The sequence below is a fragment of the Solanum lycopersicum genome, chromosome 11, assembly GCF_036512215.1.
Source record: "Solanum lycopersicum chromosome 11, SLM_r2.1".
NCBI lineage: Eukaryota > Viridiplantae > Streptophyta > Magnoliopsida > Solanales > Solanaceae > Solanum > Solanum lycopersicum.
Window position 1 is genome coordinate 38,007,386 of NC_090810.1, and position 72,089 is coordinate 38,079,474.

The 72,089-nt window shown below is 34.4% G+C and overlaps 4 protein-coding genes and 1 long non-coding RNA gene across 8 annotated transcripts in view; 1 reads left to right on the forward strand and 4 right to left on the reverse strand.

Annotated features, from left to right (window-relative positions):
- LOC101252552 (uncharacterized) overlaps positions 1-1,929 on the reverse strand; it is a 5,753-nt gene extending 3,824 nt beyond the window's left edge. Inside the window, exon 1 of the mRNA XM_004250703.5 lies at positions 1,428-1,929. Within this exon, the coding sequence (XP_004250751.2) occupies positions 1,428-1,718 (291 nt within the window). The 5' untranslated portion in view covers positions 1,719-1,929. The remainder of the gene's footprint in view (positions 1-1,427) is intronic.
- Positions 1,930-37,256: 35,327 nt separating this feature from the next.
- On the forward strand, positions 37,257-41,472 carry LOC101252048 (mtDNA-binding protein WHIRLY2-like). 4 transcript variants are annotated; one of them, XM_010314783.4, is made up of 8 exons: positions 37,257-37,504; positions 38,333-38,457; positions 38,542-38,642; positions 38,744-38,836; positions 39,614-39,708; positions 39,900-39,973; positions 40,239-40,327; positions 41,107-41,472. In XM_010314783.4, exons 1-8 carry the CDS (start codon positions 37,473-37,475, stop codon positions 41,221-41,223), a joined length of 726 nt encoding a protein of 241 aa, XP_010313085.1. In that variant the 5' UTR covers positions 37,257-37,472; the 3' UTR covers positions 41,224-41,472. The 4 variants fall into 4 exon arrangements, with proteins under 4 accessions (XP_010313085.1, NP_001315334.1, XP_004250749.1 ...); NM_001328405.1 differs by having other exon boundaries at positions 37,261-37,504; positions 38,545-38,642; XM_004250701.5 differs by having other exon boundaries at positions 37,296-37,504; positions 38,342-38,457.
- Positions 41,473-41,679: 207 nt separating this feature from the next.
- LOC101251745 (LIM domain-containing protein WLIM1-like) lies at positions 41,680-43,191 on the reverse strand. Its single transcript, XM_004250700.5, has 5 exons — positions 42,906-43,191; positions 42,705-42,801; positions 42,579-42,622; positions 42,407-42,496; positions 41,680-42,104 (listed from the first exon to the last, which is right to left on the reverse strand). Exons 1-5 carry the CDS (start codon positions 43,038-43,040, stop codon positions 41,889-41,891), a joined length of 582 nt encoding a protein of 193 aa, XP_004250748.1. The 5' UTR covers positions 43,041-43,191; the 3' UTR covers positions 41,680-41,888.
- Positions 43,192-48,817: 5,626 nt separating this feature from the next.
- Positions 48,818-50,042, reverse strand: LOC112940748 (uncharacterized). The gene is made up of 3 exons (XM_069291235.1): positions 50,034-50,042; positions 49,225-49,805; positions 48,818-49,149 (listed from the first exon to the last, which is right to left on the reverse strand). The coding sequence occupies exons 2-3, from the start codon at positions 49,752-49,754 to the stop codon at positions 48,921-48,923; spliced, it is 759 nt and encodes a 252-aa protein (XP_069147336.1). The 5' UTR covers positions 49,755-49,805; positions 50,034-50,042; the 3' UTR covers positions 48,818-48,920.
- A 17-nt stretch (positions 50,043-50,059) lies between these two features.
- On the reverse strand, positions 50,060-51,545 carry LOC112940301 (uncharacterized). Its single transcript, XR_003244287.2, has 3 exons — positions 51,521-51,545; positions 50,318-51,453; positions 50,060-50,169 (listed from the first exon to the last, which is right to left on the reverse strand). It is a non-coding gene; the product is annotated as an uncharacterized lncRNA (long non-coding RNA).
- Between the last annotated feature and the right edge of the window lie 20,544 nt (positions 51,546-72,089).

The window sequence follows — 72,089 nt, forward strand, 5'->3', positions numbered from 1 at the left end:
TTACTCTGCCAGCCTGCAGGGCCTCTTTCAGCTGCTTCAGAAGACTCCTCGGTCGACCCCTTCTCCCCCAAACTACCCTAGCTCTGTTAAGCATCTCCTTCCTTCTATGTGTACATGTGTACACTAGCAAATTATCCTTCATTTTTTCAGTTATATAAATTGTTGTCTTCTTTTTTTTCTTTTTTCTTTTTTTCTTTTTTTTTGGGGGGGGGGGGGTAAAAAGTGAACTTCATAAGATGATAATTATACAGTCAAAGCATGCTATAAGAATTCATGTTGGGCGTGGAATATGCATTGTGAACTGGCCCTGGAAGATGGGTTTGGAGGACCATTGCACCTATGGAAGCATGCTTTACTTGAACTGCTGCACGCAAAGCTTGTTTAACCAAGAATAATTTATAGAGGTTAGCGGTAGGTGCTGCATATATGAGAAGCATTGGTATCTGTCAATCATCTTTGGTTACACTCTAATCATTGGTGCAGCTATGTCAATGTTCCTAAATAGCTTTGGAGTACATTGGGTATAAACTTGGAAGCATTCAGACACTTTAACCAGCTGGAATGGACAGATCACTATAAAGGGCTGCAAGCAGCTAGGGAATGCAGTACCTATCAGAATGCCATGGACCATTTGGCTGGAAAAAAACAGCAGACATAGTTACCTAATACATATTCTATAAAGTACTCGTGGAAATAGCTTCTCTATCTTCACAAGATAGTGATAAGGTCTGCATACAGCCATACACTCTACCCTCCCAGGACCCCACCTAGTGGGATTTCACTTGGTATGTTGTTATTGTTGTTTAGTTATGGAACTTGATAAAATTGAAGATACTGGTTCTCAGGATCCATATCCCAGCCACATGCCTTTTCCTTTTGAAGATACCGGTTCTTGACTTATTCCTTTGTTTGCTAAGTAGCTTCTGTGTTCCTGAACATCTAGAGAACAACTGATCTACATACTTGCCACTCAGAATATATATAAAAAAACCGATGTTCTGTTTTTATTACATCATATAGCCATCACACTGTATCTTGATTCTTAGTCAAAGCTTGCAGAATATTCTAGGAAAATAGGAAAGGATGATATCATTTTGTGAACTTGTGTTTCTTTTTATAAGTTAAGCTAAATACCTATTCCAAAACAACACTTGAGGTTTCACAGGTATTAAATAGCATGGGTCCGTCACTAGTCCGGGTTTGAGCACCATCATATCCTTAAATCTCCTAAAAATCACAGTTTCTCCAGGTCTAGTAAATACAATCTACTAGAAAGCATAAATGCAGAGAAACCCATCAATAGAATTAGACTAGAACAAAAAGAAAACCATTCCTCAATCTCAAACTAAGTAAAGGTTCATCACACTCAATTCACATAGAATTTGAGGGGGGGAAATACATTTATGGAGGAGAAAAAGGGTACTTACCCCATTTTGATGGGCTCTTTCGACGAGCTTGGAAGGTGATAAAAAGCCATCACTATGAATAGAATGAGAATGCAATTCAAAGACTAACTTCTCTTTGGGTTGATTCCAGGGAATAGCAAAATCGTCAGTAGTGGGTGAATGAGTGCGGTCCAAGAAAACCCATTCACTCACAGAATTGTATGCCGAAGTCTGTTCAGATGTCATTCTCTTCTTTGAACCACCTCTCTTCTTCTTTTTCTTGTTCTTCGACCCATTCGCACCTTGTTTTTTGGGGATTTCTTTGTCACCCATAATACAATTCTCTACCAATTCAACAACTGAAGCTTTCCACACGGAGTATAAATGGGGTCGTCGGCTGCTTCAACTTCAACTTTTTTTTCCTTTTCCTTTTTATCTTTTTTGGTTAAAACATATTTTCTACTATTATTGGAAATGGTGCAATAACTTGAGAAAACTAAGGGAAAGGTATCAAATAAGTCTTGTTTTTTCTTTTTTCTTTTTGGTCACACATTGATCAACAGCGGCTTAAATCCTAAAAATTTTTAGAATGTAATCAACTAAATATGGTATCAAATAAATATTTTAAAATTTTCTAATCTTTCATAAAATATAAAAAAGTACATTTATATAATTCAAACCAAATCATTTTTAAAAAAATCTTTTCATCTTCTTCCTCTCTTCTCTCTTGGGGGATTGTTCTTCTTTTTCCTTAAAAATTCAGAAATTCCTCGTTACTCTTCCTCTCAAGTCCTCCATTATCTTCCTCTCCAATCGTTACTTTCTCATCTTTATGAATTGTAATCGTGTTCGACTAGAAATTAGTAAGTTATTTTTTTGAAATATTTTATAATTTCTGAAGTTTTTTTCTTGAATTAATGAACAATAAATTGTTTTGAAGATGTTAAAATTGAATAATCGACTTAACAGTGTGTATTATTTATTATTTTTGAAAGAAAATCAACCAACCCAAAAAATCCTCATTTTGAGGAAATGTATATATATTGTTATCATTCAGTGAAAAGTCATATTTTGTTGTTGTTGTTGTTCTTTTGTGGTCATTTTGATGATATGATTTTAGAAATATAGTGTTGTTCAGGTGTCCAATATATATTTCATTTGTTAAAATATTTAGCGTATGTTGTCACATTTTAGTGATATGTTGGTGCATATTCAAACAGTTATCATATGTTGTAACATCTCACTTTAGGTTAGCATCTTGAACATCTGTTCCCACATAAGATTCATATGTTGCTACAATCGGTACATTTGTGTCCACATATGATTCATATATAGCAACATAAGATCTATATGTTGCAATATAGATTTTGTGTGTCGCAAAAGCAGGTACAAATGTGGCAACATAATGTTAATTTATCGCAACAAACTATCAATCTGTTGCAACATGCTGCTATTATTATTTTATAATGAATTGTAAAATCTCAATCTTTTTTTATTTACCTTTACATGAAATGATACAAGAAACTTCATCTTCTAACATGAAATGCTCTTTTTGTCTATGCGAAAAATGTGAGCAGCAATATGATTATTTTATTAGTCATATTAAAAAAACTCACTGATATTTTTAAGAAAATGTCTCATAATATTGATGTGCAAAAATCCAAGAAGGTTTCACAGCCTTTGAAGTGTAGGAGGTTGAAAAAATCTATTTCTCAAACACTTTATGTAATTAGTGAGAAGAAAGAAAAGGAGAAGAAGGCAAAGGAGGATAAGGAGAAAGAGAAGAAGGCGAAGGAAAAGGAGGAGAAGGAGAAGAAGGAAAAGGAGGAGAAGGAGAAAAAGAAGAAGGCAAAGGAGGAGGAGGAAAAGGAGAAGAATACAAAACAAGAGAAGGAGAAGGAGAAGGGGAAGGAAATAGAGAAGAAGGCAAAGGAGAAGAAGGCAAAACAGGAGAAGGAGAAGGAGATGAAGAAGAAGGCAAAGAAGATGGAGAAGGAGAAAGAGAAAAATAAAGAGAAGAAAGTCGAAGTCGTCAGTTGTGATGTGAAGCGACAATATTCATTTGTAGGTTTTAATCATTGATGGTGAGGGTCCAACTGAACTAATGTCATCCTTCTCGCAAGTCTTTACAAGCATCATGCAAAAAAATAGGTCCAACTAAACTAATGTCATCCTTCTCGCAATTCTTTACAAGCATCATGCAAAAAATAAGTAAAGTAAGGTCGTTCAACTATTATTAGTATTTCTTCTTGTTGTCCACTAAATAATTACTTATAATGATTACACAGTTGCAGAGGAAACAAGGAGGATCACTACCTAGCCAATTTCTCAAAACTTGATTTTGACCAACTTGATTTTGTAGTTGCATTTCTAAGGAATAAGGACTAGTTTTATGTAATGTCTCAACCCAACAAGTGCTGGAATAATGAGGTAAATCCATGCCGACTTTTAAATGTATTGTTTAGTACATGAATATATACAATTAAATTGATACACTTGTTTGATGCATGTGTGCAGTATGTGGATGTCATATTTTACTATTTGCGTAAGAAGTCAAAGCAAAAGATTCAGTCTAAATATCAATATACCACCATTAGTTATTTTTTCAAAACATACATTGATAATGCTAGTGAATATGAGGATAAAATTGTTCGCATAATGAAAGGGTTTGGTATACCTTGTGGACTGTCTTGGCACCTGGAAGATGATGTTTATGTCCCTGTAAATAGTAATGGGGAATTCCATTGGGTCTTGGCAGTCGTTGCATTGAAGGAACGGTGCATAAAAGTGTATGATTCCATGTCCTCAACTAGGTCTAATAGAAATTATCCTCCGAGCTTAAATGGTTGTCTACAATGTTGCCAAAGTGCCTTGAGTTAAGTGGATTTTTTTAGCAAAAAAGAGAGTCAACTGGTCAATTCTTAAATGTTACTAAGGAAAGAACAAATCTCACACATTCGAAGTCAGACATGTTACTAGTATTGCCCAACAAGAAAGCAATAGTCCGTAAGTATCACATTATTTTTTTATCTTACAACTATCAAAATTTGATGTTATTATATTTTCTGATTGATGATATGCCCTGCAGAAAGTGTGGACGTTATGTTACTGCATATGCTGAGTTTTTGAGTGATGGGTTAGAAGTATCATCATGTGGAATTAGTGCTGACACCTTCGCTTGAGATATGTTTCATTCCTATGGAATTATGGGATCTCCAAGGCTCGAAATGGCTATGTTAGTAAAATGAAGAACCAAAGATGCCTAGACCTAAAAAAGCTAAGATCGATGAAAATATTGTGTTAACAACCATTGATTAGATAAGTGGTTATGTATATCATATCATTGTGAATTACCTTTTTGTTGATAAGTTATATAAAACAATTGGTGAATTGTTAATATAAATGTAGTTTAATCCTCCCTTCATTTTCCTTCTATCCTCGCTCCTATAAACGTAGTTTCATATTCCAAATTTGATTTATGTTTACAAATTTCAATTTGTGTGCTGATAATATTAATCATCACTTGTTTGCATGTGAACAAATAGAAAGGAATCATGTGGCAACATATAACACAGAAATGAAATATGTAGCAACGTTATACTACATGTATAACATATGTTACCCAACAGAAAGTATATATGTGGCAACATATGTCACAATTTGAATTGTCATAATTAAAAATAAATTAAATGGATTTAATTTTCATTTTCATTTTCTCTCTCTCCTCTCTTCTATAAAAGTTGTTTTATAATTCAAATTTTATTTATTTGTGCTAATTAATTTCAGTTTTCTTTTCTATTGTGCTCTCCAGTATTCCTTCCTTAATAGATCATTGTTGAGTTGATATTTTCTAAAAATGGTTGTTTCGAGTTGAGATCATCTTCTACAATAAGGTGGTGTTATCATCATAATTTCTAGTTTATCGTTGATATATCTTCTCAGATAATATTTAATTAGGGTTTGAAATGCACGTGGTTGTAGCTCATTTTATTGCCCTGTTTGGACTTATTTTCTCACTTTTATGGTTGTAGCTCATGTGTGGCTTTCAAATATTTCATTTTTATGGTTGCAGATATATAATGGCTCTTGTCAAAAGAAAACTTGATATTGATACATCTGACATAACAAAAGTTCAGAAGAAGGATAGGTCTAAAATTTCTAGGAAGAGGAACGAAAATACTACTCTATTAGAAGATCTTGCAACTGAAGCAGTTTCTTCTTCTCAAGCAGAAGTAGAATTTTGTCAAAAACAATATGAAGAAACAGAAGTAGTGGAGAAAGAAGATGAAAAACAAGAAAAATTTGAGGAAGAACAAGGTAAAATGAATGAAGGACAAGGGAAAATAAATTAAGTTGAGGAAGGACAAGGGGAAAATATAGAAGTAATAGTTGTGGCACAAGAATAAAAAATAGATGAAGTTCATGAAGAAGAACAAGAACTTCATGAAGAGTTCAATCTTAGTGGTAATGATAGGATTAAAATCATTAACGCAGACACTTTTTCTGTGCATCTGCAGCCTAATGCTAAGGGTGGCAACATTATTAGGTCAGTCCTGGGAAAATCTTTCGTCAAATTCAGGGATATCCTCAAGAGAAATCAATTGAAAGATTTTTTCAGAAATAGTTGTTTCGGTCATTTTCTTGATTAACCCATTGATACAATTCTACGTTTTCAAATGACCATTGTGTATGAAATTTTGAAAAGAAGGTTCATTTTTGAAAATTTCAATAAGAAGGATGAGATTGTAATTAATTATTGTGGCATGCCAGTTTTCTTTGGCATAAGAGAGTTTGTCATAGTTACGGGGCTAAAATGGTATCCTCCTCTTGAGTCCATCCTTGAATACATTGTTAAAAAGGAACCACGAAGAAGACAGAAAAGAGTAAAATGAGCAGCAGAATCAGGACAACAGTTACTGCCAACTAAGGAGCAGGACTTGATGTCCCTTGTTGGCAAAAGCTTTAAAAATTCTGACTTAGTAAATTTGTTGGAACATTAGGATACACCAAGTAAGCACAAGGAGTCATTGTGCTTACTTTGGGTTACATATAATATACTTTTAGGATCCCAACAACAACATAATGTTTAAATATGTCAATTTCTGTCATGATATTGAGGCTTTCAACAACTATCCTTGAGGTCATGAGAGCTTTCATGTAACTCTCGACTACTTGTGAATCCTTTAGGAGAAAAGACCAGTAACTTGTTTGGGTTTCCATGGGCTTTCATGGTAAAATTGAATGTTCTTAATATTTTTATATTATATTAAGTAATAATTCAACATTTGATTATTGACATGTTCTCCTTTTTACAGGCCTGGGCATTTGAAGTCATTCCTTATTTGACCTATCAAGTAATTGCAGAAGAACAGAGATCATCTCCAAGGATGTTGAGATGGTTGATAGCAAGAACAAAAACTACCAAAGATGGGAATAGTCCAGATCTCTTTAACCCTCATTTTGATGCGGTATGTTATTATTAGTATATTACAGGCATATGTTGTTACAGATGAATCTTATGTTGCTAAAAATGATTCGTCTGTCTCAACATCTGACATAAATATTGCTACAGATGATTCGTCTATTACAACATGTGGTATAAATGTTGCTACAGATGATTCGTATGTTGCAACATGTGTCACAAATGTTGCTATAGATGATTTGTCTGTTGCGACATGTGACACAAATGTTGCTACTGATGCCCATTGTGTCAACCTATCATACATCTGTAGCAACATATGACATATATATGGCAACATATCATGCATTTGTATCAACAAATGAATTTTTTGTGGAACCATATGACCTAAATATTCTTACTGATGACTCGTTTTTATAATTTTAGGTTGTGCATCCATGGATTACCCCAACAGAAGAGGAATTGCAAATACCATATCTAATAACTCTAGGGTTGGTTAAAACCAGTTCTGATCATGTTGTGGTTAGAATTAAAATGGTGTTGGGTGGAGCAACAACCATCAAAAGAGACAGAGTTTTTAATGAAGTTGTTAATGAACTCGTTAATGAATCAGTTGTTTATGATGGTGTTGGTGCTGGAAATGGTGTTGTTGATGGTGCTGGTGCAGGACAACACGAAGGGGCTACCTCTTGTAGAAGATGGTGTGGCTTTCTCTGTGAGAAGTGCAAGAAACATGATAAAGATTCTATCATGTATCTTCAAACATTGAGTCAAGCTGTCAATGAATTCAAAAACAAGAGGGGGGTGAAAGAGTACAAAAAAAATGTTCGGCATCCATATACTCCACATGCCAAGAGGAGGAAAGAATAATTTGCCAAGGCAATACAAAATTTGAAGAAGAAGATGTTTGAAGAAATTCCAAGGGTCGTAATGGAGGAAGTGAAGGAGTACAAAAAATTGAATATTTACAAGCGTGTGACTATAACGGAAAAAACCAAAGTGTTGAGTATGACAAGTTCAAAGGATATTCGAATAGAATATGGCAAGCATGTTTTTACCAGACAAGATTTCAGGAACATGACAAACACAAAAGTAATGGTTGGATGACTGGGTAAGCCTACATTTTATAATGCACGTTTCTTTTATCTTTTCAATTAACTACTCTTCTTTACAATTTGATATTATTTTTTATTTTTGTATAATGACGAAATCCTTAACCTCATGCATCAGAGGCATGTGACATACCCAGACTACTATGATCCCAGAGATAGAACCCTGGATCTCAACTTCTATACTAACTTCCAAAAAAGATATAAAGAAATGAGCAATGAGGCAACAACGGTTGGTGGTAGAAGCATTAAACAGATAGTAGATGAATTTGCATGGGATGAAGATATGATTGACTATGTCAGGGGTATTAGGCCATATTGGAGGCATGGATTAGATTGAGGCAAAAAGGATTTTGAAAGTCATAAAAACACGGATAATATGCATTTTGTGACTCTTGAGATTCTGTTGCACGAGGGTCGCTTGAATGTTTATGATTGCAACCTGATGGTTATGGAACATGCCAAGTTTTTGATACACATAACTTGTCTTCGAGTTGCTGCCTAAATTGTTGAAGTAGAGTGGAATAATGGAAGATTTTCCAAAAAAGTTTCTTACTGAACCAAGAGAATTTAAAGGTCGAGTGGAACCTATGGTAAAAAATGCAACTGGATCGGCGTGCGGGTCATATTCCCTTGCATTCATTGAGCATTTGGTTAGCAGACAGAAATTTTACCTCCCAAAACACTGTTATGTGACAATCTAGTTCAACGGAGCAATATGTTTGGCCTTATGGGATAATATCTCAAAGCTTAGAGCCTTGAGAATGTGTTTGTAATTAAAAACATTTTTTTATTTTATCAATTATTTTATTTTATTTTATCTTATATAGTAGATGTTGAACTATTTCAGTCATCTGTAGCAACATTTGTGGCATATGTTGCTACAGATGATTCGTCTATCGCAACATGTGACACAAATGTTGAGACATATTTGTCAATCCATCACACATCTGCAGCAACATATGACCCATATGTAGCGACTTTGAGGCATATTTAGCAACATACGCCTCAAATTTTTGTTTTTTTTGCCTCATATGGTCATCTGTAGTGGCATATGTTGCTACAGATGATTCATCTATCGCAACATGTGACACAAATGTTGAGACAAATCTGTCAACCCATCACACATCTGCAGCAACATATGACCCATATGTGGTGACATTTGAGGCATATGTAGCAACATACGCCTCAAATGTTTATTTTTTGGCCTCATATTGTCATCTGTAGCAACATTTGTGGCATATGTTGCTACAGATGATTCGTTTATCGCAACATGTGACACAAATGTTAAGACAGATTTGTCAATCCATCACACATCTGCAGCAACATATGACCCATATGTGACAACATTTGAGGCATATGTAGCAACAAATGACATATATGTATAAATTTGTTGTTTAATCAGGAGTGCACAACGTTTATTTAGTTCCACAACTATGATAATTTTAATGGTTATACACAACTACATAAAAAATTTGTATCCTATACAAAATTCTTCTTGGAAATGCTTAAAAGTACAATATAAAAAAGAACACCAAGATTAGCTTCCACATGCTACAACATTTGGTCTTCTTCTTCTCCTTCATCCCCATTCGGTACTTCTTTTAATATGACTTTCATCAACAGTTTTCAACTCCTTAATTTTGTTCGCCAATCTGAGAATAACGAACTTGGATTGTATATCAACATCTTACGATCCCTTCGTCTAAAGAAGTTACATGCGTTCTCCTAAATAACACACCACAAAGAAAAAAAATTAAATTAAAAAAAGTAAATAAAGAGATCTGAAGTCTCCAAAGACTGTAAATGAAAATACATGATAGAGTGGACAAGACCAAAATCTTCGACCTGGATTGTCTTTTGACCATGAAGTTTGCATTGACAGTAAGTCTCCATGTTTGCAATACATTTTCATATTCAACATAGTATCACTTTCATTATCACAAATTCGATTTAGTATTGCATTTGACATCATATCAAATCACAAAAATTCGATCTAATGAAAATTGATTTAATGTTGCGTGTTTAAAAACTAATAGAGGAGACTGACAGAAAATCAAATAATATCCCTCATTACATCGATGCGAAGCGAGAGGTCTTATCGGAGAGAGAGAGAGAGTGGAGAGGGAAAAAAGCGCCAAAATTGAAGCGGCAAGGATGAAAAAATTTGAAAACTCTATTCTTGAAATGAAAATGATATATATATATATATATATATATATATATATATATATCCTTCTAGAATTGGTTGGTCCAATTTTAGTTTTAGTTTAACAGAATGGGCTTTGCCTATCATTGGGCCAGTTCCCAAAAGACCCATTTGGTATGATTATAAATTGCTATAGGTTCATTATCTATTGTGATTTCTACAACAGAACCTGCATATGTTGGGATATATGAAATATCAAGGAAGCACTAATCGACGATTTGATTGATTTATGGATGAAAAAAATGAAAGTTTGGACCAAATTTAAGTGATTTAGAATATAATTAATCAATAATAATAAGATATAACATTTGGATCAACAATTCCGAAAGATGTTCTATAACTATCATATGGATTTACTAAGTCATTGTTAGACGAACTAGTGGGATGATTGTCTGCCAGCTTCTTGTAGACTGAATTCTCTTCTCTTTAGGCTCCGAGTTCTTTTTTTTTGGGAGGGGGGATGGTATAATTTTGTGGTTTAATTCGATGCAAAGCGAAGAACCTTACTAGGGCTTGACATGCCACGAATCCTCTTTCTAAATACAATTGATAGAATCTATTGAAGAGTGTTGTATACGATCATAATTTGATACTTAGACATGTTGTAGGACTATATATTTGTGTTACATATCGAATTAGGTGACAATTTAATTGAATCAAGCCCCAAAAGACCCATTTTTTATGCTTATATGTTGCGACAGATTCATCATTTGTTGCAATTTCTACTACAGAACCTGCATATGTTGGGACAATTGGAACATCAATGAGGCACTAATCGACGATTTGATCGATTTACGGATGGAAAAATGAAAATTTCGACCAAATTTAAGTGATTTAGAACATAACTAATCAATAATAATAAGGTATAACATTTGGATCAACTATTTAGAAGGGTTTTGTATAACTATCATATGGATTTACTAAGCCATTATTAGACGAACTAGTGGGATGATTGTCTTTCTAAATATAATTGATAGAATCTAATGAAGAATGTTGTACACGACCATAATTTGATACTTAGACATGTTGTATGACTATATATTATTTTTACATATCAAATTAGGTGACAATTTAATTGAATTAAGCCCCAAAAGACCCATTTGTTATGCTTATATGTTGCGACAGATTCATTATTTGTTGCAATTTCTACAACAGAACCTGCATATGTTGGGATACAGGGAACATCAAGGAGGCACTAATCGATGATTTGATTAATTTACGGATGGAAAAATGAAATTTTGGACCAAATTTAAGTGATTTAAAACATAATTAATCAATGATAAAAAGGTATAACATTTTGATCAACTATTTAGAAGGGTGTTGTATAACTATCATATGGATTTACTAAGTCATTATTAGACGAACTAGTGGGATGATTCTCTTTCTAAATATAATTGATAGAATCTAATGAAGAATGTTGTACACGACCATAATTTGATACTTAGACATATTGTATGAATATATATTATTTTTACATATCGAATTAGGTGACAATTTAATTGACTTAAGCCCCAAAAGACCCATTTGCTATGCTTATATGTTCCGACAGATTCATTATCTGTTGCAATTTCTAAAACAGAACCTCCATATTTTGGGACAGATGGAACATCAAGGAGGCGCAAAATAAGTACATAATAATATGTTATATCATAATCCGAAAATAAGTACAAAATACAAAAAAGCAACATTTTCATCATTTTTCATATGTTGCCATATATTTAATTTCAAAATAAATACAGAAACCAAAAAGACAACATTTCCACCATATGTAATATATTGTCACAAATTAAATTATCCATACAGGGTCGTTTGAGGAAGAAATTTAACTAGATAATCAGTTCTAAATCACAACTACACAATTCACAATGAATATCGTCTTCATCGTCACTTCCCCTGGGCCAACCTTTCTTGTGGGCATTTTGATAGGGTTGATTCACAATGCAACAAATGGGTCTTTCTCCCAAAATATTCGATTCTCGCACCCACATTCGATTTAAAATGCGTCAAATTGTGTCGACATATTTTCACTATTACTGACGTGTTTTTTTCATGTTGGCAATGTACATCAATCCTTCTCTCATGGATATACCGCCTTCACATATTGAAATTACGACAAGCACATACCCTTTACCACGGTGGCCACCTTCTGCTGCTTTTTTAACCATTCTCAATGCAGTTGAATCATTACGATTGAAAAAATCAAACTATAAAATAAATAACACATTAAGATTACAAAAATACATTGATGAAAACATGAAAAAATATTAAAATTACCACGTCTTTTCTGTATAAGGCTTCTAAGTTCTCCGATGCTATGTAAATTTTCATCAAAGAGATGGCATGTTGATTCATCGTCCATGTAGGTTCAGGGGAAAATATGGCCAATGTAACTTTCTGATACACAGAACGTTCATTACCAACTTCATTGAGAAACCTATAACATAATTTAACACTCACTAAATCTTCTAGGGAGTAGGAAGCAACTCTTCCAACGATGAGAATTACTAGTTCAGTCGGGAGGGATTCAATGAAGTTTTTCCTAGTTGAAACCATTTTTTAAGAATGAAGACGAAGAGAAGTCAAGTTTGACTTTTTCCTCCCTTGTTTGTTCTTATAAAAGGCCAACAATTTGAAAAGTTGCAAGACATGACGTTTCAGCAAAGTAAATTAACTGAAGAGTCGTAATTATTAAACCAAACTTATTTCTAAATGTTAGTAATTATTAGATTTTATTTATCACAACAGAACACATTTACACACGTAATGACGTATTCATTATTTAAAAGTATTTTGAGATAGATTTATAATTAGTTTTTATATGTGTAACTGACAAATGTTGCAACATCTAAAATATTATGTTGTAATAGCCAACACATAATTAGCATATGTTGGCACATATTTGTTATGTTGTAATATATAAGGCATGATTGACATATGTTGCCACATCTAAAATATTCCGTTGTAATATCTAAAACATATTTGACATATGTTGACACAGATACGTTATGGTGTATTATATATCACTTAATTAACTTATGTTGCCACATATGACAATTTAATTAATCCCTCGTATGAGGCAAAAAATTAACTACATAATCTAGTTCTATATCACACCACATAAATCACAATAAACATCAACTTCGTTGTACTGTCTTGGGCGACAGATTCGCTCATATTAATGAATAGTGCAATAAATGGGTCTTCCTCCCAACAAACGATGTCCTGGCACATATATTCCACCTAAAACATTTCGCAGATGATTTCGACATCTTCTCATTATATATGGCTCAACTTTTTTCATGTTGGCAATAAACATTAAGCCTTCACTGATTGTTTCACCGCCATTAAAGATTGAAATTATGGCAAGCACATACTCAGCTCCAGTGTGGCCACTGTCTGCTGCTTGAATAATCATTTCCAATGTTGTTGGATCGCTATGATTGAAAAAATCATACTACAGAACAAATATAACATTTAAAATGAAAAATTAAAAAAATTAAGACAACAAAAAAATATTAAAAATTACCACGCCTTTTCTGTATAAGGCTTTTGAATTCCCTGATTCTCTACAGATTTCTAGGAAGGAACTGGCTTGTTGAGCAATTGACCATCTACGAAAAGGAAACCTCACCAAATTTACCTTCTGATATACAGAACGTTCATTAGCTACTTCATTGAGCAACCTGGACCTGGGAAATTAAACAAAATAATTAGGATGAAATTTAATTGCGAAAAATTGATTAATACATACATACCAAAATTTAACACTCATTAAATACTTTAGCAAGTAGGAAGCAACCCAACGATGAGAATTACTATTTTCCTCAAAAGGGATTCAATGATGTTTTTTCTAATCATAGTTTTCTTTTTTAAATATTTGTTATTCATATTGAAAATTCAGTGAAATTTAAAAAGTTGAAAGAGAAGATGAATAAACAAGTAAGCATTGACTTCAAATGCATGTATTTATTATGTTTGAAAAACGATAAAAATTGGCAATGTCGCCTCGTTAAAGTTTTTTTCTTAAAAGTTGATCCAGTGAAAGTAATGATATCATCACATTACACGATACTTGTTAGACGTAATTGTTATATGTTGTCACATATGCAATTTTATGTTGTAAGATATAACACATAAGTGACATATGTTGGCACAGATGGTTTTTTCTGACATATAATTGGCATATGTTGCCATATATGCACTATTCTGCATATATTGTTATAATTAGCAACACGGTTATATATAAATAACATCACATAATTATAAATAAGATTATATAATAGGGATCATCCTCAAATAAGAAAGAACATTCATTAAAATTCAACAACATAACACTTGACACTTCTTATGGGGCATTTCGATTTAGGCATGTAGTTTTTTTGTGGCCAAAGTCCCTACATACGGAACACTTATTTTTTTCTTGTTAGAAATGATTCAACAACTTCACGTCATCTCTTATATGTACTTCTTTCGAATTTACTTGGATCAACATATGGAGGAGGTATTTCTCTCTGTATAATATCCAAAGGGACAATCAAAGAATCTTCAGGTGGGACCGGGTGAATTTCCTGACAATATGTCATTATGTATTTTTTCACCGAATAATATGGAGAGGAGTACACGTAAATCTGATTTCCAAAATTGGCCCCATGTTGGGATCGAAGTGCATCCATGGCATGTGGACAAGGTTTTTTGTCAAAGTCAAAAATTCTACAAGTACAAGTTCTTCTTTGTAGATACACATTAGCAACATCTCCATGACCAGTGACACTGAACTTGTAATTAGCGATTTGATGAACCAACAACTTATTGCCCGTGTTGACATACTCTGATATTTCTTTTTCAATTAAAGGAACAAATCTATTTGCATAGTGCACCAGTTCCATACGCCTCTGGTGAAATAACAATGCAAATCCTATTTATTTCATCAAATAGTGCGACAATGGGAAATTCTCTTTCAACATTAAACATATTATTCACCAATTCCGCGATGTTTGATGTCATAATGTCATATCTACACAACAAAACATAAAAATCAAACAAAACACATAAAGTATAAATAAATTCAAATGAGATGGTACCTATTTCCCAGGCAAAATGCCTTACTCCATGTGTGAAATCGAATACGTTCACGAGATTCAACCACCTTTGGTACCAAATCTCTTATTTGATTGAAATGATAATTGAATTCACATATATCGTACGCATTTGCTGCTTTATAAAAATGTGACACTACCTTCGAATTGTGAAAGTTACTTCGAATATTTTCCCCAAGGTGTCTCATGCAACAACCATAATGACATGCATGGTAGATTCTCGAAACCATGTCAAATACTTGGATGCCTATCAGAGATAATGCACAACTCATCAGTATCATCTAAAAAGCTTCTCATATTTTGAAAAAAATATTCATATGAGGCATCACATTCCTTGTCCACGACACAAAAAGCCACTGAAAATATATGATTCTCGGCATCTTGTGCCACCGTCGATAGCAGAACTCCTTCATACTTGCTCCTTAGAAATGTGACATCAACAGTTATTACTTTTCTCATTTCCTGAAAATCAATTATCCAAGCAGCATATGATACAAAGAATTAATGAAACCTCCCATTTTCATCGAGCGACAATGTCTTCTTACTTCCTGGATTCGTAACTTGAAGCATATACCGATACTTATTAAGCATTGCGTACCCGTGCTCATGTGTTCCCCTAACATTAGACTTAGCATGCTTCATGCCCTTATAAATATTCGAACAGCTTACCTTACAACCCAATTTTTTGCGGAGTTGATTTGACATGTCTCTTGTGGATGGGACTTTAGTAATGGAAAATCTATTTTCAAAGCACTTACCTATGACTTTTACCGTGGTGTGGGATTATGGCTTGTAAAATGCTCTGAACCACACGTATGGTACTTTTCATAGATTCTAATGAAAAACCTGCCACTACTTGTAAATTTCACATCCCTCAACCACCAATTACTATCCGGATATGAACATTTAAAGGAAAACACATTACGAGAATTGATCACCTTTTTCAGTCTAAAATCATTTTTCAAGCAAGCAATTTTCAATGAATTTGTCAGTTCTTGCTTGTTCTTGAATGTCATTCCCTTATAAAATCATGTTTCATCATCTCTAACATTATTCCCACGTGAAGTTTGAGAAGAACATGTATTGTTGCTGCCAACTATAGGTCTGGAAGGAAACTTGCTTTCAAGGTCCAGCCCTTCAGCTTGAGCTTCACCTTCACCTATTCCAATTTCATTATCGGAATTATTCATGTCCGCATGATCAAATTCATTATTAAACGTATCTTCTTTGCCCTTGGTCTACATTATGATCCTCCTCGAGAAGAGTTTATTCCACGTAGACTCTTAATATTGACGGGTTTTCTATTTCTCCCAAATAAACACTCAAACTAGATTGATCAGTTATTCTAAAAGGTAAAACGTTCTCATTATGAAAAAAATGAGGAATGTAACTCATGAAAAGATCTTGCGGTTTACAATTGTATCCAGACTTTTGCACGACTAAATTGAAGAACTCATCATACAAAGTGTTTCTTTCAACATACATCCTTAATGAACCGGCTCCTCGTTTTTTTACTATCCTCCCAACGCCATATATGAATCAATTTTTCTTCTTGATCCATTCACCACGACAATCCACCCCTACAAATAATGACATTGTATCCGAAGAAAATAATTTTAAAAATAACTAATAATTATGAAGAATAAGTATATATAGCAACATATGACTATTCTGTGGCGAGATGTAAGTCATATGTTTCTACATATCACTGTTCTATTGTGAAAAATAAATCATATGTGACAACATTTTTTAGTTATATCATATGTAGCAACATATGACTATTATGTGGCGAGATGTAAGTCATATGTTGCTACATTTGACTGTTCTGTTGTGAAAAATAAATCACATGTGTCAACATTTTTTAGTTATAACATATGTAGCAACGTATGAATATTTTGTGGCGAGATGTAAGTCATATGTTGCTACATATGACTATTATGTTATGAAAAATAAATCACATGTGACAACATTTTTTAGTTATATCATAGTAGGCAACATATGACTATTCTGTGGCGAGATGTAAGTCATATGTTGCTACATATGACTGTTCTGTCGTGAAAAATAAATCACATGTGGCAACATTTTTTAGTTATATCATATGTAGCAATATATGACTATTCTTTGCCAAGATGTAAGTCATATGTTGCTACATTGGACTGTTCTGTTGTGAAACATAAATCACATGTGGCAACATTTTTTAGTTATATCATATGTAGTAACATATGACTATTCTGTGGCGAGATGTAAGTCATATGTTGCTACATTTGACTTTTCTGTTGCGATTGAAATAACAATTATGTTGCTACATATGACTATAATATGTTATAATAATCAACTGATGTAACATATATAACAATATGTCGAAAACGCAAATGCAAATTATTGAAAAAATTGCAGGTTCCCAGATCAGATGATAATGAATTGATTTTGAATAACTATTAATTTTACTTATCAGAAACAATGGTGTATAACTCAATCGCTTATGAAGTAATTCCAATTGAAACAAAACGAAATTTGGTCCACCAATTACAGATTAGGTAAAAATCTGATTCAAGAAGAAGAAAGCACAATGACTACTAGCAAAAATCCGCAATGTACGAAAATAAGAAGAAGAAGAAGAAGAAGAAGAGGAAGATGAAGAGAGCAGGAAGGAAGGCAAGCAAGCAAGCAAAGATGAGAGAAGAAGAAGAGGAAGAAGAAGACGAATACGACGGTTGGAGGCGGGGGAAAAAGCTTTTATTTTCTCTTTTGGCTCGATATTTTCCACCAAAATTGGTTAAATTAGGTTTGGTTTAGTCAAAATACCATTTTACCCCTGATTTGATTCCCAACAAAAGTTGGTTAAATTAGGTATTGTGAAATTACCTTTTTATCCATCATTTAATTCAGTGGACCAAACTGTCAACTTATAAACTTGAGGCAACTCCACAATCCCTAATCATTAATCACATAATTGTCACCTACACCCAATACTTAAGACTTATGTCACAACCCATTTATTTTGAAACCTTAATGTCACTTTTTTTTTAAAAAATCCCCAATAACTTGCTCGTAAATCATAGGAAAAAGACAGAGATTCTTCCTTGAACTTACACTGAAAAGTTAGTTACACGCTTAAACTATTTTGGTGACCTATTACACACCTAATTTTATTCAAAGTGATATTATACCCCCTCAGAACGTGACATGACATAGAAAGTGTATTCACCTTCAATTTTTAATATATCAATTATTTCAAGCTTTTTTCTTTTTAATCCTTTTATTGGTGGCCCCAATTTCTTTAAAACATTTACATTTTTCTTAATTTTGAATTCTTCTTCTTCTTCTTCTTCTTAGGAATCACTAGATTTGTCAACATTGATTGTTTGAGGGAAGCACATCCTACACTCTATCCTTAAGAAGAACTTGTAACAAAGAAATAGAAAGGAGTAGAGAATATGATGAATTCAAAAGAAAAGTTAATAATTTTTAATTTAAAATTCATGATTTTCCCGTTCAAACTTGTCGGAGGATTCATCGGAGAAGATTACCAAAAAATAATTACGAGAAAGATAATGATTTCAATTGAAAATCTTATAACGTTTATGCATAAAATTCATGATTATATTACCCAAATTGATCAAAAAATCATCGAAGAAAGTGATTTCTCCATCTTTTTCTTCTCTATTCTCGCGGGAGCACTACCTACAATCACCACAATGTCATTTTTATGTCTCAAATTATCATAGCATATTTGAATAATCATTATGCACAAAGAATACTAATGAAATGTTTGATTTTGGACATTAGTAATCAAGGTTTTTAAATAATTTTACAGATCTGAAATTATTTGTTCCACCGGCAATTATGGTGTTGCCCATCGCCTATCGCCTCGACAACATCTCTCAACTTCACAATTGACTTATTGACTCGTATTTCTCTTTAAATTTTTATTTTTCCCTTCAATTTATGAACAATGGAGAAGAAGAAAAAATATATTTTAAAAAGAGAAAAGTATAGTGAGAGGAGGAAGATGCCCAAATATTTTTTTTTGAAAAGTTTAAGAAAATAGCAAGAGATAAATATTTTTAAAATTAAAAAAAAATATTATTTATATGTGAAAACGCGTGTACAACCTTCTTTTTTACAGAACTGGGATTCTCTTCGGAAGGAGGTATTAAAATCACTTTGAACAAGATTAGGTGTGTAATAGGTCGCCACAATAATTTGAGTGTGCAATTGACTTTTCGATATAAGTTCCGGGGGTAATTTATGAATTTTTCCTAAATCATATTAGACAAGCTTTATACTATGAGTTTATATCTGAAATCGATTTTACATCTTTTAGAAGTCATGCCATTTCAAGCATCATTATAATTACTAGTTTAGAGAATGTGTGATACATGTGTATTACCATAATACCAAAAAATATATATAAATGGAGTGACAAGTAAAATCATGTTACTTATGTAGATGATACTATTATCCTTGAATCAACAAAACAAATTCTCTTTTAACGATAATTTAAGTGTTAGAAGAATATGAAATCAGTCAGGCCAGAAGATTAATAGGAGAAAAGTCTTTTCTAGATGTTTAGTAAAGATGCCTACTAAGTCAGTGAAGATAGTACAAGAGATCATCTATTTATCAAAAGGTAAATTTCCTTTAACTTATCTTGGTTGTCATATAGGACATGTCAAGAAAAAGGAAAATTGACTTTGCTGATTTGATTAAAAGAAATTCAAAATAAGTTACACATTGAAAGGGTAAATTATTATCTTTTGGAGAAAAAATTGTGTTTATCAATCATGTTTTGAAAAGTATGTAAATATATATGTTTATTATATCACACCTACAAAATGTATCACTTATGCCATTAATAGAGTTTTTGCAAAAAAAATTTACAAAAATTTAAAAAGGAAGGAAAAGCAAAGTATTAGGTGGCTTGGGAAGACTTGTCAACCCAGAGAAGGAGGGTTAGGGTTTAGGTCTATGTTTGATGTTTAGCAGGCACTATTTGTCAAACATTGGTGGAGATTCGGGACCAAGAAGTCTTTATTAACTAATTTCCTATGGAACAAGTATTGCAAAAGACATAGGTCAACAATTGTTGAATAGAATGGTAGATCTCAAGTATGAAAGTTAATGCTACAAGACAGAGATAAGATAGAGCAAGAGATATGATAAAAACCTAGAGGGGGAACACACTAGTCTATGGTATGATAATTGGACATAACTAGGTATTCTGCACTATGTGTTACCTATTACACATAGATCAACAAAGAATATAAAGATGTCCATCAGATCATGGAACATTACTGTGATGGCATAGTTACTGAACAAAGAAGTATGTGATCATGTTGTTGATGTCATGGGAATTATGATGCGGAAAAAAAATATGAATCTTGCTGGATAGCAAATAACAAAGGAAAATTTACAGTGGATAGTATTTGTAACATGATCAAACAAAGAAAGAGGAACCAGTTGGACATTATGAACATATGGGAAAAGAGTATTCCATTAAGAATATTTTTTCTATTATGGAGGATGATGTTTCAAAGAATTTCTATAGAAGAGGCTTTTGTATATATATATATATATATATATATATATATATATATATATATATAAAAGAACAACAGATTCTATGGAATATTGTTGTTGCGCAAAACCTAGACAGAGTGTTGATTGTGCTATCAAATTGAGGCCACTGATTGTAACACTTTCAATATTAATCATAACGCAAATTTGCGGAAAAAAAAAAAGAAATATTACAAAGCGTGGAGGAAGAAATATTCAAGAATTACAAAGAATGGAGGAAGAATGTACAATAATGTCATGGAGAGGAAGATAGTAGAAACATTCATCTAATGACTAGTTTTAGATAACCTTGGCTTGTTAGGGTGCCTAACTCTTGGCCTCAGATTGTTCAATTTATGAAATTTTATACTTCTTCTATTTCTTGAAAAATTGTTAGATAGGTGTGCCAAGTTATAAGTGCACCACTGATGGATCTAGTTGATACAATATTCAATGCAGTTCTAAGGTTTTTTGTGTGAAAGATAGAGTGACTTGGTATTTGCTGAAGGAGAGAAGTTTAATTTATGTGATGCTTTAAAAGTTGTGGTTAAAACATTCAAAGATGCTTTGAATACTGTGTTTAGAATAATTTTTTACCTCTTGCGATGAAAATCGATTTCTTAATTATGAAAAAGATTTTAGATGGAATCTCAAAAATATCATGGGGCATATCAATGAACATAAGATGCATTCAAGAAATCTTAAAAGAGAAGAAGATGATGATAATACACACTTTTAGGGAAGACAATAATCTGACTGATTGTTTAATTAACATTGTTTATGATTTTGTAGGTACTATAATACAATTTTCCTCTAATGAAGATATGCTAATAGAAGCGAGAAGAATAATTCAAGAAGACAAGCAAGGTTTGATTGAGCTTTGGTTATCCTTGCTTGTCTGCTTGAATTATTATTCTCGCTTATCTTAGAACATCTTCATTAGAGAAAAATTGCATCACACTACCTACAAAATCATATACAATGTTAGTTAAAAATATATTCTTGAATATACACATTTAATTGATTAAGTATTCACACCAGGTGGGAGCTCTGAGGTGTAATCTCGATAAGCAGTCAAGAAATGTGGATTTAGATGTGTTCCATCTGTAAGTTACTTTCTATTTGGTCTTTTGCTGATCCTGAAGAAATTCCAACATGAGGTTTCTTAAATTTGTTTATTTCAAATCTGATCTATTGATTAGATGGTGGTATAAGCCTCATAAAGAGTCGATCTACCAGTTATTAGAAAAGCAAAGCAAATAACAAACATAGCAGAAACAAAAGGAATAACAAGTTAACTTAATTCAGACGGGATTGAGAAGACGGAGTCGGAGCAATGAAGTTGTGGGTTGCTGGAAAAATGGTTGAGTTGTGAGCAAGAAAAGTTGGAGCAGAAGCGCCCCCATTTTAGCTGACCTATTAGGGTTAAAGATTTAGAATTTGAATCCATGACATAGCAAAATTATATACACTAAATGGATTGGGAGCTAAGGTGACCGGCTCACCTAAGACTATTAATTTGGCGAAGGAGCTGAAGAAGATTGATCGAAGTTTCAAATCCATCACTTTCCTCTTCTGATAATGTTCCTTTTTTATTTGATCTTTTATATTGTTCTTTAACTTTTGTTGGTGTTTTTCTTGAGTGGGCTAGATTGTTCTAGACCCATTTGAGAGGTAATCATATTTATTTATTTCAATAAAATGGGCCACTTTGATCCACTTTTAACTTTTTTTAAAAAATCAAAGATCTGAACAAAGAAATGTCACAATAGAGTCGTCAATATGGATTAGGAACGTTAGGCCCACTTGGCCTAACCCATGATTTGAAAGGGCTGGGCTATGACTTTTTGGAGGCCATTTAAGAAAATGATCTTTTAGCCCGGCTTGAATAAACCTTTCAATTTGTGGGGCTTGAGAAATATAGATAGGGTTAACCGTGAGCCAAAAAAATAATTAAAAATTAAAAATAAAATAAGTATTAAAAATAACAAGAATGTAAACTCAAAGTTTGTTCAAAGTTTGAAATATTGTAATTTAAATATAAATTATGGTTATAAAATACGTACTACTTAAAATAAAAACTCCCTAAAAATTCTAGGGAATCACTACATAGATTGTAGCCTATGAAATATTGTCATAGTTTTGTGTTTTATTATGATCAATGAAAAACAATTAGGTTAATATTTCTATTTAGCTATTTATGTTTTTACTTAAAATCAAACTTAATAAATATTATAAAGATAATTTATTTGTGTATTTGATTAAGAAATAGTAATACTAACACCATGTAATATTATATTATCGATATTTATAATAATATTTTAAATTATAATTTAATTAATAAAATTATAAAAAAATATAACTTTTAAAAAAAGGTTCTGGCCTGGATAGCCATAGCCCATGTACTTGTGGGTTGGGCAGACCTATTTCTAGCCCACAAAAAAAATAGGCTACCCCAGCCTGATTCGTAAAATTTCAAAGCATGTATAGATTAGCCCGGATGAGGTGGGTCAGTTTATATTAAACTCTATGTCAGAACAGAAATCATGGATCAGATTAAAAGAATACTATTAACAAAACAAGCAAAGACTCATATGAAGAGTTATATGACATATAAAGGAAACAATCACTCTTCATAGAGTGTAGTGTGCTATAATTCAAGCGTATATAAACTAAGATTGGAGAAAATACCTATGAAATTCTCACGACCGAGAGCACTCCCTAGTCGTAACATGGCGTACTCAACCTCGAAGAGGTCTTATACAAGCCTCATAACATTCATAACATTTGATCATAAGGAAAAATGACAAGGAATTAAAACTTTTCATTTAAAAACCTATTCACTTCAAGAACATGACATTTAAAATTATAGTGGAAGCCTACATCTCACATGGCTGATACGCTCAAACTTATTTCTCAAATAAGAAGTAAAATGATCGTATCAAGTAAAGAACCCAACTAATGAGGTTGGGATTGTTCCCACGAGAAAAATAGTTCAGACATAACTTCAATCTATTATTAGTATTATTTAGTCAATCATTTCCTTGGAAAACAAATACAATGGGGGTTTACTTCTAAATGAATGAAAATAACTAGTACATCGTGGAGTATTTCTATAGTCCTTTTCACTGTTCGATCGGCCATCAGTAGCCGCATCGCAGTAGGCTTTGGGTCACCCAAATCCAACTTCTTGTAAATCGAGAGGGGCATAAGATTTATGCTTGCCCCCAGATCACATAATGTTTTCGCAAAATGTAATGAACCGACTGTACAAGGAATAGTGAATGCACCCGGATCTTCTTTCTTTTGTACGAGAGATCTTGTAGCAATAGCACTACAATGCTGCATTCTATCATCATCCTCGAAAGTGACCGATCTTTTCTTTGTAACCAGATCTTTCATAAACTTGGCATAATAGGCATTTGTTCTAGAGCTTCTACCAAAGGGATATTGATAGAAAGTTGCTTCAACATTGTTATAAAACGTCGATATTTACCATCCTCGGTCTTTTTCACTAATCTCTGGGGAAAGGGGGGGTCTAGGCATGAGAATTACCTTTATAGGAACTTCTGCATCCTTTTTAGTGTTATCATTTGCTTCAACACTACCCTCTACCACCTTATCATTATCCTTTCTCACCATTTCCCCATTAGACGACATAGGTGGGTCAATGGTTTGCTTACCACCCCGAGTAGTGATTCTCATACAGTGTGCATCTTTTTTTGGATTTTGGACAGTGTTGCTAGGAAGAGTGACCGGTTGCCGTGTGTTCACTGTCACAGATAATTTGGCCATTTGCAACTCAATCTGCTTAATCGATATATCATGTGTATCGACTTTCTGCCCAATACCCGCTAAATCACTCCTTAACTCTTAAATGTCCTCATCATTAGCATCGAACCTCCTCATCATTTTGTGCAATATATCCTCAAATCGATCCATACTATCTCCACCATCCCTAGCAGTAACTTCACGATTTTGAGGAGGGACATAGGGCCCATTCCTATCATTTCTGTTACCGTAGTTACCCTTGTTGAAGTTGTTGTCGCGGTTGTAGTTTCTATCTCGGACATAATGAACCTCACGATTATAGTTACCATAGATCTGACCTTGGTTCCCTTGACCTTGGTGCCAATTATCCTGATTTGAGCCTTGAACATTCGGTCAGAAACCCCCCGTCTGCTCATTTACTGCATAGGAATCCTCCGCATAATAGTATTCATCATTTGGTGGTGGTAGTTTATACAAGTAGTTAACTCCATTTATCTTTTCTACACACCCAGTAATATGTTTTAATACCAACCCAAGATCAGTTCTCATCTGAGCCATCTCTTCACGAATCTCATCTGTGGCTGGGTTGTGAGTGGATTGCACTGCGAAGGTGTTTCTCCCAGTATCTGACTTCCTAGTACTTCAAGCTTTATTGTTCCGGGAGATTTTTTCTAACTTTTCAGCAATCTCAACATAAGGACACTCCCCATAAGAACCACCCGCTATAGTATCCAATACCACCTTATTATTATCATTTGTCCCCGATAGAAGTATTCCTTCAGTGACTCATCATCTATGCGGTGATTGGGGACACTTCTAAAAAACGAGGTGAATCTATCCCAAGAACTACTAACTGACTCTCCTGGTAGTGTCACAAAGTTGTTCACCCTGTCTTTGTGGTTTAGTAGCGTGCTAAGAAAACGTCCCTTAGTTGGTTCCAAGTGAAAATTGAGTTGTAAGGGATTTCAGTGAACCAAATAGTAGTCTCTCCCATCAGTGAGAGAGGAAACACTCTTATCCCTATTACATCTAAGTCCAAGTCAGGCCTCCCTACACAATTTTTACATACTGCCCTTATGGGCATGTGGATCCTCAGAAGGTAGCCTTGAAAACAAATTTCTGGCAGTGAGCATTTGCATCAGGCTACTAGTTACCAAAAAGGTGTGGCCTGGTGGTAGAGGGGGAAAGACAAGTGGCCCATCGGAGTCTGCTATATTGTCATAGCCTCTGTAGTATTCTTGGGGCCGTGGAGCGGGATTTTGTCGCCTCTGTTGGTTTTCAATCGGAGCATCGGGTAACAACTGACTAGGAACATCAACCGGAGCTGGGATGTTCTGGTTTGGATCATCATCATTAATTCCCATGTTTCGATTCATGTTGCGTAGTGTATACTCTAATTCGTGATCGTAGGGAAACAAGGGTTCTCTTCCTCTCCGTGTATTTGGCATACAAGGAAGATGGTTCTGTAAGAATCAAAAACAATAAAAAAGAGTAAAATCAAGAAAATATGGACTAAACTATAGTAATAAGTTTAAGTTAATCTAAAAGCTACTTTCCCCGGCAGCGGCGGTAAAATTTGATACGCTCAAACTTAGTTCTCAAATAAGAAGTAAAGTGGTCGTATCAAGTAAAAAACCCAACTAATGAGGTTAGGATCGTTCCCACGAGGAAAATAGTTCAGACTTAACTTCAATCTATTATTACTACTATTTAGTCAATCATTTCCTTAGAAAACAAAGACAATAAAAGGGTTTTTTTTACTTCTAAATGAATGAAAATAACTAGCTAAATTAAAGGAGACAACTAACAACTTCAAATGTTGGAGTTTAATCAATTAATAAAAGTAACTAGGATTTACGTGTTCCCCACAGATTCCTAACTTGATAATTCTAACTATAACAATTCTTTCCTAGTATCTTGCATGCAAAGTGATAAGTTATGTATTTCTAAATCCTTGGTCCGGCATCTAGAAAATTTCACTCCGCACCTTGGTCCAGCTACGTGTGTTGCTATACTAACCCTTACCATTACCTCATATTAAGCATCATATTCGATATTTGACTAAGTTATTACCTCGTACCAATCAATACTAGCATATTAGATAGTATACACTAAATCTATGTTGATAATTCTTTTCATATTATCTACCTCCTTGGTCCGGCAAGTAGCATTAAGGCGAGTTCTAACGTTGGTCTTCCGTTAAAAAGACTTTTAAGCAAAAGAATTATCAATACATGCAAGACACTATTCTAGAATTGTTATTTTAGTTAGGTTTTTACCTCATTATATGCCTATGGTTCCCACAACCCTAGTTATGGAGTTTAGTTACCCATAGTCATAATCACAATATTCAAATATATAATATAAGAATTCATGCACTTACTTCAATGAGAAAGAATAAAATCCAGAAATTTACTTGATTAATCAACAAAATAACCAACAATCAATTATTGAAATTAATTGAAGACTGATGATTCTCCAAAAGTGTAATAATAATCACCAAGTCTAATCCACAAAAGAATCTCAAATAACCAAGAGTCTAACCCCAAAATTGAGGTTTTTCGAACTATTTATAAAAAATAAAAATCTAATTAAAGAAGGACTCTATTTGCTGGAAATCTGGCAAAATGCGACTGGATCGACGAACCTCGTGACGGGTCGTCGTGGTCACGACGGGCCATCATGGACTCCGTCTTCCCATACTTATGCAAATTTTTCTGCTGCTCTCTTCATTACCCTCAGCGGCAGGTATGACGGATCGTCACAGGAATAATTTTCCTTCGAGGGTCTCCGTTCCATAACACTTAAACTCTTGGAATTTGGGTACTGGACTACTTCTCTGATCTTCATGACGAACCAACAGGACGAACCGTCATGGCTACGACGGTCCGTCACACACTCCGTAACCCCACACTTGGTCAGACTTCCCCATCTTCCTTCAGCAGCTTCACTATGATGCCACCTACGGACCGTCACAGAAACGACGAACCGTCACAAGCTCCGTAGGTGGTATCTTTCTGCATTTCTTGCTAAAAAACCTCTGTATTCATCTTTTAGACAGATTTCCTGCAAATAAAGAGAAACTTACATAAAAATTAATACAAAAAGGCTTTTGGACACACACTAAACTTATGAAAAAACATTAAAAATACCGTGAAACCACGGTATATCAATGGCCATCTAACCAAGACATGGAACCTAAAGATAGGGTCATGACCCTTCACAATCAAAAGACTTAAAAAAAACTAGACATAACCTATTACAAATTAAATACAAGAAACTTTTAAGTACTTGTCCCAGAATCATGAGGACATACACTTGGTCTTGGAGAACTCTTCTTAAGCCTTTGAATCTAGAGAACTCTATCTCTTGCCAGAACCTACACTTCTAGTGAAAAGTAGAAGAAATATGAGTTAGCACAATTAAGTACTAAGTATGATGACCATACAAAACATGCTTAGAAAGGGACATTTCGTTTGAAAGTCGTGCATATGTCATTTTGGTAAAACTTCATGAATAAGAGTACATTAGGCATAATATTAAAAACTAATCAACATCTTCACATTAGGATATATTCAACATATAATCTTTAGACAATACATATTTATAAGAAACATAAACATTACATACTTCACATAAACACATTAAGACCGTCCCCTAAAACAACTTTAAGTCATACTTGTGCAATGTATGAGAAACATCCCATAATACTACTCGCACTAAGTATTCTTCAAAGCCACCCTAGACTAGGCACATTCATATTCATCACGTTAAGACAAGGAAATAACTCGTAATACAATCCAAGAAAGATATACACTATTACATAAAATACATAAGTCAACATTCTGTATTAAGTTAATTAGGAGTACATCATCATTAGACATTAAGTCAACATCCTTAATAACATACTCATAAGACATAATAGCATAACTACATAAGTAACCCTAGATTACACTTTTTCCATGTGTAGATAAGGTCTCATAACCCTACCTACACTAAGTACCATCTTTGGACTACCGTGCTCACACCTATCATACATTAGTCTCATCCATAGTTCATACACATAGTAAAGAGGCATTCATAATCATGTTCATGTTCATACTTCATATTCATAGCACATAATATAATGCATATTCATAGTGCATAAACATAATGCATTAATGCATATTCATAGTACATAAACATAATGCATATTCATAATACATAACATAATGCATATTCATAGTACATAAACATAATGCATATTCATAAACATAACATAATGCATATTCATAGTACATAAACATAATGCATATTCATAGTACATAAACATAATGCATACTCATAGTACATAAACATAAGAGGAACAAACCATGACTACTCTCAAAGTCCACTTGTGCAATGTATGAATGACATCTCATACTACCACTCATACTAATTAAACCCTTTGAGGAACCATATCATATAACTCCTTTTCGTATTCATAATTAATGTTCTTGTTCATTAGAGGGAATATAGCCTTAACTGACGTAGACCATGTGAGCTACATGAAATCTGGTGTCATATGACCTCACATCTGAAAAAATTCATCCTACTTGCCTAAGGTAGAACTAACATATTTAGCTTTAGTGTGGATCCACTTGGGATATAGTGGGAGAGTTTTCATCTCATGAGAGCATATGTGGAAGACCCGGCCTAACGAGCGTGAGAGTCTCTACCTCATTTTCCATATCCGCTCGGTGCTAAGCATTATTCCCAAACCTATACGTTCATAGTATTTAGATTGTATCTATGTGTGTGAAGGAATACTTTAGCCTTCATTCAATACAATTCATAACATAGCTCATTGATTCAATAAGTTGAGAACCTTTCACCTTTAGAATCCTAATATACACGTGAGAAATCCTTTTACATACATTCATAGTGTTTTCATGAGAACTATCTTTCAATCAACATAACAGGATCATCATAGATATGTAAATTTCATATTTCATAATGTGTAAAGGTGCATATGAGAACTAGACTTTCAATCGACACCATAGATACACCATAATCATATTTATGCATGGAGTGTGTGTTTAATTGTTCCTACTATGACAAAACAACAACAAGATTATCATCATAGTCACTTCCCTCTCAATGTGTTCATAAGCATGTACATACTATCATAATCCTTCATAATCTTCATATATTGCATTCAAGGATTTATATACCATGCAACTCAACACATCCACATTCATTATACTAGACATGTACATAATCATAATTCAATTAGTTCATTCATTCATTGCATGTGCATACTCATATAATCATATTGCAAGTCATGTCGGTATAATCCCTCCACAATAGCACTACATACAATTAAACAAATACCATAATGTAAGCACCTCCATCATAAGTTGATAAATCCATTCATACTCAATAACTAAACACCTCGACCATAAGTGAATCACACATCAATCTATCACAATTATATATCCATAGATTCAAAATACTACAAGAGGCAAGACAATTGAAATCCTCCATCATCCACATAAGCAATTCAACATAAACTCACTCATAACTTCCCTTTTTAGATGATGATCATCATCTCACCATTACATCAATAATTCACCACAATAAGATATAACTAATGCCATGACTTCATAAACTAACATCATATAAACAATTACTATTCATTAATACTTTTATAATTAACCAATTTCCAATAATTTCCAAAATAAAAGATTTCAGGAAATATCATGGGTTCTTGAAGGAATTCAATGTAATTAGACTTATAATCATCAATTAAACCTTAATTCATCAATATAAAAGCTTTGAAAATATTTTAGCATTGAACCCATGCTTAGATTAGGAAATAGGGTTTTGATCTTTGAAAGACTTTGAAATTCTTTTTGATTGGACTCCTTGATAAAAAGATTGATCAAGAATTAAGGATCACCATACCTATATTAATATACCTTGAAGAAAATTGATGAAGAAACTCTTTTGAAATCCTCAAATCCAAGCTTCCATAACTTCTTCTTCTTCCCTGAGCTTAGAGAGAGAAATACTGGAGAAGATGAACTTTTTGATTTGAAGTGGGTCTTTGTGAAAGTGATTTATTTTGAGAACATTTTAATGAAAAATTCCTTACATAGTTATTTAGAAAAAATATAAAATATACCCACTTTTTAATTTAACTTAAAAATAAAATTTATGAAAACGTTCTTCCACATATGGACTGAGCCAAAAAAATCTAAGGAAAATGCTTTTAAGGAAGCATTTAAGGTCCTTGAAGTGGTTCACTAACCTTGAACCCTCCCTTAAACTTATACTTAGCCAATTTTTTGGACCTTTTCATATCTCCAATTTATACATAAACTTATAAGGTTATCCGTTAGGCTCTAGTTCAACCTAAAAAACTTTTCGAGTCTTTACAAAAACCCTGAACTAAGATATAGTTGTATCAATTCTCTCAAGCTCAATCTGCAAAGTTAAGTATATACTAGGTTTTTTTTATTAAGGTAGATTCAATAGATGTACAAGTGGATTAGGTGTTTTACATTGATAAATGAAGACGGTAATTGTGTTGAATCAAAGAAGTCTTCACCAAGTCGAATTCATAGTGCTTGTAAGATTTTTGAACACCCAACCGGATGCCTCTAATTCTTAACGTGATTCTTTCATGTTTAATTCAAAGAGAGAACAAATTTCGAACCTCCATGGACGACCAACGTTGAACTAAAATGAGTGTCGCTTGGTTTCGACATTTCATTTCCTTTTTGTTTTTGGTCATTTCAGCTTGTTGTTGATTGATTTTGTTTTGGGTTTGGGTCACTTTTGGACCGAAGTCATATATGTTTGAACCCTCTTTTAATTCATACTTATAAATTCAAGTAAACAAAATATTGTCACCCCCCGAGCCTACACCTTGGGAGGGACTGACACTCGAAGACCATTGTTGGTCTCAAGCGAACCCTTGACCTGACTTCCTTTTTTAGTGGAAGACTTACTCATGATAAATACTTAAAAACTTAAACTGAACTACTCAATCTATATTCTAAAAATGTTTGGGAAAATGTTCAAGTACCCCCTAGACTATGACCGAAATTCCAGAAACACACCTTAACTAAACCTAGATCCTATTACCCTCCTGAACTTATTTTGTTTTGTAATTTTGGGCACCTTTTTGGCTTACATGACATCCAATTATCTCCCACGCACCTCAATTGCGTGGAGTCACGGAATGTGCCACGTAAAGAAAAAAAGTGTATAATATTACAAAGAAAATAAGTTCAGGGGATTTTGGGCACCTTTTTGGCTTACATGACATCCAATTATCTCCTACGCGCCTCAATTGCGTGGAGTCACGGAGTGTACCACGTAAAGAAAAAAAAGTGTATAATATTATAAAGAAAATAAGTTCAGGGGGTAATGAACCTTAATTTAGTTAAGATATGTCTCTGAAACTTTAGTCGTAGTTTAGGGGGGTACTTGTGCATTTTCCCAAGAATGTTTCAAAGATTAACATTTAATTAGCCAAAATGACAACTCAAGTCTTAATATATAAGATAATGAAAATGTAAAGACAACTTTACTACTGACTTCCTATCGATGAAGCCTCTAATTTATGAGATGGATGTCGGGACAAGACCCCCGATCATACTAACAAATGAAATACTAAACTGAAAGAAATTGAAAAAGGGCTCTCTGGAAAGCAAGGAGGTTCACCAACTGACTCTGAGTGCTTAATCCAATCAAAGATGCGTTGGATTTTGATCTTGGTTACCTGCGTCTGCATCATAATACGGTGCAGACCAACTGGCATCAGTACATTGAATGTACGAGTATGCGAGTTGGAATGTTAAACACAACATAAGCTTGAAATGAATCTGAAGACTTGCTTGGCTCAGTTGAACTCAATATAACTGAACTCATTTCAATATAAAGTAGTTTAAAATAAGTGCAATATAAAGAAAAACTTTAAAACATGGTCTTCAACTTTGTGTACTTAAAAATACAATAATAATTCTGTATGTATGCAAAGATATAATATAAACTCTGTTTGTATATGAAAATACAAATATATATGATGTATATAAAAATACAAAATACTCTTGTTGGAGTTTCTCTAACGGACAACCATTACTTAAGAGATATAGTGATGATACAACATTTTACCTCACTCTGTCAAAGACCATCCTATACATTGCCAAGGGTATATGACCTAGCACACTAAGTGGATCCATTAGTCTATGTTATAAAACATTAAGTGATTCATCTAAAGAGTATGAACATTTTCTATATATGGTGGCTACATGGTTTATGGGTGTTGTGAGTTCTCTCAAAGCCCTCCCCCCCATATCGGTGCTCAATACTACTCCCAAAATATGATACTAGCTTTTTATGTTAAAAAATATACTTCTTTCTGTGATTTGAGATAATTGTTCAAAAAGTTAGCTCAAAGGTTATCTTGGAAATGAAGGTTCCCTCTCTTATTTATTGTAAAAGCATTTACTCTTTTAACTGAAAACTAATCCAAAGGCTCTTAACTGAAAAACTAGCTCAAAGACTCTTTACTGAAAAACTAGCTCAAAGAATCTTATGAAAATCTCAGTTTCCATTGTTATTTAAATGTGAAAACATTTTGAATTCTTTTGAGAATACATAGTCCCCATATACTTTTGAATAAAAGAACTTCAACTTTACTCTTTATTGGACTTAAAACTTAAGTCTAAAAACAAGTTCAAAATATTTGGAAAAAGACTTTTGGAAAAACTCTCAGAAATTCTCTTGACTTTGACCTTAACTGCTCTTGACTTGACTCCTAACTGGTCCTTGAATTGAATTATGGATTCAACGATCGTGATTTTTGATTGGAAATATCTCATGATGTTTAGGAATGATTTTAGATAGCTAAACATGAGAAAATACTTAAGATCAATATTTGAAGGTGGGTCTGCGACGCAGAGAAACATTTAAAATTAAGTTTCGAAAATGACTTTTAAGGTAGAACACCTTGTGACAGCTCCACAAGCGAGACAAATATTCCAAAATATGGGGGATGGCTCTGCGACGCGGAGGTAGTGTCAAATTTTTTTCGATAATTTTTTTTTATTTTTTAGCTCTAAACTCTCTAAACTCCATGGATTCTTTTTCTAAATACTTAGAATCGATTAAATATTCAAAGTACATCAGATTCTACTCAAAAGCAACCCAAATTCATGGATTCATATTAAACAACTCCTCAAGAATTTAATAGAATTTCAACAAACCCATCAAGAATTCAATTTCTAAGCTTTCAAAAACTTAAATTCGCTGAAATAAATCATAATTGGCGCGTGGTGAACTAACTCAACGCTATGTGATCTAACATACCTTGTAGGGGTTACCCCAGAATAAATCCACAAGCTAGACTTGACGATCTTGACGAATCTTGAACGTTCTTCTCATTTCTCCTCTTCTTTTCTCTTCTCTAAAAACCCTAACTCTTTTTACAAAAGTGTAAACTGACTAATTTCAGTTTAGACCCCTCATTAATTATCAAAACACCAATTAAAGTAAAAGGGTACAAACGACCAAACTACCCTTCTAAAATCCAGATTGGACTTTCCTTATTCCAACAACCCACTTCCAAAAGGCATAACATACTCATACAAGCTCAGAATCGAGCAAACTCAGCGGAATTGGAAAAATCATTCCAAGATCTTTCCAACCATATTTGGAAATACACCTAACTCATCCTGAGCTAGGAATTATGGCCGTTTGTTGACCAAACTCACTTTTTCCAAATTTAAACAAATTTCCAAATTTTCATTATTTTCAAAAATGGCTATTTCCAGTTCTTAGCTTCTTCCTAGCTATTTTGAATTGCGAGATATTACAAATACTTTCATTGCATGAGATTGTCAACAATTTGTCATTTCACATTCAACCCTTGTGTTTTCCTGACATGCATTATACATGTTTCACCATAGAGAAAATTAACATGCATACATACATCAACTTAGGAAACAACAATCATCACCTACCTCAAAACAATCCTTGGAAGCTCTATGGAACCTAAGTCTTTCCTTTGTTATGCATGTCAGCTTGTTCTTGGTCTATAAATATGAATTTAAATATAATCATACCTAAATGATCTAATAAAACTTGAATTATACACAAATTTCAAACCTCACTCCGTCCTTATGACCATCTCACTCAAAAAAGAGTTTTTCACCATTAATATGAATGACAATAGGGTGGGGTTAAAGTTATAGGGGCATGTGCGAGTTTAAGGTTGTCCGTAACGTGGAGGGATGTGGGACGAGTTGAAAGGTTTTTTTAAAAACTAATGTGGGCGGGGCAGATTGTGTGTCTATGTGAATTTATGATAATTCAAACTTAATTTTAATTTTTTACATGTCATAAGATTCGTAGAGTATTATCTATTAAATTAGGTTTTTTGAAGTTACTAAAATATTTATGTTAGTAAATGATAATGGTTCAGTCAAAACTAATACACTTTCTTACATGCTTTCCAATTGACCTCTAAATTTTTTAAAGTCATTTTCAATTAAATTAATACAACTTGATGAAAAATAAATTTATTTTTAAGAATTTTATTTTTTTGCATCAAACTTAACTTGAAAAATAAAATATTAAAAATTTATACGAGGCGCATTCATGCTCAGCGGGTCTATGTGGGGTGGGTTGTTGAATATGAAAAAAAGGTGTTATGTGGGGCGGAGCAAAACAAGTTAAATTTTTTGATGATTAAGCTTTAGTGTCCCTCACCGCCGTATTGCTATCCCTAACCATATAATAAATCAAACTCCCCTGATTTTCGTGAAAAAATACCAATTAAAGTGGAGGGTTTCTTCAAACAACAAGGGGCTGAGTCAACTATTCAATCAAATGATATTGAGCACGTTTCCATATCTTCTCGAGAAACAAGTGGACTATTTCTTTGCAAAACTGTGCTCAATTTCATATATGGCAATTCCGCCTAGATCTCTTCATTAGTTGCAGGAAGAATCCGCTCGAATTGGATTACAACTCCCCCTCAATCACTGCCATAATTGATCCTCTCTTCCAGATCCTCACTTGTATGAGCCAAATCACTCTCCTCGGGAGTTCTCTCCTTGACTACACTGTCCTCGGCTTTGTTACCCAAACACTCATCCTGAGCAATCTTTTCCAGTTCAGCAGTGTCCAGATCTGACATCTTTGCCTCTACTTGTTCAGGGTCCTCTAGAACCGCAATTCCCATAGATTCTACGGTCTAAGAATTGAAATATCAAGCCAAGGAAGTAATTAACTTACCTTTAATGATGATTATGATGTAGGCCATACAAATTCACCCTAGATTTCCCTTACTCTTCCCAAAATGTGTTTGTAAAATAATGAGCGCTTTATAAGAAATTTCGGCTTTTAGAAGAAATTTCGACATAAACTACGACTTACCAACCTATTACAGCGATATCCACGTGGAGGATCACACTATGTGGCAACCTGCCACCTGTATGGGCTTGCACAAGATAGAAACCCGAAAATCTTTCCCAAGGTTTTTCTTCAGCAACACACCTTTGAACTTTGATATTATAAACTACCCCCTTCACGCCAAATATGATATCGGGAGTTCTACGTACTCGAATTCACTATCGAAAAGCCCTACGAACTCCTTAACATCTTAGATAATGAAAAAACTAATCCACACTTAAAAAATTTACTCAATCCTTTCTTGGATTGTCCTAGACTTTACCCCACTCATATTCCATCTGAGATAGCCTAACCTGGAATATTCAAGTCACTACTCCAAAAGTTTTCTTACCCAAATTCTTCACTATTGGTTTACCCATAATGATATGAGAGGTCGTTACAATTTATAAAGCATAATTAATAATGTTTATTTCGTAAGTAGGCGTTTGATCGTGTAACTTCATCTTGTTATTTGAAATCATGAGATGAAATTTCAAATTCTCCAAAAAGATTGATTTGAAAATTTCATATCATTATTTGACATTTTCAAGTTTATATTTTGTAAGAAAAAAACTCAGAGTTTTTAATCAAAACATCCTTAAACTATATTCCCAACTTCACAAAGAACATCCCTCAATTTACACTACTCTCAACAAAAATCCTTAAATCATCCTCAACAAACCAATTTTGTTCATTCTACATGCATCTATAATAAAATATTGTGAATTTTTTTAGCAGCAACGTTTTGCATTATCTTCGTTTTGATTAACAATTTTTTTTTTACTTTTCATTTGTTTTAATATCAAAACACTATTCGTTGAAATGTTTTCTTCTCATTGAATCTGCAAAAATTGATGTCGATTGGAGACTTTTACCTCTAATAATGAAAAACAAAACTCGAGTACTAGAGATCAAAATTAGCTGAATCTTGATTATCTCAACTATGAGTTTGCCACCAAAAAATTATTGATCTAATGTCCATTTGACTTTGTAAGGTGAAGATGGTGTGAAATTATAATTTGAGGATATAGTTAAGTTGATGGTATAGTTTAAGAATGTTTTTAGCTAAAAACTAAAAAAAATCAGAATTTTATATCAACATAATCTTTTGCAAGAGTAACAAAAGAGTGATGAAACATTCCCAAAATATGAACATGATAACATAGTTACTAATGATATTGAACAGCAAAACTGCTCAACAAATTAGATATTCAAACATAACTCCAATTTTATCTCATATAATTTCATATCAATATATAATTACGTACCTGCCAAGTGTACCCTAAATAATGCTCTTATATCTCAATTTATATGTTAATTTTTATATTTCAAAATTCAAATAAAATATTATTACTAGCAAGTAGTAATTTATGGTTGGAGCGCCAAGTAAAATGAACCAAATAAATTGAATTGAGAGCACATAGTAGAAATTTTGTCCGAGGAAGAAGAAATAAGCAGCAATTTGAACTTTGAAGGCCTCTCTCCCTCCTTACTGCGACGATGTTGAAAGTCAGTCGGCTTCTGCACCCCAGGTTCTCTGCTTAAACCCCATCTCTTCCCTTTTGTCACGAAAATAGTAAAAGTTTTTCTCTAAACCCCTGCTTAAACCCTAGCTTTTCTTTACATATGTATAACAGTGTAAGTTACCAAGCTCAAACTTGAATCTCTCTCTCTACTGTTGGATCTGTATAGATGCGAAATGAATACTGATTAATGAAACGAATAGATGCTAAATATAACTTAAAAGCCGATGACTCTAAAAATAGGATATATCGAATGTTTTACATGGAAAATTTGTGGCTTTTCTTATTTATCTTCAAAAAATAGTATCTTGATAAATACTATCGGAGGTGAATGTTGGGTGGGTATGGGGGTTTATGGTGACTTGCACAAGTGGTTTTTTCTATTTTTACTGGTGAAGTTGTTTTCATTATTTTTAAGGTACTTGTATTCATAGAAAAATATTTTTTTCCGAAAATTTTGAACAACCGAACACACCCCATATAAATTGAAGGAAGTTGATCATGCTTAAATTACTATTGAATCTATTAAGACCTCATTCATATGTTATGTTATATGGAGACACAGAGAAAAATAGGTCCATATTTGTAGCAATGCTCACTGTGTAAAATGCATGGTGAGGACATTACACACACCTTTTCATCTGTTGCTCATTCACCAAGAAAATCCGGGATGTCATTTTCAACTATTACTTCTTGATGCTGGATACTCCATAATACTGTTTACAATGTAGGGAAAAAAGAATTACTGCTTGTCATGCAGAGTGTGAATAGAATTTTTTTAAAGTGAAGTTGATAATTTTTGAAAAAGAACCTTCTTAATATGATGTTTTTCTCTAGACACATTAGGAATCAGTTGTTGCATAAAAAATTGTCTGGAGAGGATGTCAAAGGTTCTATCTGGCAGAATGCCATCAACACTTTTGCAGCCTTTTCTACTGTTCGACAGGATGTTGTGGCTGATGGTATGCATTTTATTTTCAGATGTTCGTGAAGTCTCAGTTGTAATCTTGATGCTATAATAATCTTTTTGTCATATTTCTTGATAGCAGGAAAACGGGAAGGTCGAGTGTTTGCTCCCTACTCAGTATTTAAAGGCAAAGCAGCACTTTCTGCTGAACCTAGGCTGCCCACATTTAATAGACTGGATGTACGGTCTTTATTATCTTTTTAAATAGAATTAGAAACTGGAGTTGCCTCTCTTTATGATGTTGAAATGATGCTTCCACTCATCCATTCTTCTTATTACAGTCTGGAGGTGTTAAACTCAATCGTCGAGGTGTCATTATGTTGACATTCTGGCCATCCGTTGGTGAGCGCAAATATGACTGGGAAAAGAGGCAGGTAATGTGCTTATAGCCTTATATGGTTCTCTCTTATTATTGAGTTCCACCAGCATAGTAGGAAACGAGTTTTAGATCTTTATTTGTCCCAGAAAAGCTCTTCGCATCACTATTTTGAGGGATTCTCGCAAGTGTTACAGCTAAATTTTTCTACATTTATGAGATAAAAGAAGAGGGAAACTGTGGCAAGTAACATCCACTGGTGCCTAGCTTGCAAAGACTGGAGATGAGCAGCTATTCCTTTTCATCCTCAATAGTTCCTCCCAATCAACAGACTTCCATTCTTTATAATGAGTGCTGAACAAAATCAATCCGAACTTGCACACATAGACAGATATTAAGATCAGCAGGATATTATTTTCTTGTTTAAGAAGTTCATGCCAGCTTTTATTTCTCTTCAAGGCTTTTAAGTTTTTGTTCTTCTTTGATGGTAAATGAGCAGATTCCCAAGTTTTGACAGAGGATTGATTGTTCATGTTTGGATGCTTAGTACTTGGTCATAGCATGAGCCACCAACTTATAGGTTTATAATATGCTTAAGAGGTGGTCTTTCATAACTAGGTGAAGAAATTGCTTGTATATTTCTTGTTTATGTTATTTTGCTGCTTGGTTTTTCTTTAGAGTTATTAGTATTTTTCTCTTTTAAGTGTCCATTTGGATGTTAAATAAATATCCATCTCTATGTTAGTTTCACCACTCTCTCTTGCTCTTTCTTTTCTTGCACATGTTCACATATCTGATGTACGATTTGACTGACAGATGACTCAACATATTGCAGTTGTTTGCTTTATCAGCAACAGAGGTTGGATCATTGATAAGTATGGGGACCAGAGATTCTTCTGAATTCTTTCATGATCCTTCAATGCTGTCTAGGTTGATTTCTGATGCAGTTGTTGGCTAAGGGCTATCTTTTAGTGTACATGTTTACAGGCACTCATACACACACGCGCGCGTGCACACACACACACACACGTTTTTTTAGTACATGATCCTTGCATCCTACTGATTATTAGTTTCTCTTTATTCTCATCACTGTATAACTAAGCAGAGGTTATATGTTACAGTAATGCTGGTCAAGTTAGAAAGAGTTTGTCAATTAAGCCAAATGCTGATGGGAGTGGTTATTTCGTTTCATTGAGTAAGTATCAGTCTATATGTTCACCTTTTTTAAAATTTTGCTTCCAACCCACAAGATGCATCACAATTTGTTCTGTAATGGTAGCTGTCCATGTTAAGGATCAATGATATGCTTATACGTAACCATTTTCTTGATATGTTAAAACAATGATATATATGCTTCATCCTGTTCCTGTGTGGCTTCTGGGTGTGTTTCTTTTGTAATTTGACAAGCCATGTATTAGTGATCATACTAATTGCTGCATTTGCTTTTGTCCTTTATGCAGGTGTTGTTAACAATAATCTCAAAACCAATGATCGGTTTACTGTTCCTGTCACTACTGCCGAATTTGCTGTTATGCGAACAGCTTTCAGTGTACGATCTACTAATATGTTTCTGTTGTAAATAAAACTGTGCTTCCATTCAATTAGTTTTCCTAAGCACCTTGTTTTCTTATTACTTTGAGATGCTTCTGTTACCTGTTCTTATCCTAGCTCTGACTTTGTTAGTGAAATTTAATTGATGGTGAATGAACATTTTATATCAGGAAATGGAGCTGTGAGTAAGAAGTAAAACGTGTTTTCAGAACCTCATACATCACCAATATCTAGTGATTGGATTGTTTATTAAGGAAACATTTTGCATTTACCTGGAAATGAAAATGCATACAATCTTTTGAAATTGGCAATGAATGAACCTTATATGGCGGTCAATGGTGTGAATGCATTTGTTATGAGAATTTTGAACATATTATCAGAACTTAGTTTCACAAACAACTTTTTTCAGGATATTAATAGTATTTATCTATTTGTAGGGTCCTTTCTTAGTTATTCTAACCTTTTTGACTTGTATAATTGAAACTGCTTAGTGTTATTACTTTTTAGTGCACCCACAAGGTTCCTAGTTTGTATTGGAAGATTGAGTGTTGTTTGTAGAAAAGGGCATCTTTTTGTAGACTAATGATGAAACTGCTTAGTGCTTACAACAAGATATGTACCTGCAATTACATTGTTGTACAAAGTAATCACCAAGTAGAATGTTCCTAAACTGATGTGTGCCTTCTACAAATATTACTCCAACAAGTTGCATCTTCGTTTTGACTTTTTGTCTGTGGTTCTCATTGTCTATTAATAATTTTGGTCTTCTAAATGTAGTTTGCTTTGCCTCACATCATGGGATGGGATCGCTTCACTAATCGGCCTTCAGAAAGCATCTCTCAAAGTCCCTCAAAGGTGGTTCCACAACTAATGGAGGCGGAGTGGGATAGATGAAAATTTGTGTTTATTGTGTAGTAGTCTCATTCTAACATGAGCTATGTGCTCTTTTGGCTGTGAAAGGAACTTTGCTTGCCTAGTTAAATTTTTTTCCAGGTGCAATGTAAACTTCGAAGCTATCTAGTTCTCCTGCATTGCTGGTTGATTATGTCGTACTGCTCTAAACTTCAAAATGTATTTTCATAGTTGAAGCTTCAGAGAGTATATGTTATGTAGTGTTGATCAATCAATTATTTTCTGTTAAAACGGAGCAAGTAATCTCTTAAGTTATTTTGGTTTTCTATTCTCTGTGGGATTACAAAGATCTTTTAATGAATTGTGCCATATATTCATGCTTCTACTGATGGATTGGGTTGACAATATTGCAGTGTGGGTTGGTGGTTATAATTCTTACAAGGAAAAAAATTAACCCTTCTTTGATCCTAAAAAAATTCAAATAAATGAAGAATATAATTACTCTCTTTACAATGTTGTGGTAGAATATTTATAAACACCATCTATATTTTACAATTTACAAAAATCCATTAGAATTCATACAACCAAAGTGGATAAAAATATACTCCATAAAAATGAAAGATGATGGAGATGAAGCTAAGGTTGACGTAGCAAAGGATGAGGGAGAGGAGAAGTGAAAGAGATGGAGGTGATGAACATAAATGAGTTTACGATTCCATGGCAATTTGTGGAGGAAGTGCAGGTTCTATTTCATGATCAATCTCAAGTTGACTGTAATTTCCTTTCTCTTTGAAGAGTTGAATGTGATGATGCTTGCAATAAAGTGTTCCTTCATGTGCAATGTAGTTTGATGGACTTATAGTACAACCTCCATGACTGCATTTGAAGCATGCCTTGTGGTATGCTGCTCCATTCACAGTAACCTTATGTAACACAAACAAACATACATATATTTCAATTCAGATCACATCCATATTTATAATAAAGGATAAAAAACAAATATATACTTGGTGCCTCTGTCATCCAAAAACTAGAGCTTAATCTTATTACTGATCCAATATTTATCAAAAACCAGATCAACAGATAAGATTGCATCACATGTTCCTATTAGAGAGTATATGCTCTAGTTTTTGGACCATAGAGACACCAATATCTCAAAAGTATAAAGAAGGGTATAATCCGGGGATATATTTGTCATTTTTCTTAGTTATAAATGATTGTTTACCTTCTCAATGGGATACACAGTTTTAGTGCAGCACACACATTTTTCTCTTGTGCCTGCGAATAAACTTGAGACTTTGTTGCTAGTACCGTTCTGTGTTTAACATCACAAAGTTGAAATTAGTTATAAAGTACAACGACTGATTATATTAAATTAGATGCATTCAAAACATTACCTCGTTATCCACAGTTTTTTCTGGCTTTGTGATCTTTGGAGTACCTGATAAAACATAAGTTACATCAAATAAGTACTTAATCAAAAAAAATATTTCTATTGTTTTGTATGAATTTCTTCATTATACCTTCAAAACTCTTATCCAAACTGCCAGTTCTCTTAAAAAGCTGATCAAAATGAGGCCTGCAGTATATTACTCCATCAAAGGAATTGAAATTGCTGAGCTGAAATAAGTAAAAAATAATAGTCAGATGCCTCAATTGCGATATACATCATATTTTTTGATAATGCTATTTATTTATCATACAAAGATGAATGATATATATACCTTGAGAGTACTTTTACAATGGTAACACCTGAAACAAGCTTTGTGATAAACGCGATTATCAGCAGCAAGACGATCAACTAGATATACCGTTTTATCACAAGCATTACACTTTTGTGTTGTTCCAGCAAATGTCATCTTATTGTGTGTAACGAAAAAGAGTTAAAAGACAGAGAACAGATATCGGAGGATGAAATCAATTTTTTTTCCCCTCTGTTCTCTTTCTCAAACTCCTCTCTCTCTCTCTATGTCTCGCTCGCTCCCTCTCTCTCTTCTATCTCTTGCTAAACTTAATAATCAAAGAGCTTAAATAATTTTTGGACAAATGAAATATGTTTGTAGATTGATAGTAATTTACGGGTCATGATAGATATTCCATCATTTTCTCATTAATTGTTTTCCTTATACAAAGCTCTTCCACTCCCATATTAAAAATTGTTAGAAGCAAATTAAATAAATGACCATAGTAAAAAAAAAAAAATCCAAAAAACTCGCCTCGAAAGGATAAGAGGTTATTGTAAATATATTTTAGAGTTTATAATAGAACCCATAATATATCCTAATTGTAGAAATGATATCCTACAATTACTCTCTTGGATTATTATTTTTTAATAAATTAACAAACTTACAAAAAAATACGATAAAATCAAGTTATCCCTATTTTCAAGTTTTAAATTCGAAAAAGTGGTGGTTTTTATCCAACAACGTGCCTCCTATTGAGGATTCGTTATCATCTAACAATGAGCCTCCTAGTGTGGTGGTTGATGTTAAGGGAAATAAAGGGGATAAAACCTCTAAAGTATCCCTTGACATATCCTCAAAGACTGTTCAAGAAAAAAGAAAAACTACCAATTCAAAAATTTTATTTATTTGTTTAACAAGTTGTCTATGAGCATCCCTCTAGGTGATGTTCTCTTACAAATGCTTGGGTATACAAAATTCATGAAAGAGTTGTTGAAGAAGAAGCATGTGATTGATGTGGACATGGTTGAGGTTTTCCACCACACTAGTATTGTGATAGACAAGCAATCTAGCTATGAAGAAAAAATAAATTCGAGAGAACTTAAAATTTCGTGGTGCATCTATTCAACAAAGTCTTGTGTGACCTTGGGAGAAGTATCAACTTGGTGCTCTTAGCGATTTGCAAATATCACAAGCAAACTTTGTTTTATTAATATGAAAAAACTAAATTAATTTTTTGAACAAAAACTATATAACTTTTTTTTTGGATAATTTTTTTGAATATGGATTGTTTTACAAAAAAAATAGATAAATGAAAAATGACTAAGTTTCGAAAAATCAATTAATCTTATGATTTAAGAGAAATCGACTTTCCAAGCCACTTGTTTTTTTAGTAAAATTCAAGAAAACTTAAAATTATTTTTCAAAAGATTTTAAAACAGATAAAAAATCAGTTGAAAAGGGTTCGAAGTTCAAACATACATTACGAGAAGGTATTAGGCCCTCGAAATTCTCGCTAACTCGCGGTTGACTGGCGATTTGACTAAAAATGACATTGACTTGAATTTACCAACTTTTCCAACTAAAGTTTATTTTTTATCATTTTGTTTACTTAAAATTATTACTATTTTCTAATTAATCAATTTAGTTCAACGAAAGGGATTATATAATTTTTTTTATACTTATTTATCATTAAAGTTAATTATCTCTTTTCACGGGAAAATAGCCAAGGGGATGAACTTAAGTGTTGACAAAGACCAAGAAGTAGAATAAAAACTAAGTAACATTATATGTATATAAATAAATTCAGAGTATATGCATATAAAGATAAGAAAGAGGCGACTATCATTTGGGAATTAATTAAGTAAAAATTTAAGGAATCCCATAGTGTAATTCAATAATTACATTCTGTCCCGACAAGTTTAGTAATTACAAAAAATCCATTAAAATTGCTGAGCCGTGATACTTTAGAATGTAGTGATACATGGTAAATGATACATGGTAACTTAAAATTGTTAAGAAAAAATAGGGGATAAAAACGGTAAATTTAATGTTGTTACTAAAACAGCTTAATTTGTGGTAACAGATCACTAATCAACATTAAATCAGCACTTAATTGGATATTAATTTCAAAATTTGAAAATCAAAGATTGTATCAGTTATTTTGAAAACAATTTTTTTTAAACAGTCTGTTAAAATTGGAGCTACCGAAATTTTGTTGTTGTTGCAGTGGGTTTTTGAAGATGAATACTTCGATTTTGATGAGACATTCCGGAATTTGGGTGAACGCATTGCAGTATGAAAGTTACAAAATTGATGGAATCGTTGTTGGAGATTCAATTTCGTTTTCTAATCTCAAAGCAGCAATTGCGGCCGAGTTGGATATTGATGTATCAAGGAAAGAAATTGAAATTCGATACATTGTAGAAGGTAACTCCTGTCCGATGAAACTTAAGAACGATATGAGTGTTAAACTATATTTTGAACTGAAAAAAAACGAGCCTGGATTTTCAATATATCCATTATGTATTGACACAGTTGAGAAGAATAGTGGTACTGTACATAACTTTGATGGAAGAAGTGGAGAAATAACGTGTGTAGAAGGCACAACAAATGATACACAGGCTTTGGCAATAGTTGAAAATAGCTTATTTGAGTCACATGAAAATGCAGAAGTTGGAGTTGCAAATGTTATAATCAATTCAGATATTGTTGATGTGAAGACAGGTCAGATATACAAGGATAAAGCAACACTTGTAGATGTGATGACGAAATATAAGATAAAGAACAACTTCAATTGCAAAGTGAAGAGGTCTGATCAACAAAGGTATGACAGTGTTTTGATATTTTAATGTATCATGTGTTGTTTTATAATTTAATTAGTACATGAAACATTACTGCTCTATATGAAAACCTGCATGTTTCATATGTTATTTTATAATCTAATGTATCATCATTTCATTAATTTGTTTTTGATACATTGAAATAACTATATTTGATACTTGAAAGTACTACTACTGATATAGTAAGGACTGTATCAGTTTAAACAGTCATATCACAAATAGTGGATAATTTTCATTAAATTTTGATACTTTTCTTAAAAATTGGTTGATACTTTTTGTGTGATTCATTGTTTGATTACTTTAAACATCATTGTTGAATATATTATATATGATGCATTTGATAAGTGTATTAATATGCTTAAAAAATGTACGCAGCTATATGTTGGTATGCTTTTCAGACAAATGTGGTTGGACTATGAAGGCGTCGTGCAGGAAAAAATCTGATATATTCATTGTTAGAAATTTCAATAGTGAACATACGTGTCCGATGAGGGAGAGGGTATTAACCAAAGTCCAAGCAACAGTGGGATTTGTAAGTGGAGTGACAGCTCCAAAATTGGTCAATTATAAAACGAATTTATACACCAAGGGATATAATTGATGATATTAGAGAATATTATGGTGTTGAAATATCTTACCAGCAAGCATGTCGTGCTAAAGAATGTGCACTCTCCATGATTAGGGGAAAACCATCTGCAAGATATAGACGGATGCCGCGATACATACACATGTTAAAAACTGTGTATCCAGATTCTTATATAAGAATGCATAAGACTGAAGAGGATGAATTTATGTATCTGTTCATCGCCTTAAGACCATTCATTAGGGGATTTAAATACTGCAGACCAGTAGATGTTGTGGATGGTACACATCTGAGTGGAGCTTACAAAGGGACATTTGTATAAGCAAGCACACTTGATGGCGCAGGTATTTTTTATTTATAGTAATGATGTCTTTTTATATATTAAGTATCAAATAATATAATGTGTGTGTAATTAGGTTGCATATTTCCATTGGCATATGGTGTTTTTGACACCGAAAATGATTGTTCGTGGACATGATTTTTCGAACAGTTCAAACATGCATTTGGCGATAGAAAAGATATGTGTGTTGTTTCAGATAGAAATGTGAGTATCATGAAGAGTATAAGGATTGTGTTCCCCGATGTACCTCATTATGCATGCATCTGGCATCTTTGGAAGAATGTATGTGGAAACTTCAAATGGAGCAGAAAGTCCATAAGTGATCTATTCTACTCTATGGCCAAGGCATATAGAAAGGAAGATTTTGATAAGTTGATGGCTAAGGTTGATAGAATTGATCACAGGGTTAAGGAGTACCTTGAATATGCAGGTTACGAAAAGTGGTCAAGAGTTCATGCAACTTTAAACAGAGGTAGAATGATGACTTCAAACATTGCAGAATGTATCAATGGTTGTCTTGTTGAAGCACGCCAATTAACTACATTAGAATTCTTGAAAGAGGTTAGAATTCTTTTTGGATCTTGGCATTGCAAAAACAGAGAAGTAGCCTCATACACAAAGGACACATTAGGTAGAAAATTTGAGGAATTGTTGATTATAAACGTGGCTAAAAGTTCAAAAATGGAGGTATGTATCATTATATAATACTTTATATTATATGTATCTAATTCTGTGTATCATTATGCTTTTTTTAACATGATTTGGTTTTTAAAAGTTATATATTTAAAATTTTTGATGTACACAGGTTGTTCCATCATCTGAGTTTATTTTCTCAGTTTATGAAAATGGAAGAAAATATATTGTTTGTCTTGAGCGGAAAGTATGTTGTTGTGGTAGATTTCAACTAGATGAGATACCTTGTTCACATGCAATCGCTGTATTGAAAAAAAAGAATGTCACCGATATGAATCCGTATTGCTCTGATTATTACAAGCCTGATGCATTGGCAAAAAACATATGAAATTCCAATGGTGCCAATGCCATATAAGAAAGATTGGTCAGATCCTAAACACGTGGTAGCTGAAACTGTGTATCCACCTAGATACAGAAGATCATCTGGACGACCAAGAAAAAGAAGAAGAAAGAATGCAGATGAAAAGATTTCGGTGAACACAAACTGTTGTGGACAATGTGGACAAGAAGGGCACAACAGAAGAACTTGTACTTTCTACCCAAAAGAGAAGTGAATTAGTCGTAATGTTTATATGATATCAAGAATAATTTATAACGTAAACATTTTAATGAATTTCAGTTTTCATTACAACTGCAAATTGAACACTTTGTGTTTAGATAAATAAACGTACAAACATGTGGTAATTAAATTTGAAGTCGTGCTTATGATTATAAATACTTTCTTATTATTGGTGTTGATAAATATACTTGTGTCAATATTTGTTTTGAATATATAAATCTTATGCTACAGTAAGATATATAATTTAAGAATTAATAGGTAACATAATGTACATGATACATATGGTTTATCTAGTGTATCATGTACTTTTATTGTGTGTTTTTGGTACACATTGTGTATATAATGTATCATGTACTTTTAGTGTGTATCATTGGTTTGCACAATGATTCATCTCCATTAGATAAAAAATACAAATATATTGTTGAGGTTATTGTATACTTTAGAATGACTATAAATCATGTATCATGTGAATTTATATAATTTAACTTGTGTAATGCTTTTTTGTTATTCTTTTATTGAAATATACAGTAAATAACTTTCCTTTAAAAAAATAATACCAATTCATATGAATATGCTATTCAATTTACCTAAATATCTTGTAAAATTTAAGGATTAGAGTGTAATATATTGTACATTATACATACGGTTTAGCCAATGTATCAGTTATTTTTAGTGTGTGTTTGGTACATATGTATCATTTGGTTTTGGCAGTGTATCATCTCGATTAAATAAAAAATTTAAAAATCTTTATGTCTATGTTTAATTATAAATACTTTGATTATACTTTATTAAATGATTTAAACCTGGTTTTGGCAGTATATTTATTATGTCTATGTTTAATTAAAAATTTAAAAATCTTTATGTCTATCATTTGATATTTATATTTTCAATATAAACAAATTTGTTACGTAATGTGAAAAAAAATATTCATGGAAATTGATAAAATCAAAAAAATAACATTAAAAAGGATAAAAATAGTTGTTCAATAACATATAAAAATAATAAATATAACATTAAAACATTGTTTTATCATGAAATGCTACACTATGTGAACTAAATCTTCTTCTGGTGGTGGTGTGACTACGCCCCTGGATTTTGGTGGATCATCATTGTCGCTAACATATCCGCACTTAGCCTTCTCACTTCCATAACTCCACAGCAATGCTCCATATCTTTGACGCAGGTAATCAGGATTAAAATCAGCATAAGATATATTGATTTGGTCACTGATATACTCGGCAAATGCAGTAACATATAACCCACAGTCTCTACAAAAAATACAGAATAAATTAAAAACTTAATGATACATTAAAAAGGGCAAATGAAAAATTCTTGATACTTACAGGCTATCGCTTTCCTGTGTAGGGATGTCTTGTGCAAATTCTATCATGAAAGGAACTTGAGGCTCCAAAAGTGAGCCATTATTGTTGTCTTTATATGCTTGACAATCAGCAAATTTTGTGCGTTCATTTTCTTCAAAAAATCCACTGTCAAGTAGGTATGAAGGAAGAATTTTAGACAACATCTTGATCTCATGAGGAATTGTTTGTTTCCTTGTGCTAATTGATGAGTCAAAAATCCTTATCAACCTGTTTTTCAACTCAACAACAGCCAACATCCAATGGAATTCTTGATCACAGTTAATTGGGATGTAGACCTCATCTACAAGATGCCATGGTAAAGCATCTGGTATTCCAAAACCTTTGATGATGTTAATTATTGACCTCTCATGTACAGATACAACTGAAGCGCGATCAATATGTTCTTGTGTAGTAAGACTATCATCATCATCGTCCATGTAATATCTATCATAACAGTTTTTTACATGTGACATGAACAAACAGTGGGTTGTTGTGTATCTGTATTGATCCATGCTGCAAAGTTTTGATTTTTTACGAAGGTAGTAAAAAATCACATCGATGTGCTATAAACAAAATGAAAACAGAGTAAGAAATTATTTACATCTAAACAATATAAAAAAAGAAATATAATTATGTGAATATAGTATGATACTTTTGCAAATTAAATAGTATGATACTTATACAGAATGTATCATTGCTAATTAAATAGTATGATACTTATACAGAATGTATCATGATGTTATAATATAGTTATGACTGATACATATTTCATAAATAGTTTAATATTTTACCTCATCAGACCAACATTTGATTGGCTGTGACATGGCATAAAACCAATTCTTGTTCATTGGAAAAGCAACAACAAAGTCCATCATCGTAAATCCAAAAGAAGAAGATCTTGATCTGTATTTATCGTCCGATGGGTTCCTGCATATATGATACATAAGTTTTCAATGTATGTACATGATACATAACACTGAGTTATTTACAGTTTTTATATAACAAAGTATCATCAATTAGTTGTATATAAAATGATTACGCCTAACACTGAGAAAAAAAAATGTATAAAACTTACTTATTGTTATGATTTTTTAGAAGCCCCCTCAACAACCAATTCATGTAATCCTCAATAAGTTTCGGCGAAACTTTATCTGCAATGCCACATCCTTCGAACGGGAAATAGAGTCGAGCCATATCCTTCAATTTCTCTTTTCCCTTCTCGCTTGACCCAAAAGAAGTACAATATGGAGATTGAATCCTTCTCGAAGGCATTCTATTTCTATGCGCAGGAGTGACTGCATCAGTTTTAACAGCAATCTCCGTTATTGGAATATCAGTGGGTAATTGACTGTCGGTCAACAAGTACTGGCTGCTAGTTATATTCTGTGGATCGTAAGAATATAATGGTCTAGCATTGGTAAAATCTTTACCCAAATCTTTGATAAGCGCATCTATTGCTGCTTGAGTTGATGGCGATATTGTTGTTGAAGTTGAAGAATCCTGTATAATATGATGTAATGATTTTTAGAATAAATTTGTGTGTAATGAAATTGTGTGTCATAAATCAAAATTAAAAAATGTACCGATGAATCCGTTGTTGTTTTTTCGGGCAACACATGAGGGATGTTGTGATGAACATTGTCATCAACGGCTTGGTCCATGATATGTTCATTTAAATCTTGGTGCGATTGATGTGCGTCACCATCCTGAATATGCAGTTTTGAAATAAAAACTGTTAATATAATTTGTGCTGATACGTAACATTGATTACAATCACATGATACATAGTATTGAGTAAATATGCATGATACATGACAGAATATAAAATGATAAAAAAAATGATCATGATACAAAGCATTGACTATATGTGCATGATACACAACATACCCAATGTATCATAAACATTACCTTTGGATTATCACTGACTATTTGTTCACCCTCATTTACGGAAACACCAACACCATCCATATCGACATCCCCTGCATCGTCGACGATATGATGCTCACCATTTTTACCAGAAAAACCACCACCATCCTCAGCTACACCACCCATATCATCGAGATCAACTGGTATTTACTGAGATGTTTGTTTGTCAGACTGAAATGTGCTTGTATCAGCCTGAAAATTGATGTTCTCTTTGCTAATAGATTGCATCAGCTGGGAGTGATTTGCTTTTATCAAAATAATCAGTTCCTCAAATTTCTTGTCAACCTAAAAATTGTAGATACATTTAGGATAAATAAAAGTTTGTTTAAAAATAACAAAATAATTTACTTACGTAAGTTTTCAAATGTCCTTTCAACTCTTCAATATGAGGAATTATATTGTTGACATTCTGTGAATCTGTATATCCATGAACATCAGCAGGTGGGTTCTGAGAAACGTCTGGAACAGAACCATGTACATCAGCAGCCGATTTCGGTGACACTTGTGGAACAGAACCATGTACATCATCAGCATTCGAATGTTGAGGCAGACTTGACATGGAAACATGTACATAATCATCCGGTGTCGGAGAAACATTTGATTGATCAGGCTGTTTTTGTTCTGACACCTTCTTTTTTTGAATAATCGATTTTTTTCTTCTTTTTGGCGGTTGTGGAGGAGATGTATCAGACACTCTAGAATATGTCCTCAATAACTGTTCGGGCGGTTTTGTGGAGAAATCATCTAAATCATCTTCCTCGTTTAGTTGTACTAATGGTATTGATGTAGAATGAGCATGTTCAACTTGAGCAATATCAAAAGCTTCAATTTCCTTTGCTGTTGGGACAATGTTTGAACATGCATTCTAAATGTATCACAAACACATAAGATAATTTAACTGTTAGATACAATAATAATTCATAATGTATCACAAAGACATAAATAACGATATTCCATATACAAAAATAAAATTTTACCTCTTGGAAAATGGTAGACATAAGCATTTCAAACTTTGCCTTTTCAGACACAACTCTCCAATTGCATATTCTTGGGATGACATTGCGTTCACTCACAGCTATTTCTGAATTTAAATTGGATGCACATTCGTATATCCAATCATTTAGTGCATATGGCATCCCATATAATCGGTACAACTTTTTACTAACGTCAAAATCCTGTCTAAGTGAACCAATTAGTTTGAAAAATGAAAGCTGACCCCAAGGAAAATGTTGATATCTACCATCTTCAACCATTAGAAAGTCGACAATAGATATCGCTGTATTATCAAGAGTAGCTAATACAAATGTATGAATAAAGAATACTATAGACATTTGGAGTGCATCCTGATTGCTCTCCCAATTACCCATCTTAAACCTTTGAACTAGTTGATACTTTGTAACACTATTGACTGCACCAGGAAAATACTTTTTAAAAAGCATACAATTAGTTTGTTCTGGGTATTTGAAATCATTAGTATTTCCTCTGACCTTAAGTTCTGTTAATAATGCAAATTCATCTATACCAAATTTCAGGACACACCCATTGGAATGTCTAATATGCAACACATTAGGGTTGCTTTGTTCCAATTCTAAAAGCAATAAGCACTTAGTTATTTGGACCTAAAAATTACATTTAGAAATGTCTAAAAAGGGTCCAAAAATTGTATCCTTAAACATTTGGATAACATCGTCCCCTACGTATTTATCAAAGTCCTTTAGGAAATTGTTGTTAAAATTGACAGCAAACCTTATGGGATGTGTTGGTATCTTTTTAATCTTGTATTTCAGTGGCTGCAATTTGAAAATAAAACCGCAAATTAAAATGATATAGAAATATAACTACTAAATAAAACAACTAATAACTTACTGATACATGGTTTCAGTTTTCAGAATTTCATACTACATGAAAAACATGTGATACATGTCTATAACATGTATCAGTGAATTAAATAAAATATTATAACATGTGATACATGTCTAATACATGTATCATAAACAGCGACTAAGCAACATACACAAAGAATCTATATGTATCATCAACTATATCTGATGAAGCATTTATTAAACTTAGTGAATGATACATTATAACAAATTTCAAAACATGTATCAGTACATCAACTAAACAACTAATACCTTACTGATACATGATATCATTCAGGAATTCATACTACATGCAAAACATGTGATACATAGCTACTACATGTATCAGTACATTGACTAAACAATGTACACACATATTCTACATGTATCATCAAGCACATTTTATACTTTACTACACTTCTTGAATGATACATTATAATAATTTTCAAAAACTTAATGATACATATAAAATATTATGAAACACAACAAATTCACGTATCAGTTGACCATCTAAAACACTATACACCCTTTTTCAAATGTATCAGCAAGCACACTTGATTCCTTAAAAATTTTACTAATTTAAACAACACCATTTTTAAGTACCAAAATACTAACCCGAGACAATGTAGGCCTAACAACAGTGTTTGCTGCTTCTTTTTTCCTTTTTTGTTGTATTTTTACAACCTTTGATGTTTCGCCATGGTCTTTGTTTGAATCCTTTTGAAGATTCATAGGATCATGCAAAGACTTTTTCCTATTTTCTTTCCAATTATCATCGTGGGAATCATATATCCTTCTATTAATTGACGGATCCATTACTATGATGTAATAGAACAATTAACAAAAACAAAAAAGAGAAGAATATACGAATTGATGATGGATTAAGTATAAAAAGGGTCTGGGTTCATACGATTCAAGATTAGGAAGAAATAGTCGAATATGGATTAAGAATAAAAAGAAGAAAATAAAAAAAATATGCTGGGTTAAGAAGATTCAAAATTAGGAAGAAATAGTCGAATGAAGACGATTAAGGAAAAAAAAAAGAAGTGAAAGTTGACGTTGGTAAGAACAAAACGGTAGAAGGCACAGGAAGTTACCCTGCTTCCTGATTTTTTGAATTTTGAAATTCAAAATTTCAAAATTTGATCTTTTATTTAAATTTAATTAAATTTAATAATTCAAAATCAAAAAGCTGATTAAAAGGTTGAGTGTTTAAATGGATAAAATTTAAAATTAAAAAACTGATTTAAGAGGTTGAGTGTTTTAATGGAGAAAAAATAGGCATTAAAATTGGTAAATGTGTATTATAGGAGAGAGAGTGTAATGTATCTAAAAACTTACACTAAAATAAAAAAAATTAGGGAATTATGTAATATTTAAAAAAAGTAGGGAAAATTGGAGAATATAAAAATTATAGTTGTGTATTTAAGTTATTTTTCCATTAATTAAATCATAATCAAAGGTGTTAGTCAACACAAGAACAAATAAATAAAGAGATAGAGAAAGGAAACATTTGAACTTGGGTCAATTTTGCCCATATTCTACTAAGTTGGGCTTTGGCCCACCTGTCCTATTTCTAAGATAATGACCCAAAATAGGTTTTGCCCACTTAGGAACCAATTGGGCCTACTGAATTATTCTTTGGGCTTTTGGCCCCTTTCCATTTTCATCCTCCATGACATACATTGAGTGTATGTCCTATGTATACGCCATGTATGTCAATAGTTCCCGAGCTCCCAAACCTGTAATTTCATCCAGATCTTCGTATTTCTGCATTTTCCCTGTATTGGCACGTTTTTTACACTGTATACCATGTATTCCTACTGTATTCCAATGTATATAGCCGGTATATAAGTCTACTTTTTGACTTTTCGGGGCTGGGAAATTAAATTTTCAGCAACATGCTACTTCTCTCAATCTGTACATCATCTTTTAGGAGGCTGGACGACTAGATAAGCAAGAGTATTGGGCCTTTATGGCCCAATAGGCAAACGCGAGGAGAAGAGATATAACCCGTGAGTATTCGGAGGAGATTTCACATGAAAAGGAGCATATGAACAAGAATTAGCAGCTACTCGAAATGTCAAAATAAAGGAAATAACCAACAAAATTTCTTAATCCAATCTCGACTTAAAACGGGGTTCAATTGACATTAATCGATAAGAACTTGTAATATAACACTAAAAGGGGTGATGGGAATCATAAAAACTTGGGTCTAACCATGTCAAACTTCAAAGCAAAAAAAAATAATCAAAAAACAACAAAGAAATAGGTGAACAGTAGCCATTAAACTATTGAATATTAGTGATAAAGTGATAAAATTTTGAGAAAAAAAAAAGGGAGCATGTCGCTTGGTGGTGGGAGAAAACTATAGCCAAATGTTGCTGCCAAGAAAAGACATTTACTGTCCATTATTAAAATACACAACATATAAATAACAAAGAGAGGAAAGTAAGCTTATTTTCCCATTAGAGAGTATCACTTATGCCGATTCCAACTTAACATATTGCCATACAAAATCATTCGGGACAAAAGCATGCAACTAGAGAGAACACCCACGAACTAAATCTTGTAAAGGCGGAAACTCCAGATGGCTTAAGAACTACAGATTCTATCTCGGAAAGGAAACCTTTATACCAAAAGGTGTTTGGAAGAACTATTCCAGCAACGTGGACAAGAAAAGAAAAAAATTAAACTAAACCATATAATATGCACAACACAATAGAGCAAATCTTTAGCGCCTAAGGATCATAACAAGACAATGGAAATGATTTTATCGACTAAGAACTCAAACGACCAATAAGCTTAGATTTTAGGTAGACGTAATTGATAGAGTCGAAGAAACTGAGAAATACATTTTTTAGGACACGGGCAGCCAAAATAATCCCAGCATTAACCTTATATTATAAAGAAATGAATACTCTGTTACCAACTAAAATAAGGGATCAATGATGATGCTAACATTCTTAACAAATGACTCAACCAACTACACAAGCACAAAACCAACCACATGTAACATCTGAAATATTCCCATGATGCTTGATCTGAACGAGATATAAAAAATAGAAAAATCGATCAAAGGCAGTCATACATCACGTTTAAACTACCAAACTCGATGACATCGACCAACACAATAACAGTATCACATTAAAGCAACAAAGACGAGAAAAATATTCAGAGGATGTTACCTTTTTTGGGCAGCGAACTAGGGATAAGGAGAGCAAAGGGGTGGGGGTGGGGGGGCTTGTCTCCACTTTGTGACTTGAATTCGAATAATGATCGAGGATACTAAGCACTATCTTTGACCTGAATATAGCTAAGACATGTTTTTCGTGTATATTCTTGCCTATTTTCTTCAACTGATATGAGTGTTCTCTGCTTAAGAATTCAAAAAAAAAATCCCCCCCCTTCTCAAAGGAACTGTAAAGAATATATATAGAGAGGAATTAGGGTTTTGATAAATGGGGGAAAATCGATGAAAAACTGGATTCAAGGCCCACGAATTCAAAACATGAAAACAAAATCTTCACCAATTTTGGACAGACCACCTTTTCTGAAAATTCAACTCATTCCTAAAGAATGAAAGGTGCGGTCAATGCTTGATATCGACTCACTCATCCTTGGGAGGGCGACGTGGAGCAATCTCGTCATCTCAAGGACGATTCTCGCGTGTCTCTAGTGCAACTGTGACCGTACAAATGAAAGGGACGTTGAGGAAGCTGACCAAAAAGCCGTACCTCCCTTCTGCTGCTTCTTTCGCATGAAGGAGAGAGAGCACAATTGGGTTGGGTTGGAAATTGTTGGGCTGCTATTGAAAGTGCTTTCTGATGGGCTGGGATTATGCTGGGAATTACATTGGGTCATGCTTTTTCCGTGATTTTGCTGTGAGGGCTCTCAGCCACATGGATAGTTCAATGTGCACATCGGCGCCTGACTCCTCTGCCTTTGAAGTCTGGTTACAACCAATGTCTCCTACGAGGCTGCCTTAAAGTCCTCTTTGTCAAGTTAAAGTGATGGGCTGGGGCAGCTGTTGATAAGTGGACTGAGGTTTGGAATCGGCTGAACGATTGGAAATTAGCTAATAAATGGCCCAAAAAATTGGTCTTTTAGAATATTACCAATTTAGCCAAATTGTAATTGGCCAACTAGAATACAATTTAAAAAAGAGACGAATTAATATAATTAATTAACAAGCTTCTTAAAGTTGATAAAATAATTAATTTGAATATAAACTAAAGATTCAAAATATAAGCTTAAAATAATTAACCAAATATTTATATAAAACAAAGTATTACTATCATTATTTTTTTCGATTTTGAATACTTATAAAATTATAATAATTATGAATAATTATGCGAGACATGTTCATTAGCTAAAACAATATAAAAAAGTGTCAAGACCTTACTTAAAATAACTTGCAAGTTAAAACTTTAATTATTATTTATTTTCATTTTTTAAAAAATGAAATTATTATTTTAAACCGTTTAAACTCGAGAAGCTCGCTAGTTAATTACTATCGAGGAGGGCAAAATTGGGTGTCAACAACTGTCCCTCATTTTACTCGGATTGATGCAAAAAATTCGAGGAGAATGAAATTGACCGATCCAATTTTGAACGACCCCAAATCCATCTTTAGGAAAGGGATTCAGTAGGGATTTTAAGAATTATGGCCGAACCCTGGGTTTCCTACATATCTCAGGTTACATGAGAAATCATGCCACTTGTAGTTCAATAAGCTAGATTTAACACACGATTTTAAAGAATTCAAAAGTCATCTTGATACTGAATTATGGAAGGACCGAGATGCTCGAGAATAAGATTTAAGAGCCAATGTTTAAATACAGCCAAGTTTTTGAAATTGAGCTTTCCTACATATCCTTATAGCTTAGAAATTCAAGCTGTTTGTAGTTCGCCTCAGTCGGTGGAAAAGGAAATCTGTTATGCCAGATAACCTTTGGTTCTGGATAAGTGTCAAATAAAGTCGAGTATGAAAAAGAGGCTTGAAACCTTTTAGCCATGAAGGTGGATCTCTTCACATCCAAAGATAAGAACTTACACAGACATAATTTCCAAAGCTCTTGGTGTATCGTCACTCAGATTGGAAGCTTACTTTCGGCAGATACCAAATTTTTTGAATGCGAGACCAAAACTGACAAAAATCAAAGAAAAACCCATATGCCTTCTGAGAGGGGTGTGATTTGATTGTGGTGAAAGTCGCTCCTATTCTTGTGTCCTAAGAGTTTGACACCCCTCTTTGTACTATGTCCCAATTTGCTGCTAAGAAAAGTTGCACATTGTGCTGCATCCATTTTGATGTCGTTCGCACATGTGTTTTTTTTTTTAGAATTCATCCTTTCAGATGTTCTCAACAAAGACTGAGATAAAACTTATCAGCATAAAAATGCAATTGAAATAGGAGACAGTGTCTTTTACCGTGTTGACACTTAATTGTTCTCCTCTCCATTTGATGTCAACTCGATTGGGTTTGACGTAAAGCAAATAAATCTTATATCTTATGTTTGCAATGTAATATTCAATGTATTCTTCATTTGATGTCAACATAAATGAAAGGTGATGCAATACTGATATTTCTCTTGATATCGTCTCTAATGATTCTTTTGGCGTCTAATCTTGCCAAATAAAGACGCAGTTGAAGTCGATGGGTGAATACTTCTCTTGAGATGCACAATTTCCTTCTCTGCAGTGCATGATTTTCTGCGGGACATGAATATCTTCCCGCGATGCAAATATTAACTCCCGATGCATGATCTTTTATGATGCATGAATATTGACTCACGATGCATGATCTTCCGCGATGCATGAATATTTACTAGCGATGCATGATCTTCCGTGATGCATGATTTTTTGGGGGGCATGAATATTTTCTCAAGATGTGTGATTTCTTGCAGGGCATGAATATCTTCTTGCAATACGTGAATATTAACTCACCATGCATGATTTTCTGCGATGCATGAATATTGACTTGCGATGCATGGTTTTTCGTGATGCATGAATATCGACTCGCGATGCATGAATATTGACTCGCAATGCATGATCTTCCGCGATGCACGAATACTGGCTCGTGATGCATGATCTTTTGCGGAGCATAAATATCTTCCTGCGATGAGTGATTTCTTGCGGGGCATGAATATCTTCCCGCTATGCGTGAATATTAACTCGCGATGCATGATCTTCTCCGATGCATGATTTTCTGTGGGGCATGAATATTTTTCTGCGATGTGTGATTTTTTGCGGTGTATGAATATCTTTCCGCGATGCATGATTCAGCGATGCATGGATATTAACTTGCGATGCTTGATCTTCCGCGATGCATGAATATTAACTCGTGATGCATGATCTTCTGCGATGCATGATTTTATGTGGGGCATGAATATTTTTCTGCCATGTGTGATTTTTCGTGGTGTATGAATATCTTCCCGCTATGTGTGAATATTAACTCGCGATGCCATCCTTGGTACCAAATGAAGATAGTGCTTCAATCGAGCAACATAGTTATCTTCTGGGTGCTATCTGGATAAATATATCGTCTTAATTGATAATAAAACTAAAATTGCCCTCGATGTATATCATCTCAATCGATAATAGAAATAAACTGACCCTCCAGGTAGAGTATCGTTTCAAACGACAATACTAATAAAATGACCGTTCAAAGTAGTAATAATATCATATATGATAATCTGAAGCAGATGACGTCTTTTGCGAGAACTGTATACTCTTTCTTGAGATTTTCGCTTGATTCACCCTCGATATAAATGATATAATATTATTCCTGCATCCACAGGAAAATCATAAATTTAGGGAGAGCTTTTCCCCCCTTGACTTCTCTATATCGTCGATCGGAGAAAATTTGGCAATTTCAGAGCAAAACTATAAACCTGCTTCTACTGAAAAATCATTAGTTTTAAAATGAATTGATCTGTATCGATTCTTTAGTTGTCTACTCCCTGTCCTGCTATCTTCGGTTGATTTTAACGATATCTCGACTCTTGGTAGGCAAGACGAAAAATATTTTATGCCAAAACAAATGAAACACCAAAAGGAAAATTTTAAGAAAAATAAATTTTTGAAAAAAGTACTTTGAGAAAAAGGTTATTGCCAAGTGTCATGTCACGTCTGACTTAGTAAGCTTCTTTGAGTCTGATGCTTGGAGGTATATCTGATTATTTGATGGGGAGTATTCAAAGTCAATCTAGACTGTCACTAAACCCATGTTGAAACTTTGAGGTCATCCTAAAAAATTCTGTCCCAGATAACTGTCTTGGCTTATCCTTGACTGTTGGTGAGTAAATCACAGAATTTTTGAGATCCTCTCAAAAATTCTGTCCCGGTTGAAAATCTCAAAATATCTTCAGTCTTGGCTTGTTGAGGAAAAATATTCTTCTTGAGAATTTTTGAGTCCCTCTCAAAAATTCTGTATCAGTTTCTATTGTAAAGAGAAAAATAGAAATCTTATGAGAGGTATGACCGAACCTTTGTGGAGCCTACGTATCCTGTTGAGACAGGAATCGGGTCAAACGTAGTTCCCCCTCAAGGCTAACACCAATAAGAAATTTACAAAAATAAATCGACCGAGGACAACAATAGGCCTCCTACATATCTCATTCTTGAGAATTAAGGTCGAACGTAGTTCAAATACAAAGAAATATTAAAGGGATAAATGAGGTGACCGAGGCCGACATAGGCCGCCTACGTATCTCATTCTTGAGAATTCAGGTTAGACGCAATTCATTACAAAGAGGGATAAGGTTTAAATAAAGCAATTACAAGAAAATTGAACGATTATAGGGAAATGATAGAAATACAAACTGACTTCACACGTAATATCTCTTGACAGCATCTGAGTTGGTCGGCTTTGGCCATGCAGTGCCATCCATCTCCGGAAGGACCAAAGCACCTCCAGATAGTACTTTGCGGACCATGTAAGGTCCTTACCAATTTGTTGCGAATTTTCCTTTATACTCATATTAGTGAGGAAAAATGTGCTTAATGACCAACTGACCAATTACAAAAATTCTAGCCCTTACTCTCTTGTGGAAAGCGCGAATCATTCTCTATCAGCATAGTTGACCATGACAAATAGCAACCATTCTCTTCTCGTAAATAAATGTCAATTGGTCAATCCGCTTGTTGCCCATTCAATATTACTCAACTTAGATTCTTGTATGATCCTCAAAGATGGTATCTTGACTTCAGCAGGTATGACTACTTCTGTTCCATACACCAGCAAATATGAAGTAGTTCCAATCGATGTTCTGACACTCGTTCGATAACCCAACAAAACATATGACAACATCTCATGCCAACCTCTGTGATTGTCAATCATTTTCCTCAGAGTCTTCTTGATATTCTTATTGGCAGCCTCTTGAACTCCATTCATTTGAGGACGATAAGTGGTTGAGTTTTGGTGAGTAATCTTATACTGCTCACATATGTATCTCATCAAGTGGCTATTAAGATTTTCACCATTATCAGTAATGATTGATTCTGGTACTCCAAACCAGCATATCAGATTGTTGCGGACAAAATCAGCTACAACTTTCTTGGTTACCGACTTATAAGAAGCTGCTTCCACCCACTTGGTGAAGTAGTCGATGGAAACCAGAATAAATTTGTGTCCATTAGAAGCGGCTATTCTATCGGTACGATGACATCCATGCTCCAAGGTACAAAATGCCAAGGTGAAATCATAGTATTAAGCTCGTGAGGCGGCACTCGAATCAAATCACCATGCACTTAACATCATGACATATTTTTAACAAACTTCCAACAATCATTCTCTATAGTCATCCAAAAATAACTGGCTCGCAACATCTTCCTTGCCAAAGTGTGTCCATTCATATGTGTGCCACAAACTCCAGCATGTATCTATTCAATAAGTTTCGCAGCTTCACCAGCATCGACACATCTGAGAAGACCCAAATCTAGAGTCCTCCTATAAAGAATTTCTCCACTTAGAAAGAAATTGAGAGCCATACGACGTATCGTTTTCTTCTGGTTGGATGTAGAGTCCTCCTATCGTTTTCTCCTAAATACTTATTTATATCAAAATACCATGGCAAACCATCTGGTTCTGCTTCAACATGTGAACAATGGACTGGTTGTTACTTCATCTCTATATCCAGAGGATCGATATAATCAGTATCTGGATATTTAATCATTGAAGTGATGGTGGAAAGAGCATCGGCCAACTCATTTTGTATTTTTGGAGTATGTATGAACTCGATCTTACAAAATCTTTTGCACAACTTCTGTATAAACTGCATGTATGATATAATCTTCCTGATCTTCACAGCCCATTTTCCTTGAACCTGATGAATTAATAAATCTGATTCTCCAATAACTAACAACTCGTGGACATTCATGTCGATCGACATTTTCAGTCCAAGAATATATGCTTCATACTTAGCTATGTTGTTCGTGCAATTAAATCGGAGCTTACCCGCCATGAGATAGTCTTGACCAGATTCTGAAACTAAGACCGCTCTGATACCTTTTTCTTAGTGATTTGATGTTCCATCAAGGAATAATATCCAGCCAGGATATATTTCAGAAATATCTTCACCCACAAACAATAGTTCTTCATCGTAAAAATAAGTCTTAAGAGGTTCATAATCTTCATCGAAGGGATTTTCTGTAAGATGATAAGCCAAGACCTGTAACTTTATCGCCTTCCGAGTCACATACACAATATCGAATTCACTTAACAACATTTGCCATTTAGTTAACTTTCCAGTCGGCATTGCCATCTGGAAAATATACTTCAACGAGTCCATCCTGGAAATTAGATATGTCGTATAAGAAGACAAATAATGTCTCAGCTTCTAAGTGATCCAAGTCAAAGAAAAGCACGTTCTCTCCAAAAAAGTATAACGAGACTCATATGACGTGAACTTCTTGCTTATATAATAAATGGCTTGCTCCTTCTTCCCTGTTTTGTCATGTTTCCCATAGCACACATCCAAATGTGTTATCTGATATGGAAAAGTACAACAACAATGGACTCTCTTCTCGCAGAGGAACCAATATCGGTGGATTGGAAAAATAGTTCTTGATAGCATCGAAAGCAGTCTGACATTCGTCAGTCCACTTTGTCAAAGCATCCTTCTTCAATAGATTGAATATAGGCTCACATTCCACAATTGATTGAGCTATGAATCGACTGATGTAGTTCAACCTCCCTAAGAAACTCATCACTTCTTTCTTCGTCTTTGGGGGAGGTAACTCTTGAATCAACTTGATCCTTGAAGGGTCGAGCTCAATACCCCTTCGACTGACTATGAATCCCAATAACTTTCCGGCCATAACTCCAAAAGCGCATTTGGTGGGATTTAATTTCAAGTTATACCGACGCAGACGGTCAAAAATTTCTTCAAGTGCGTCAGGTGGTCTGAACTCTCGCGGGACTTGATTATGACGTCATCCACATACACCTCGATCTTCTTATAAATAATATCATGAAATATAGTCGTCATAGACCTCATATAATTAGGGCCAGAAAATTTGAGACCAAAAGACATCACTTTGTAATGATACACACCCCCGGGCGTGATGAAAGTTATCTTTTCTGCATCTTCTTCGTCCATCAGAATCTGCTGATAACCTACGTAACAATAAACAAATGATTGCATTTCATGCTTAGTACAATTATCGATTAATATATGAATGTTTGGAAACAAAAAATTATCCTTAGGGCTGGCTTTGTTGAGGTCTCTATAGTCGACACAAATTCTGATTTTCCTGTCTTTTTTGTCGATCAGAACAACATTTTCCAACCAAGTCGGGTATTGCGTCATTTCCACTAATCGAGACGCAATCTGGTTGGTGATCTCTTTTTTGATCTTTAAACTCAATTCAGGCTCGAATTTCAAGCCTTCTGTTTCACCGTATTGAACCCTGGATTAATTGATAATTTGTGAGACACAACATTGGTACTTAGCCCTAGCATGTCGCTGACTTCCCAGATGAACACATCAATATACTTAGTGAGTAAATGAATTAAGCCCTTTCTTTGATCTTCATTCAAGTGAACGCTAATTTTGACCTCTTTGACACACTCTTGGTTTCCCAGATTTACGGTTTTAGTTTCCTCTATATTCGGCTTATGCTGATTTTCAAACTGTAGATACTCTTCTACCACATATTGCGGTGCCTCATTTTCTTCTTCATATTCAACAACATCATCATCACCTGCCTCATCCTGATCGTTCGTCTTGTTACATGACATGACATTGGCAAGTTTAAAACTTATATTACTAAAACCATAAATAGATAAAGTTAGGAAAGTAGAATATATCAAATAAATAATTTAGCAAATTTTCTATAAAGGAGGCTTTCAATTGAATTGGAAAAAAAGCGCAAACTTTGTCCATGGATAGGGCCACGGATACCAGCTAGCTCGACCTCTTCTTCTATGATGGCATCGATCTATTTTAAAAGGCCACAGATTCCTTCCCCAAGGTCGTCATGCTCGGCATACTCTCAGACTGGAAATGATTGATACAGATGTGGGATCGGTTTAGCTAACGCTTGATCATTGCTCTTCTTCATCTTCATCTCATCATCCATGGGGATGTACCCTAAACTATATCTAGCTCCTTTGATGGGGATCGGAATAGGCTCAATAATCCCTTGGGAATTCATTCCTAATCTGAAACCTTGTTCGAACCCATTCTATAACATCACAGTGGCAATCATATTGTACATGACAGGCATAGGAGGTTGTGGGTCCAAGTCGTCACCAGAGGCATTTACCAGCTCCACCGTGTCGTAATCAGTATTTCACAAAACTTCATCAATAATGGGCTTCTGTCAACTGGAATGACTCCCTTCACCGTGAATAACTAGTTCTTCGTATTTCCAAATGAGCTTCATCATTTGGTGAAGAGTAGAAGGCACAACTTCATCCATATGTATGAATGGCCTTCCCACAAGAAGGTTATAGGTGGTATCGATGTCCAAGACTTCGAACTGTGCACTGAATTCTACCGGACCCATTTGGATGATCAGATTCACCGCTCCCAACGTGTCTCTTTGTACTTCGTCGAAGGCTCTTACATTGACTTAGTTTTTTTACAGCTTTCCCAAGTCAAACCTTAATTGCCTCCATGTCGACAATGTGCAAATGCTTAGAGCAGATCCATCATCCACCAAAATGCGATTTATGACCTTTTCGCGACATACGACAGTGATGTGCAACGCCTTGTTGTGTGACCTCCCTTCAGAAGGCAACTTGTCATCGCAGAAACTAATCTGATGCCCTTGGATAACTTGGTTAATCAGCGTTACATTATCACTGCTTGTGCCGACGAGCACGTACGTATCATCTAGATCCTTCATCAAAGCCTGTATGTGCAATTAGGAGCTCATAAGCAAGGCCCACACAAAAATCTAGGCTGGGGTCTTCTCCAAATGATTAACAATCGAATAATCATTTGGCTGCATCTTCCTCTAGACTTCCTTCTCTTCGCCCTCACTGATCGGCCTTTTCCCTTGATCCTTATTCTGTCCTCCAGAAGACAACTCTTCAAGAGTAAAACATTTTCCAGATCGGGTCATACCCTGAGCGGCAGCAGTTTCAATCACAAATTTTGGTCTAACAAGAGTTTATGATGGCACCAAGGCAACAGACTTTGCGGGTGTCAGGATCATGAAGTTTTTTTCTCCTTGACGCTCAATGAGACCACAAAACTTTCTAAATATTCATGAATAACTGGAGTTATCACCTTAGTCACAAACTAATCATCATCCGTCTCTATCATGTTGATATTGACGCCTCCATGATTCGGCAAAGGGTTGGTATTGACATTAGGCGGGCTGCTTGAAGAGAGACCACCTCTTGGTTGATCAGATCTTGAATCTTGTGCTTGAGGTTGACGCAGTCTTGGTATCATGTCCAACACTGTTGGAGTTATACACACACCTTTGATCGGGCCTGTAGAATTTGGAACTAGTATCAACCAGCTTGGGATCCACCGGGTGGATATGTCCGGCCGCAGCTAGTCGCTCGTACAAATTTATTCAGATTTTGGTGATTGTGGTAAAATTCCTGGGAGGCTTCTTCTCGAATCTGGGTCAAGGAATATCATAACTGCCTTGTTGAAGAGGAGGCACTTGTTGATAACTTCTTGTATTTGGACGGAAAGCTTGGCTTCTGGGATATGGATTTGTTTAGTAATTTGGTGATGGAGCTTGGTAGTTTGTGGGGGCATTTTGGTATATAGGAGCTTGGACTTGATAGACTGGAGAGGGTGCTTGTAGCTTGACTGCACATTGGCACAGTTGGGAGTAACATTTTGGTAGACCGGTGATGGAGTTTGGTAAAGTAGAGGAGGACTTTGGTACACAGAAGGTGATTTTTGGTAACTTAGAGGGGTATTTTGGTAGGTAGGGGTAGCATTTTGGTAAACTAGAGGAGGGTTATTTGGATGACTAGCTTGCGTATAGCATGCCTGGTAGAAGTTTTGAGAAGGTCGAGGACGACCTTGGGAGGATGATGATCTTCTGGAAGTATTCCTCCCCTCATAAGAGACAACATCAATATCCTCTCTCTTCTTCTTCAACAGTCCCGACGATTTGGGCGACGTGGCAACACGGGCTATTTTCCCTGTTTTCTAACCCATTTTCAATAGTCACACCAATCTTGACTATCTCAGCAAATTTTTCTCCCACGAGCAACATGATTCTATCATAATATTCGGGCTCTTGCACCCTTTCAAATACTTCCACTATTTCTTTCTCGGACATAGGTGGCCTTACCCTAGCCGCTTCTTTTCTCCACTTGTAGGCGAACTTTCTATAGCTTTCAGTATATTTTTGCTTCATCTTTTCTAAAGAGTATCGATCGGGAACGATTTCTACGTTGGAAGAAAACCTATCAATAAAATCCTTGGACAGGGCGTTCCAACTGGGACATTGCCTGGTTTCATGGGAGGTGAACCATTCTAGAGCCCCTCGCATAGGCTTCGGCTAAAGAGCTGCATCATCAAGGCTTCATCCCTACCAACTCCGACAAGCTGGTCGCAGTAGGATCTCAAATGGGCCATAGGATTCCCTAATCCTCCGAAAGTGTCAAATTTAGGCACCTTGAACCCTTCCTGATTCGGATGAATGCACAAATTCTCATAGTTTAGACCAGCGATGTCAGGGATGCATTAGAAATCCTTCATGGCTTTCCTGATCTCTTCTTTTATATCCACTTTGCCTCTTCATTTGCCCTCAATTCTCTTTCCTATTCCTCGTAATGGTCCAGCTCAAAACCTGCACATCGTACTCAGTCGGGACGGGAATCTGGAAAGTTGTTCTTTTAGGTAGGGGTGGGGCTACGAAAGGACTTTGGGCATTCTGGGTGGTTTGGTAGTTTTATGGATAAGTCTGAGGATTGGTATTTTGATTTAAATGGTGGTGGTGAGGAGTTTGAGGGTGGAATGCATTTTGGTTTTGGCTTTTATTCTGGTTATGCAGCGGTGGAACGGTTTGATGTTGAGTATTTTGAGGATAAGGTGGTATTCGGGAATATTTATTTTGAGGACGTGGCCGAGTATGGTAGGATGTGGAAGAATACTGAGGGTTTTGTGTAGTCAAGTCTATGACAGAGGGGTTTTCGGCAGGAGTAGATGGCAGATTCTTAACTGGATCCATGTTTGAAGAAGGGAGGTAGAAAGGAGGTCTCCCATCAACAGCGTTAGCAGCAAAACCTTGTGGGAGCGGATTCCGTCTCCTTTACATCTCCACCCTCATTTCTGTATCTATTCATTAATGACATAATTAATTCGTTCTGGTCCGCTACAGTAGGTTGATCCACCACAACGTCGGTGAGACTGACTTCTTCATTATTGTCTCCCATTACTACTTTTTCTTTGTCTGAATCTTGTTTGGGAAAGGTATCTGCGGCACCTTTGGATCTGTTAAAATAGGGATGATCTGCCAGCTTAATCGACACAGATCGGTTTCAAAGTACCTGAGAAGGAAAACAACTCAAAGACAGATTTGTCATAGATTCAGAATATAAAATGCATAATATCGCACAGAGAGCAGGTAAAACACAAGTTGCTTTGTTTGAGGATATCTTCAATCCATGAGTAAGGATGGAAACAAGTTTTTAACAAGAAGGAGTTTGCTTGTTTTGCTTTGACACTATCTCAGAAAGGCTAAATCACGTTGAGCTAAAGTATAAAATGATGACTACATATCAGTCATTCTTTTTCTCTACTTCGTCTCCATCCACGGGGAACAAACTCGACTTGAATTTTTTCCATGTTGATGAGGGATTCTATTTCGTAGAGAAAACTGAGACATCTTGAAGAGACTATGATCTACAACATCGTGGTAAGCACAAGTTTTTCAAATTTCTCCTCCAACGAGATCGAGATCTCTATCATCATCATGGATAGGGGCTAAGACCCCATTCCGAACCAAATCCATGTAGATATGCTACATTGACCCTCTGAACGGTGTGAAATAATGGAAAACAAATCGAGTGTGCTTAATTAGCTCTGACTGGTCATACGTGAGAACAGTGTTATTATCCCACGTGTGTGGGATGTTCCCAATGTCAATCTGGCGGCAGATCCTTGCCTTAAGCTGTACACATTCTTCTATAGTATGCCCTTGCTGGTTCGGATGGAAGGCACATACCTTTGAAGAGTTTTCTTCCCCTAAGACAAAAGGCATTCCCTAATGGGGTTCCCACCCAGATGTTCATACAAAACAACACAAGACATAACTTTCGCTCCTACACGATGCGTCGGCTAGTAGGTTGGAAGAGTGATCCACTTGTATCCTTCTCTCAAATGGCCCAGAAATGGAGGCTTATAGACGATTTCCTCATCAATGTCTTCCTCAGTTGCTCAAAGGTGAGTGTCTTCTGTACAACCACTAGCCTCTTGTTCGTGGATAGAGTATTTTCCGCGTGTTTTTCGAAGTTTGGTGAACATGTTATGGTGGAACATCTTGTTCTTATCCCTCAATTCAACCATATGTTCCCTCATGGTGATGAACTCTGCCATTTCTACCGTCAGTTTCTCATCAACCGCCACATTTCTAGCCAGCATATTTGTGGTTTATGAATCTATCTCTGCTTCTCTTGCCTCCATTTCCAAAATCCTTAGCTGAAGCATATCCAGCATCCTGCTTAAGTCCTCTCTTTCTACCTCAATGTTTTTTCTTTTTCTCCTTTTTTGGTACCAAATCCTCCTCCAGTCCCGCAGTCGCGGCTTTGTAGATCGATGCATCAACTTCGACCCTGAGTCCTTCTTCTCTGACCTCTTGAATTTTCCATGTGATTTGTTCTATCTTTCTCTGTAACTTCTCTTCTATAAGTTGCCTCTTAATACTCTTACCCTTCCCATAGCTGTGATTTTGCCTTTCTTGAGATGATAGAGTAGCGTTTTAGGATTTGGGGTATGAGATGTGTCTTTTGAGTGAGAAAGCTAAAACTCAGAAAATTTGGTCAGACATTTTGTAATAGTGACTTGTGCGTATATTTTCTGGAAATTTCTTGAAAGGAGTGGGTTAACGATATCCTAATTCAAAGCAACATATCACATAAACAGTTAACCCACATATATCGCGTCCTAAACATGTTTATGACCTTTTATGCCAAGGATAGGCCTTACAAATTGAAGGATGTATATGCTTTTTTAACCCAATTCATTATACCTAAAATAGTTTATTAATAACATCCAAAATGTCTGATAAATATAAACAAGGATATAGTTCTGAAAATAAATTACAAAACAAATTACATATAAAGCAGTCCCACGCAGGGGATGGTAAATAAAATTCAAGCCTCCTCTGATTCTCCGCCAAGTCTGGTCCTTTTGGCAATGTTGACATCTTCCCACATAGCGTATTTGTTTGCCCATAGATGATCTCTCGCCAATCGAGCTCCATCTTGATGTCTGAACCCCTCCATCACCTGAATCTGTTGTTCCATGCTATCATGTAACTCTATCATAAACTGTCTGGATCTTTGTAGGTCATGCTTCAATTGAGCTATAACTTCGGCGTTTTCTGAATGAAGACGTTGATGCTCTAATTCATTCTTATTAAACTTCTCTTGAAGTCGGACTTGATGTTTGGCTCCAACATCTGCAATAATGTGAAAAGCGTTTGGACCAGGCTTAATAGTTCCAGCGAGACTCTTTTTCAACCATTCCTTGTACTCTTTAGAATATTCTGGACGAAACCTGTTTGGTACAGGCTTACCCTATACTCTGCGAGACTTCCATATTCTAGACATGTCTTTAGCAAATGCAACTCATCCGTTCTCATGGTCAGTTACAAATTTTCTCATATTTGCGATCTGGGGCAACTCTTGTTTCCCTCCTAGTTTTCTTAGGACTCAGCCAGGAGCATATGGTCTAGTCCCTCTTAACCTAACAAATACCAAGTAAGGAACCTTTTCTGTTCGAACCACCATATTTTTAGTTACTACCGGACTGTCTGTTGACCATTGTACGTCTTTCTCTCTTAGCCCTCGAAGTCTCGGATACCAAAAACTTTCTTTTCCAGTCTTGTTGCAACGATTGTGGTACAAGCACCAACCATGACCATGTAGCTCATCTGGCCGCTTTAGGGGATCTGGTTCTTTCGGGTTATGCATCTTGATCAAATGTCGCATCATCCACCACTATAGTATCAGATTACACCCTTGAAAGAAGCATTCTCCGCTTTGACATTTGTCTAAAGCCCTATAGATGTCGGCCAAAATCATAGGCTCTAAACTGTAGTATTTGGTTGATTATTTATAGTCCACTCTGTAGAAGATGACATGAATGACCATAAACACACTAGGATGAATTGTGTATTTTGGCCCTTGAGGAAAAATCATCGTTCCAAGCAAGCATATTGCAAAAGCAAGAGGACGTGTCTCCTTCCATTTTTCTTTTGATATGAACTCCTCTTTGAATTTCTTGTAAGCCCTCGCTCTTGTCCAAATCGATAATTCAACTTTCTGAAGGGAATGTTTGGACCGGGAAGCTTATCCATCCACTCAGCTTTGACCAGTGACAATTTGACTTTGATTTCGGCAAAATCCCATATTTTGGGGTTTAAAAGATCTCTATTTGGTTGATGTTTTCTCTTGTTGCATATAGAGACACTTTCGTAACTGATAAGGACTTCTTCAATGGTTGGCGTCATTTCCATTTCTCCGAATCGAAAGACCATATTCTTACTATCCCAAAATTTCACCGTCGTTCCGATTAAACCAAGCTAAGCATTCATTTCTAGCTGCGACGGAAGATAGCCTGTGTATCTGAACTATCATCTTATCATCTTTATTCATGAATATTCACCATACTTTGAGGAAAGGATCTGGGATGGTAACCATTCTTTTTTTCAAAGGCTCGTGTGTCGGATCCATTCCTACAAAAATAGCAGACAAAGATAGTTAACCCCCACCCCATAGACAATAAAATTGTTTTAAAAACGCATATACATCCTTCAATTAATGTAAGAATGATTGTCTATTTTTGGCAATTTGGGCCATATAGACACAAGGTGGGCTTTTAATGGGCCCAACACGCCTTGGGCGTTGGGTCGTCTTTGTTTGAATGCTCCTAAATTCAGGTTTTTTGGCTCGACCCTACACTAGTTAACTAGGATAGACTTTTCAAAAGATTGGGTACCCAAACGGATAATTTGGGATGGAACTCGCGACAACCATTGGACGCATGACGAACCAATAAATTGCCGCTAATTCCGAAAAAATGTCGAGTATAAAAAAGTTCGGATGCGATTGCGCTAATCGTACTTTAATATACCATACAATATAAAAATGGAATATGCCATTAAATGCAATGCCACTTTATAATTTAAATAAATTGATCACATATAAGCAATTTAGTAATAAGAATTAGTCAAATTAGTCAAAACCTTTTGGTTAGAACTTAATTAATCCCCAAAGGAGTCGCCATTTCTGTTTTTAAAAAAATATATATAAAAAAAATGACTATGTTTCGAAAAATCAATTAATCTTATGATTTAAGAAAAATTGACTTTCCAAGTTAACAGAGTCACCACTTGATTTTTTAGTAAAAA

What these genes read in the sequence shown, in the direction of transcription:
- LOC101252048 (XM_010314783.4), top strand. Translation starts at nt 37,473, where the DNA reads ATGTTGAAAGTCAGTCGGCTTCTGCACCCCAG. An exon ending in GATCCTTCAATGCTGTCTAG is followed by an intron (nt 39,709 to 39,899) that starts GTTGATTTCTGA and finishes TATATGTTACAG; the next exon opens with TAATGCTGGTCAAGTTAGAA. An exon ending in TGGTTATTTCGTTTCATTGA is followed by an intron (nt 39,974 to 40,238) that starts GTAAGTATCAGT and finishes TCCTTTATGCAG; the next exon opens with GTGTTGTTAACAATAATCTC.
- LOC101251745 (XM_004250700.5), bottom strand. Translation starts at nt 43,040, where the DNA reads ATGACATTTGCTGGAACAACACAAAAGTGTAATGCTTGTGATAAAACG. An exon ending in TTTGGATAAGAGTTTTGAAG is followed by an intron (nt 42,623 to 42,704) that starts GTATAATGAAGA and finishes ATGTTTTATCAG; the next exon opens with GTACTCCAAAGATCACAAAG. An exon ending in CTGTGTATCCCATTGAGAAG is followed by an intron (nt 42,105 to 42,406) that starts GTAAACAATCAT and finishes GTGTTACATAAG; the next exon opens with GTTACTGTGAATGGAGCAGC.
- LOC112940748 (XM_069291235.1), bottom strand. Translation starts at nt 49,754, where the DNA reads ATGGATCAATACAGATACACAACAACCCACTGTTTGTTCATGTCACAT. An exon ending in ACACAGGAAAGCGATAGCCT is followed by an intron (nt 49,150 to 49,224) that starts GTAAGTATCAAG and finishes TATTTTTTGTAG; the next exon opens with AGACTGTGGGTTATATGTTA.